This window comes from Rissa tridactyla, chromosome 1, assembly GCF_028500815.1.
Source record: "Rissa tridactyla isolate bRisTri1 chromosome 1, bRisTri1.patW.cur.20221130, whole genome shotgun sequence".
In the NCBI taxonomy this organism is placed as follows: Eukaryota; Metazoa; Chordata; class Aves; order Charadriiformes; family Laridae; genus Rissa; species Rissa tridactyla.
In genome coordinates this window covers 21,421,891-21,477,710 of record NC_071466.1, presented here as the reverse complement: position 1 = coordinate 21,477,710, position 55,820 = coordinate 21,421,891, and the positions used below count along the sequence as shown (strand labels likewise).

Below are 55,820 nucleotides of genomic sequence, written 5' to 3'. Positions count from 1 at the left end.
GTTGCATTAAGTTAAATATTTCAGAATTTAGCCATTCAGTGACCCGACATCGGAGAGGTTTTTTCAATACAGAAATTATTTCTCTGCACTTGATTCTCTTGTCACAAACTATTTCTATCAACCCACTACAAAACTGCTCTCAGATGCAGCCGTAATTCTGATGTGACCATTTAAGGCAAGACTGTCCTCCTTCTCCTCCTCCTCTTCCACCTCCTCCTGCTTCTCCTGGGTAGGGGGAGTTTCTGCAGGGTTTCCTGCTGCCCCAGGGGCCAGGACGGGCAGGGGGTGGGGGTGGTCTGACAGCCGGGGCGGGAAGGAAGGGGCAGGACCACGCTGATGACACACACAGCTGGGGCTACGGCATCCCTGCTGAGGGTCTAGACAATGAGCCCCCCCAGTAAGAGCTGGTGAAGGGAAAGCGACCTGTGGAGGGCACCTGCTGGTGGCTAAAGCCTGGCGGTGGGAGCATGAGGACCCCCCAGGGGTCAGAGGGCAATGGCCGGTGCAGGATCCGAGGCACCCACCTGCGCCAAGGGAGCCCCAACCTGCTCCCTGGGACCGTCGGAGGAGAGCGGTCAGATCATGGCTCCGGAGTGAAACCCAACAAGGAGCCAGTGGGGCCACCCCTTCCCCAGGCTGACCAGGGTGAGCCCCTGCCAAGGAGAGGGACTCACGGGGCGCTGCAGGGGACAAGCATTTGGGGACGTTGTACAATTTCTTATGAGGTCTTTTAAGAGGGTTGTGGGACTGTGCAAGATTTGTCGTGGGACGTTTAGGGGAAGGATCAAAGGCAAGGAAAGGGGGGGGATCAAGATGGGCTGGGGAGGAACCAGCATGAGAAAACAGAGGGAAAAGGGGATAAAAGGGGCTGGTCCTGGGTAACAGCTGGCTGGTCAGTACGCTCATCTGACCGAGCCCTGCACCCCATCACTGGTCCATCCTGCAGTCTTACTAAGTATTCTTACATCATATCAAGGATAATTATTTATTACTACTACTACTAACAATAATAATTACTCTTACTGTCTTTCCATACACCTTGTGTGTATGCACTCCCTCTATTCTGAGCCCGCGTGAGAGACCACCAACGACGGAGGAGTGGGCAGCAGCACGAGAGCCGTCACCCGCAGCGGGACCACGAGCCTCAGGGGCTGGAGGTCCCGGCACTGGGGAAATTGGGGCCTGAGGCCGCTCTGGGGCAGAGAGAGTGGCTAAACCCAGCTACCGGAGAGACCCATTTTCCATCTGTGAGTATTTCACTAGCAGACGTTAATTACGACCATCCGGAGAGGAAGAGGACCTGCCGCCTGCGCTGTTCACGTCTGTGTGTGTAGCTACCTTACAACACAGTCAGCAAACAGTTCTGAACAAGTAGCATTTTCTTAAATGTCAAGTGTCGCATGGACAGCTCGCACAAAATATGTGGTGTAAAACGTATTGCAAGGACTTAGGGCGGGAGAGATATGATTCCCCACCCCCGATTCAGCTGGAGCCACCAAGGGGTCAGCTGCCTTTTGCTACAGGGACCAGCTAGTGTGGACCCCCGACCTCACAGCAGGCAAGAGCAGCTTTGTTAATGCAAGTAGCCTACTTAAAATGCTTTACCTGAACACACCAGTTTTGCCTGAAACACCATTGAAAGCACCAAGAAGACCTGATCCCCTAGCAGAACTTGGGGGCTGGCTTGGTGTTGATGGTAGGAAGGAGACAGGCCTGCGCTCAGGTGCTGTATTGGCCCATCTGCTTGGGAAAAGGGACGTTTGACACCATCAACCCATGTCCACAAGCGTCTTTGACTCGAGGAACATGAGGTGACCAGGAAGCCAAGGAAGACCTTGCCCCAACGTCACCTTTTTGAGCAGGACTTGGTCTCCAGGGATGGTTGGCATTGAAAGATGCCCTTCATTGCTCAGGCCCATCTGAATACTTCCATGGCAATGCTACTCCTCTACCAAATATCCAAATACTTGCAGAAATGTGCAGCATCTGAATGACGTCGTATTTTCCATGGAGAGATAGCATGAGGAGTCCGGAAGGTCAACTTCAGGAGAGCACCCGGGCTTGGGCTTACCTTAAATGTGCAAATAGAACCAGAGAAGTCCAATTAGATTGTTTATGTGCTTAAATTCCTTACTGGGCTGGAGCCCATGTGCCTATTTTCTAAATAAATTAGAATATTTAGATACCATATATAACCATACCAGATGTTCCTGCATTGCCTGAACAAATGCTCCCTATCAAGTTTTCATTTCCAATTTTAATTTCTATTACAGAGATCTATCTATTATTTTATAAAGTAGAGACTTTGAAAATATTTTTTCATTGTGTAAGAACTAAGAAAAAATATTCGGTACTTATGCGTCCTGTCTAGATTTTATAAAAAGAAATGAAGAATTTGCCCAATAAAATGTTTGGCAAAGCCAAAGTCTGAATTTTTTGCATTTTTTACCTTGGGATATGAATTTACAATATACTTGTCTGAGGTGTGCAAATTCAACAGTATAGTAATTGGTTTATTACACGGAAACTGAAGGCTCCAACTTTGCCAAGAATTTTTACTGTGTAAATTCTTCACTTTTCTCACCTCCAAGAAGGCCATAAAAGCCACAGCTCTGCAAACGGATCTTGGTGAACAAAATCCCGGCCCTGCCTCATGGTCAGGAGACCCACAGGGTGCGGGTGCAGAGCAGATCCCATTGTAAAATGGGTTGTTAGTCCAGGCCCATCACTTCAAGGTATTTATAACCTTATTATAGGCCCCATATGAATTTACTTAGCTTTCTGCAAGGAATGCATAGGCTCTCATCTCGTAAAGGGAAGGCTGCCCTCAAATCTGACTTTCTTCTGTCAGAATCAGGCCCTGAAACCTATTTATTTTAAAATAATTTTATTTTATTGAGGTTTATTGCAATGGATCTCCCAAACGCCGTGGATGGCACCTCTTTGCTCTTCAGGTCTGGGTCCCCAGCTGGACTGTGAAATACCTCCCCAGGAGGGACAAGGGAAGGACAGCCCTCCAGAGCACGACAGGGACAACCCAAAGCCTGGATCCACATCATGAACAAACACTGATCTGCTTCTCCACCCTTGAAGCATCCCAGAAGACCTTTCACTGATTGTTTGCAGCAGAGAAATGGTTCAAAAGCACCTTCTTCTGACTTTTTTTTCTAAAAAAAGGAAATAATCACACTGCAGGTAACAATTCCTCCAGGACAGAGCATCAGACCAGGAGCCAGCACACAGGGAGGCTGCATCCACACCTCTGTCTGACCCTGCTTCAAGATGTCAGGGGCTCAGTCCCCTTCCCTGGGGCTGTTTCATGGCTGTATTTTAGACGTATGGTCCATGTAGGATGTAAAGGAGAACTGGTCTATCCAGGATGTAAGGGGGAACTGGCCTACCCTACCCTGGTCTATCCTCTCCACCTATGTTTAGACAGCTCAATTCAGCAGACATGGGCTCTCTCCAAAGAGCTTTAAGGCCACTTTCTTCTCTTCATGGCTATAGAGGGAACGCAGGTACTATCTGTGGGAGGAATGGTTCATCAGTCTCCCAAAATCATGAATAAAGAAGAAGCCTCATCCAAGGGAGGGACTGGATCCCTTCTCCCTTGGAGGGAGAACCTGTCTCATAGCATGAGGATCATCTACCTCGTAGACAAGAGTGTCCATCACACCTGGAGCCACCAGTTAATAGTGGTGTAAACCACCAGCCCCTGGTGCTTCTTGTGACAAAATGGCTCTGATATCATGTTTGTCACCTTCACTGGAAGAGCCCACCGCTCTTTTGTTGTTGGAAGCACCCTGTTGTTTTTGTTTCTGCCAGTCTCTCGTCCTTTGACCTCCTACCCAGGTGACACCAGAATAACACATCCCCACCACGTGGCATGCGCCAGACCCAGCGAGTTGGGGTTCGGCTCCAGCAGGTGAGAACATGGGGAGAAGCGCAGCCATTTTACCGTGAATTACCACAGATCTGCAACTCAAAATAAAAATGAAAACATCTCTCATCCTACAGGGGTGTAAAGAAAAGGGACTTCAGGAATGAAGCACATTTAGGAGGCTCATTCCCAGGATGGAGAAACCTGTCTCCTGCCATCTCCTGAGCATCGCCTCCCTGCTGGACCCCAGCCGAGGTGTCTGAGTGCTTTCCTCATGCGGCTCTTGGAGGGCGTTTGGGCGAACACCCAACAAACCCAAGGGAACACATCGGGTTTGAGGCAGAGGCTGGATTACTTTGATTTATTTTCCTCTCAGAAAATGTGATTACAAAACAGGTCAGCCCAAATGTTATGGATTCAGCCTGCTCCCTTGATGATGTTTGATTTCAGCTTTTTTTACGTGGGTGTTACTGATTACGAGGAACTGACAAAAACATGCACTTAAGATTTCTTTTTCTGTCAGCTTAGCTGCTTCCAAAGAAAAAATAATTGCGTAGAATGATCTTTTTAAACAGAAAAACAAGCCCTTCTTACAAAAGTGACCTTGTTCTTTGAAAGAAACAAACAGACAAAACAACACTGAAAAACAGCAAGCAAAAGTTTTCCCTTAAAAGCTTGGAAATTCATGATTTTCAGTAATGCATTTATTTACCATCAAACTTAAACTAGAGATTTAGAGACATATTGCCATGCACCCAGTGTTTCAGCTGTTGGCTGGGGAATTTCCATGTTCAGCCCAGGTCTAACATCCCCTATGGGCAGTCGTCCTTGAGAGACTCCCTGGTGGCCACCAGACCTGGGTGGTTCTTTGCTCATGAACACACAGAAATACACCAAATACTGACAAAATTCAAGCTTTTGACAAAATTCCCCATAACAGCAACTCTTTCCAGAGGTGGGAAGGTAAAGACAGGGCTGTCCTGCACCCACTCGGTGATGGGACTTCCCATGGAGGAAGCCTTGGGGATAGAGCTGATGCCAGCTCTGCCTCCCTTCTTCCTCTTCAGGGGCAGCCAGTGGAGACCAGGGGAGGGGGGGACCAGCTTTGGAGGTCTTTGCCTTCTTACATACACATGACACCTACGCATTTCTGTGTAGGTGAATTAGGCAAAAAGCTTTTTGAGTCCACATCAGCTTTTGACATCTCGAACCTGCTGGTGGCAGTGAGTTCACTGGGGCATCGTTTCAAACCTGCCACCCATCCCATGCCAAAGTCCTGATGAAGGGCCGGCTGACACCACAACCAAAGTGTCCCCAGGACCAGGGCATCCAAAAAGCCCTGGGATCCAGATGTGGACAGGTCTGAACCTACGTACTGTAGGACCTGGTCCTCCTCAAGAGGCCAGGTCATGTACAGCCTGCTGCTTTTCCTGAAACAATGGGGCTCATGCTCGCTTTGAGTAATTAAATCTCTCTGCTTTTCAATACAGAGTTCTTGTAAAATACTCGTACTGGTTGAGGGTGTAGGGGAGAGGTTTTTATTTGCCTGAATACCAGGAACTGGAGGTGTTTTGTAGGCTACATTGAGCCTTATAACAAAATCAGTCCAAAAGGCTGTTATTTGCATCCCTTATTTGCAGACTTACCATGTGCAGTTGGTCTCAACTGGAGTCTGGGCTCTCTGTGAACACTGGTGTGCGTATAAAAAGCTGCATATGCATATGCATATGTGTGTGTTCAGCTGTGCGCCCAGATGAGGAACATGCTCAGCATCGCTTATTGCTTTGTCTCCCATTCGGAGGTTCGCTCAGACCGTCAGCGAGACCCGGAGGCTGCTGCCCCCCTCCCGCCGCCCCTGACGCGTGCACGCACGCTCTCGCAATTAGCAAAGAGCACAACGAGCTGCGCGCTGCGAGTCGGTTGCCCAAATTGTTGCAGAGACACTGCTGGCTGTGGAAAAGGGCATCAAAGAAAGCAGGTTGGGCTCCCAGACAGCACACACACACACACACGCCCCCCAAAAAAGGGACTGTATTCTTCAGATAATTTATTTGCAATGAATAATTCAGCTAGCTTTTGCTGTGAAGCTGAATTAAATACAGAGCATTAAGCATGCTGAGATCTCCAAATAAAGAGCACTATTCACTCCTAGCACAAAGGAATATTATTTACGATCGTTAATTAACTTCCGCACAAAGCCACGGCCATTTCTTTAGGTTCTGAGACCGAGGAAGAGGAGGACGTGAGCGCAGAGCTGCTGTAATCCCCCTCCGCTGCCCTGTCCCCGCAGGCTCTGGCTGGCTGCGGGCTGAGCTTGGTTGGCTGCGGCATTTTTGGCAGCCCCGTCCCTGTGCGGGAGCTGGAGCGGGTCGATGGCTCTCTCGGAGCTGGGGGGGTGCTCCAGGGGACCCACCGCCCCCTCATCCCCCACGGCCGGGCTGTGCCAGGGGTCCTGCCCCGCTCCCACGGCAACGGCCACGGGGCAGCACCCGGGGCTCCCAGTGCCCATGCCGAAACCGGTAGATGGTGTAAACTGGCGTTCCCAGAGCGCACGACGCTGAAAGGATTCAGATCGCTCTGACTAAAGGCTTCGGAGGAGGCAGAGATGCCTTTGGGAAATGGGTTAACGGCCCCGATGCTCCATCTACCTCGGCAGCGAGAGCATTTTTTAGCATTTAATGAGCCTGTGTGCTAATTAGTTCTCTGAAGGCTCTCATTTGAAATACCACGCTTTAGGATAACCAGAAATGCAAATTCTTGGTAATGTTGGCAATTATGATTAGTGCGGCAGTAGTGACAGAGCAGCTCTTCGCAAGCCAAAAGGGAGATTCGAGGCTGGTGTCGGGTGGTTACAGAGGTTTTCTTCACCGGTTAAGGCGTGCTCGGTGCAGGTGGTGTCGATCACAAACAAAAACGGGTGCAGATTTTTGGCCAAATTATTTTTCTGTTGGAAGAGAAGGGTTTACGTTATATTGAAACATTTCATAAATACACGTCAATTTTGCTTAATTGTTTCAATTTAAAAAGTGCTGAAGCCCTGTTCCCTTTATCCATGAAAGTCCACATTTTCTTCCGACATTTTCGATGAAAAATACAAAATGAAACTTGTACATCAGATCTTGCTTCAATTTATGACACAGTTTTAGAAAAGTCAAGAAAAAAGTCAGAAATTAGATATCTCAGAAAAGCCAGACAAGAAGCATTTTTTACAATAGATTTTTCTGAATGAAATAATATTGTTTTTCAGATTTCTGTCTGTGTTTGAATTGGGCAAAGTTTGGGCAGGAGAGGGAAAGGCTCAGAGCCAGCACGTGCGGGGTCAGACCCGCTCTGCTCCCAAAACCCGTCCTTACTCTCCCTCTCACGGAGGTTACGGAGAACTTTTCACCACAAGTGAAAAACTCGGGCTTTATTACTTAATTCTGTCTAATCAAACAAACTCTTCCTCCTTAATTAAGCCATTGAGGAAATGCTTCAACAGTGACCATTAGTCTGCGCCCTCAGCAGCCAGCGACGCACCGAACAGCATCTAACGGTGCAAGAAGAGCGAGCATCTCTCTGCACCAGAGAAATCAGCTCAAACAGGAGAGCGAAGCAAGCTGATCGCACAATGCTCTGAAACACGGAGGTCAGAGCTCTCCATCCAGCAGCTTCCTTTAGGAGTAATTATTGGAGGAGTCGTTCTCATTAAGCATGAGGCACAGACAAACACAGCCCAGCTCAGGGTGGGGGCTTAGCTCTTCTCACACCGAGCACGTGCATATGCTGCACTCATGGTTATCTCCTGAGGGGTCTTCAAGACCCTCCATGGTGACCGCACGGGCTCCCAGCAGGTTCCTGCTCCAGATCAAGCGATGTGCCAAGCACCGGGTCCCACCTCGACCCCACGTGCTGGCCTGGGGGCACAGGGCACCCGTCCCAGCCACCCCACACATCCCACAGCGCTGTAGGACATCTTGGGAATGGTGCCCACGGCCCCAGTTCATGAGCCAGCTCCAGGCAAAGCTGCCTTGCAGCTGAAGGAGCTGAACAACTGGCTCCATGTCACATTTTTCTCTAAAGCTGGGTTTCCTTTAAAGCAGTTTGTTACACAGCTTTGGACTCCAGCATGGCAGGACAAAGGAGAACACTTCACCATGCTGCGAGGCCTGTGCTCAGACATCGCTGAGGGGGAACTGATGCTAATGTGCGGCAGAAATAGGGACGTTGCCTGGTAATACTCCTTCTCGAGGTGATGCACTATTCTTCGTTTCTGTTTCAGAGCTCCTTGGTTTAGACGTACTCAAAGGGCGTCAGGAAAGACATTTCCATTGCGAGCTGTAGTCAACAGCTCCCCACGCAGGACTGTGCGCTGTTTGGGAAGAGAGAGGGAAAGGGGAAGGGGAAGGGGAAGGGGAAGGGGAAGGGAGAGGTGAGGAAGAGCTGGTGTGGTACGACTGTGCCAGAGGAAACCACCGGGAGTGAAGGTGCAGCCGCTTACTCCTCTGCCTCCCAGTCCTTGTAACTTCTGAAAGCCTCGTTATCTAAAAGAAGATAATTCTAGGGCAAGTGTCAAATGCTCCTATAACACACCCTTAACTAACCATATTGATCTAATTTATTTATATTTCTCAAATCCTTTCCTCCAGAAAAAAATGTGCTGGCTTCTGGCTGGAGAGCTAGCCGAGCGAATCTCTGGCTCTGTCTCTCTCAGCCGTAGGCTAACGAAAAATGGAGCTGCCATTCTCTCAGCCCGCCCCCTCATTAGGCCGAGAGCACGTTTCACCCTCTCGCGGTGGCCGTGGGACTCTGTAGCCCAAATGGTTTCTGTGCTCATTAACACTCGGGAAGATCTCAGGGGCAGGGAGCGGGGAGCATGGGTGCCCGGTCCTGGCTCCGCTGGTTTTATGGGTGCCAGACTTTCTTAACCCCTTTCAATTTAAACCTGGGCTGATGCCGGTCAGCTGTCGTGTGCAGGACAGAGGCGATGTTCACCCACCTAGAGGAGAGGTCTTTCCCAACATGACTCAGTATCTGTGGGGACTAAACATTTACAAAAGAGAAAAGATGTCCTTGAGGATGCTCAAGTGCAGGACAAGGGAATCAACCGGGGAGCAGCAGCAGGAGAATCCATGGCCCAGTACAAGACGGGTGCAGTAACTGAGGGGATACAAACTGCAACACAAATAATCCAAAGCCGCTGAAGGTACCACATGTTGGTGACCTAATGAAGACTGTGGGATAACGTCTGAATCTGTAATTTCCACATTTTTCAGACCATACGGTCATGGACGTGTCAGATTTTCTTCTAAGCCACCCTGCACTCTTTTTATTGAAAATCCTGCCTAAGGATGTGCTGCGAAGCAGGGACCTGCCATCCACCACAGCCTCAGGGGCCATGGTGGAGAGATTGGACTTCCCAGGAACTGGCCTTAATGACACAAGAGACTCCCAGTCCTCAGTGATTACTCACAATTCCATAACGATTACTCGTTTTGCTGGGGACAATCACACAGGCAGTTCCAAAGAAGAGCTAGTTATGGCCTTAATGTTTAACGAGTAAACATGCAAAAATGCATCCATCAGAGAAAAAGAAACAGGCTCATTGGAGGGAGTTTCCAAACACAGCTGTTGCTTTCTTCTCGCTGTAGAACCAAGTCATTTACATGCAGATTGGGCATGTACCTTATGCCTATTCCTGCCTGAATTCTAGGCTACTAACTGAAGAAGGGGATGACCTACTGTCCTAAAGACCAGGTGAGATTTTAGCAATCCGAGAATTACTGTGAGATTGTACTGGGTTCTTCTACAGCTGAAGCATCCTTCAGAGGTGTCTCCTCGCACCTTGAGCCGTTCTTCATGGTGAAATGAGTGCCACCTTCTTCACTCCCTAAAAAAGGAGCCTTGGCCACTGATTTAGTCCCACCACCTGATGGCCAGGCAGATGGAGGTACATCAGAAGGTACCTCCAAGTACAATCAGCTGGTACCATGACACCAAATCTCCCACGCAGTCAGGGACGATGTTCACAGGGTCTAATCCAGGCCAAGTGAAGTTAAGCCTTTGCTGCTCTCTGTTCACCATACACTGAGCTCAGGTGCCTTCAGAGAGCAATTTAAACCAGCCATGTTAGGTGCTACCCCTTCTTGTTCACTGTGCAGGCAACGAATAGCAAAACACCTTCTTGGGATTCACTCCTCCTACCCCTTAAGGAAAATAGCTGACTTCTGTTAAAAATGTGAGAGGCTTTTTCAGAGTTAGAGGCAACACCCTGGACTAGAGCGAACGTAGGTGAGAGAGGACCACCCCGTTCCCCAGAGCAGGGCATCCCAGCATTCATCCATTACCAAGTTTAGGCACAAGGAAACTGAAGTTCAAGGAGGGAGATGTCTCCTGAAGTAGGTGTCATGTCACTGAGGACTAAACAGGAGACTAAGTGGTTCTCTAGGATATAGGGGGAATTTAGGTGCCTTTAGGTGGAATTTAGGTGGGATTTAGATCCCATTTTAGGTGGGATTTAGAAGGACCAGCTCTAGCCATAGTTACCTCTGAAGGTCTGAAGAGTACTGAAGGGTAGTCACAAACCTCTAGACATGACCTAGGTGTAGTGGGGTGAAGTAGGAGGGGTTTTGTGCATTGCACATTCCAGAGGCTGCCTAAAGCCAAAGCCCCTTTGGCAGGAGCACAGCAGCCCACCCCTTGGCAGCGGCAGCCACCACCGACCATGTCAACCCTGCTTTGCACTACCAAGATGGCTACTGCGTGTGTAGGTGTCCTTTGAACCCCTCAAGCTGCCTAGGGGTGATCCTCTCCCAGTTCTGTAGAGGTGTGAGTGCGTGGGGGGAATTTCTCAGGGAGAAACCTGGCATGGAGCAAGCGCCAGGGTCATGTTTTCCCATGTTTGTCCTTTCTGGCCCCATACAGGAGCTCCATCATCCCTCTGAGCTTCTGAGACAGGGAACAAGCAGTGATTTTTAAAAGTAATTGCCTGCAGGAGCTATTAATTCTATTTTTATCCTTGCCTGTAACAAAAGCTTTCTAATAATGTCCTCACTACTCATCAGCATTACCCACTAAATAAATTTAAATAACACAATTATTGTATTGCTCTTTTTACTCCCTACTTGCTGCTTGATGTTTGGCCCAACAAATAAATGTTGCATTTCTATTTCACATTTATATGCTCTCAGGACACCTTCTAAAGGTCATTTCCCAAGACAGAAAGAGTCTCTGTTGTGAAGGTGACTGTCCTAACCTGGAAAACAAGAAATCAGTGCACACACACTCACCTCACAAATAAATTGAAAATGCACACTGTACAAACCAAGGGATTATGGGTCATTTTGGGTGGATCTTCAAATTCCATTTGAATGACAAAGATTAAGCAAACAGAATGTATTAAGGCACCTGTTTGCATAGTCCCTGATAACGCTGGGATTAGTAAACATTTTGTGCATAGAGACCCACCAAATATAAGACATAAAAATACCCTAAACCACATCCAGGCACAGCAAACCCCCAGGGAGCAGAGAAATCTGTTGTGAAGTGCTGGGCTGGACCTAAATTGACTGTCACCCTTCATTAATGCCCCCCCAAAAAATAAAGAAAAAAGAAAAAGAAGAAGAAGAAGAAGAAGAAGAAAAGGGAAAGAAAGAAGGAAAAGAAAAAGGAAAAGAGAAAAAGAGAAAGAGAAAGAAAAAGAAAAAGAGAAAGAAAAAGAAAAAGAAAAAGAAAAAGAAAAAGAAAAAGAAAAAGAAAAAGAAAAAGAAAAAGAAAAAGAAAAAGAAAAAAAGAAAAAGAAAAAGAAAAAGAGAAAGACAAAGAAAAAGAGAAAGAAAAAGAGAAAGAAAAAGAGAAAGAAAAAGAAAAAAGAAAAAGAAAAAGAGAAAGAAAAAGAGAAAGAGAAAGAGAAAGAGAAAGAGAAAGAGAAAGAGAAAGAAAAAGGCTGCTACCAGAGATTACAGGGAAATGAACCATAAAGGCTCCTCAGATCACCCCTGCATCACCCTTATGGACTTTGCCGGGCGGAGGGTGTTGGAGGGACACACGTACTGTACTGTACGTAGGTGTCTTAGTGGTCAGAAGGCTGGCAGCGAGCCCTGGCACCATCCCTGGGCTGCAGCCCCCCAGCCGGGCAGGGCAAGGCCGGGCAGTGCAGGTGGGGAGGGGTTTCACAGCCTCGGGGGCAGAGGTGCACGATGGCAAACCCTCTACGTGCAGACGAGTAAACCAGCCCGAGATCCACAAGTGGAGAGATCAAGAGTCAGCCCTTCAGTGGCGGCAAACACAGAGTTGCAGCGATGCAGCCACAGCTGTGGGGTTTGCACCCTCTGAGGTCCAGCAGAGAAGTTCCTTGCCCATGATAAGGATGAATCATGGAAAAAAATCCTTGGATGCAGAGCCAGGGGTGATTAAAAATGTCTCTAATCCTCCCACTCTAATTTCCTTAATTTCCCAAGACAAATGATAGCATCTGAGTATTTACATACTTCATGCAGACTGACAGGAAAACAAAAAGACCCATCTTCCCACCCAAGATCATAAGTTTTCTCCTCCTTCTGGGTATATCTTGAAAAATGTTGGATAATTACCACCTGGCTGAAAGATCATACCTTGAAATAACTTTTCTTAGAACTACCTTTTTACCCACAACCTCTCTGGCCCTCCAGGCGCCTCCCACCCATCCCAATCTCATCACCAGAAGCAAGATGCCTCTCGTCCAACAAACACCAAATGGAAGCTGATCTCGCCAAAGCATGTACGAAACCAGCCGATACAGCTCCGCTGTGTGTCCTCATAATAGAAACACCAAAAGCCACGGGTGGTACCGTGCTCAACCAAAATGCTTTCGTGGAAATTATTTGGGTGAAAACTGAACGACCATTAGTCACCAGAACTGACTAACTGGGAGAGCCGATAAAGACCCAGAAGTATCCAGCTACCCACGAGAGACGTGCTTTCACAGCATTCCATTCCTGCCTCTCGGCTTCTGACACCACGGACTCCATGAACACGGCTATTTTTTCACCTGGGTGGTCTGCTAATGGGTATTATTTCTACTTCTCAGCCTTGATCTCTGAAGAAGTTTTTCAGATTTTTTTCTTTTGCTCAGACACAAGTTTTGCCTCTTAAAGCAACATGTCCCATGGTGACCACTCAGGGTCAGGACACAGGCCATGGTCAGGACACTCAGGACACATTGGGCTCACACACATCACACCGGAAGGTCTATGAAGGTCTATTAAGAATAACCCTTGAACCAACTCTTCAACTGAATCCTTGCTCCTGGGCACTATATTTAAAAATAAGAGCATCAAACCCACTTTCATAGCCCCAAATACTTCAAGTTTACCAACCAGACAGCGACAAAATTACTGACTATGGTTAAGGTAAATTTTGGCTTTCTTGGCATGCTTGGCACATTCTCTTATGCAAAAATGACTTGGAGAAGCCCCTTCCAGTCCATGGGTACCAAGAAGTCCCCATGGAGGCTCATGCCCTCAAGGGTGCTGGAGGCACCATCCAAAGCGCTGTTAAATCTCTCTGTTACCCTACAGACAAGCCAAGGGTTGTCTAGTGGCCACTGTGGCCACCTGCCATGGACTCACAACCACTCTGCCCTGGCTCTGATGAACCCTTGGCCAGGAAGACTGGATCCACACCTCTACTTCTTTTTTTATTTACTTGTTTAAATTGTTGTTTTTTAATGGAAAAAAGTGTATTTTTTTTTCCTACAGATCAAAATGATAAAATGTCACATGCAGGCAATACCCCTGGTGTCGTACTCGAGTAAAAAAAAACATTAATGACAACTGTTTTATAATGTACCAGTAATTATTTAACGGATTGAAACAAAACACCCTCTGAGTGTTTCTTAGCTCACTTGGAGATTTCTTTTGAAAAATTCCAAATACATGTAAATACATGTAAATACATGTGGCATCTGCGAAAACACATCAAATTTCATCACAATTAACTTCCTCAAAAAATCTGGACAAGTTCTGCAATAAACTCATCAGATCCACTAGAAATTGTACACAATAAGCTGATCAGATCCACAAAGTTTATGCAGATACCTAATCAAGTACGCGGGATGCCGGGGGGCTGGGGTAGGCGATCTCTGAAGGTCCCTTCCAACCCAAACCTCTCCAACCAAATATCCTGGGTTTATAGCCCGGTGTCCGTCATTTTGGAAAACAATGTAATGTCAGAAAAGATCTTTCAGAGCCCGTGATACAGAGAGGCTTAAAGACAATTTTGGTAATTATCAGATTTGGAAAACGATATGAATGAGCTTACCAGAATTAAATGGTAACCAAAACGCGAACCAACATAATTGATTTTCTGCACATGACAATTAAACGAACAGCTTGCACTGTATGAAGCTTACAAAAACACTCGTATTTCACACTTTTTTCAAGAAAAAAAAAATTTTTTTATACAGCAGTTTATTTCATGTTTCCCATGAGAAAATAAAAGTGTTAATTGTGAAAATACTGCAGCCTGAAATTCAGTTTGGGAGACAAAAAGGTCCCAGCCAGGACCCTGAGAAGTTATCAGAAACGGAGATTTTTTTCAGAAGTACTAATATGAAGGCTATGAAATTAGAAGAAGAGCACATTGACATTACAGGTGACGTCAGAGCCACGGATAACCTGGGAGAAAACGGAGAAAGCACGCTCCGGATTTCTGCTGCTTCAGAAGTAATGAGGATAATTTTTTCTTCAGGAGGCTGTCAAAGTTAATAGCAATAGAAGAGGGAGCCGTGCCTGGCAGAGACAGCATGAAGGACGCAGCGCCGGGTGAAGCTGTTCAGATGTGAGGTTTCTTGGCAGTCACTAATTAAGTTGCCTCTTGTTGCACATCCAGCCGTCCGGCGGATCTTCAGCACTTTGCAGGAGGAGTTTTGGCAAAAGCCGGGCACCAGAAACGTGCGGTTTGCTGGTGTTGGGTGGCTCTGAGAACACGCGTGCGCTCCACAAATCCACTTCAAATGCTCCTCTGCCTCCCCCTGCACCGACCCCGTACCTCAGCGTAATGCCGGGGGCAGGCTCTGCGCTCCCCCTGCAGCTCCGGGGGGTTGAAGAGGGGCCAGAGCCCGCACCCAAACACAAGGATGTGGCTCTGGAGCCCAGAGCTGCTCCTGCGCCCTTTCCCTCTTTCCTCTGCCGGCTCCTGGAGGGGCTTTTATTTCTACCAGCACCTTACCCCGTTGGGATCACAGAATCACAGAATGGTCGGGGTTGGAAGGGACCTCTGGAGATCATCTAGTCCAACCCCCTGCCAGAGCAGGGTCACCCAGAGCAGGTTGCACAGGAACGCGTCCAGGTGGGTTTTGAATGTCTCCAGAGACGGAGACTCCACCACCTCTCTGGGCAGCCTGTGCCAGTGCTCTGCCACCCTCAGGGTAAAGAAGTTCCTCCTCATGTTTAGGTGGAAGTTCCTATGCTCAAGTTTGTGCCCGTTACCACTTGTCCTGTCACGGATGCCACAGTTACTCAGAAAGTGAGAGAAAGCTGAAGAATTTAGTGATTATTGAAACAAGCAGAGTTTGCTTTTAATGCAACTATTGACTTGTGCGGTAAAAAGGAAATTTTTGCAGGATGCCCGATGTCTCTCTCTGTTGTGTGAAACACAACAAAAAGGACATAAACTGAGCAGAAAAAAAAAATCCAAACCCAAAAAGCAGATGTACCCACTGGGCGAGTGGGAGTCATGGGCTCTGAGTGAGGAGCTGCAGGCGACGGAGCAGGGGGCAAACAGCCGATAAATCCGGGGTTCTCCAGCGGGAGCAGCGGAGGAAGTAAAAGAGGAGAGAACTGGGAGGTCAGTGCTCAGCGAGGCCTGGATAGGTGGTTTATTTTTACATCTAAAAATTCAGCGTGCTCTGGAAGGAATATTGCTGTTTTCGCTTCTGAAACAGTACCGTGAACTTGTACCACACGTAATTTGTTTCAGCATTTTTGCTAAACCGAAACATACCGGCCTGTTTGTTTTGGAGAGTCGGGGAGCAAGTGGCAAGGATGGGATAAAGGCTCTTTTTTCTTCCCTCGCTGGATGTGGGTCAAGTGTTTACGGGTTCAGACCCGCCGTCAGAGCAGCATCCACCCGAGTTTGACACCAGGAACGAACTCCTTAAATAAATCTCCTTCCAGGCTTAAGGGTGACCACGAGTTTGCAGCCAGGGGACCTTCCTGTGTGTTTTCAAACGCCCTCCAGATCTGAAGGAGCGTAGAAAGCCCTGTCGTCCTGATAAATAATATCTCATTGCAGAGCCCGCGAGCTGGGGGCTGCGCTTGTGCTTGCACTGAGCGTAGGCAGCTCGAGCTCACCGCGGGCTCGGGGCCGGGATTCGCTTTTCCCTCGCTGGCAAAAAAAAAAAAAAAAAAAAAAATTCAAATCTGGGGAAATGATTTTGCCAGAGAGTAAGAATTTCTGGCACCGGAGCCTCGGAGGAAAGTTAATGTTACAAAATTCCTGGGATCTAGAGCCATTATAGAGGCGCTTCAGCTGGAAGGAGGCAGAAATGGATTAAGTGTGTTATTTATGGTGAAGGCAGGGCTTTATGGTAAACCAAGAGCGGCCCCAGCGCTGCTGACAGCGCTGATCATCCAGTTACACAAGCAGTGAAATACCTTCGCAAATATCCTGCGGTTACTCTGTACTTTTTATTCTAAGAATTAGCTCCTGTTGCCCAGTAACTGGTTTTCCCCCATCATTTCCGTGTGCCGTTGCAAAGGTCTCTGATGCCTTCTGCCTCCTTTAGGCATTTTTACCTCTGAAAACAAGCACCGTAACAGGCAAATCAGCAGGGAAACGTTCCCCAAACTTCTTAACCAGGGACAAACACTTAATGAAATGCAAAAGCGGTAGATGATAAAGACTGGCAATGAGGTCTTTAATTAAGGTCATTTTTAACGCGAAGCTCACGTGCAGTGCTCAAATGTGGTCTGTTTGAGTTGGAAATACAACATTTGCCGCATACATCACCCAGCAGAGGGAGATCCCCGTCTCCCGAGCTTCCCCGCCAGGACAACATCCACACTCGGGGCAGCTCCACTCTGCTTCCCCGGACATCCACCTCCGAGGCTCCGGTGCTGCCCTTCTCCCTGAAGGGCAGCCCCAAAAGGGCAGGAAACTCCAAGGCAAGGGACACTGATTGTTTTTTTCTTCTCCACGCCAGGACACAGTGTGTTTTTTCTAATTTCTGACGATAATCCGATGGCTGTGATGATCATAACAACTCAATTAGGACAGAAAAAAAAAAAAATTAAAAAAAGTGCTGAAATGTGAAGCAGAAACTCTCTTGCTTCAGCCCTCCCCTGCTGTGCTCCCTCCTGACGGCCTTCAGTCCCCTGGCACTGAACCACGGCCTGAACGGGCCTCCCCATCACCCCGGGCCACCATATGCCTCGTCTCTATGACACCATTTGTTTTCTCTTACAGCTATTTTCATCTGTTGTTAAACATTCCTCGGAGATGAGACCTTCTACCTTTATCCCCAGCCAAAACCCGCTGCTGGCTCCCTGGGTGGCACACGTCTGCCTCCCTCCCGGAACCGAGAGGCTGCAGCTGCATCACCGTGATCGGCTCCCCCTCTCCTTCCCTTTCTCCCCTCCACTCAGGGTTTTCTAGGAAGGCAATGCTCCTTCCAAACCATCACCAGTAAAGCCTGTGAGCGCTCACCAGCTCAAAAGCCGGGGCTGGCTCACCTGTGCAAAGCAGGGCTGTTACTTGAGGAAGCGTAAAATGAGAATGAGCCGCTAACCCACCTTGGAAACCTGCTCAAGATGCACTTGGATGGAGTAAGAACATCGAAGTTCTTTTGTTTGATCCAAAACTGGATTAAGGAGAGCCATTTTTGATCAAACACAGCCTGAAGGAGAAACACCATCTACAGCCTGGTATTTCCTTCAGTGAGGCAGGACAGACTTCTCCAAACCCAGAGATTTCAGCCCACCAGTTGCCACCTGGAAGAAAACTGACCCAGCCGAAGCTGCAATCCAGGCACAGCTGCCACAGGTGCCCACAGACTTCTCTGGAGTATCTGGAAGTGGTTACTTACTCAGCACCAGTGTCCCATGTCATTATCACTTCTCATGTGTAATGTGTCCTCTGTTGCCTGCTGCAGCGCTGGAGAAACCGAGACCATAAATGTCCCATCCCACCATTGAATGGCGTCAGGTTATGGGACTGACAGCTTATCCCTGTGAAGGAGCAGAAGCACCAGGACAGGCAGGGGAACCCCCACAACCTCACCAGAGCCGTCCGAGTCCCTGGCGGGGCTGCTCCCAAGGCTGTCACGGGGAGCCACCAGCCCCAGGTCAATGGCAGAGGCTGCCCATCAGCCCGCGGGGGCTCCCAGGGCAGGTGACCAGCACTGTAGTTTCTGCCTGCACTGATCAGCGCGGACGATGCATGTCTGTGCATCTGTCTGTCCATGGGACCACCCGCTCAGCCTCGCCGCCGGCTGGGCACAGGTACCTGGAGCGGCAGCAGCCTGGCGTGATCCAGCAATAGCTCTTTTCCACTATAACATTGAACCTAAGTTTTTTTCACAGCTATAGAGACCCGGGCTGGCTCCACAGCAACCAGCTCCATTCGAAGCCGCAGCCCAGCCGGGCTCTTCCCACGCCCCACATTTAACCCTTCCTAGGGATCGCTGCAAGGATTGACCATCCGGGCTCAGCACCAGCTGGGGGCACTTCAGACGGTATCCTGTTTTCTAGCACAGCTGTGCTCTAAAAGAGCCAGAAATGTGAAGGTGGAAGCTCTGCTGTACCTGAGCAGACATAAGGAGGGTTGTACCAAGTCTGTCTCAAACCCTTTTCATCCTTCCTCATCCCTAGCAGATGCACCAGATGATGCCTTCCGCATTGTGCTGTGGAAGGGGTTAGGCACAAGGGCGATCAGGCCGGCTGGACTGAGGGAACACTGCTCACATAGACGGGGACCCCAGAAATACTTCTCCATGCGCAATAGGGCCATGCCTTCAGAGGAAGAGTTTGCCTCAGCTGCAAATGTTAAATCACTGCTGGCCAGAAATTACTTTTAACAAGATCTTTTTGAATGTGCACCAGTTCACATAAAAAACCCCAAACATTTAACTTCATAACAAAGGAAGAGGTGGCCAGGAGATTAGGAAGTAAATCTCAGGACTACTTCTAATGCCTGTTGTTTTATGTACAGACTGCACTTCTTGTTGCTTTCCTGGCAGTCCAACAGGGAGGGAAAGAGCACTGAGGCAGCCCACAGACCTGCGTGGCCACCTACAAAGACAATAGCCTCCCCCCATGATGCTGGAAATCCCCGTTCCCCTTTCACGTCATTTGAAAAGTCATTGACGGCAGCTGCAGCCTCTTCCCAACGTTTTCTACTATCTGGTACCTCAGTGACTCAGCTTAAGCATTTCTTCTCCCAGATTTACTTATTTTTCCTCCCACAGAATGAGAATTTCTTGGTCGACCCAATCTTTGTATATCACATTGTCCTCTACGAGGGCAAAACGAAGTCAGGTTGTAGGGAATGTTCTCCATGCCTGGAGCAGCGAGCAGGGGAAGCACTGCCACTTTCACCACAGCTTTCTTGGACCCAGCCTTTTCACATCCCTGTTGGAGGCAAGCTGAAGTAAGTTTTGACACATCTGCCTTAAATCTTAAAGGAGCCCTGCAGCCAAAAGCTGTGAACTTCAGATTTAGGAGTTTTTCTGACAGAGAAGTAACAAACTGCCTGGAGAACATGCCTTCTCCTCTCCCCAGTGACAGCCTGCACCACAGATGATGGAAACTTCCCCCATCAGGAAAAAATGTAGTGACACTGGGAACGTGAGGCACCTCCTTCCTTCCCCTTCAGACATCCCACCAAACACTACCAAGTATGGCACTGAGAGCGCCCACTCCGATTTCCTCCTCATTTTTTGAGAGGAGAGGCGGAAGAGACCCACTCACTCCATGTTTAGACAAAGAAAGGCAATGCCTTTAGAAAGCGAGTTCCCTGTAGTCTTTCTTTGGACAAGGAAGTAAACAAATACTTGCATAACTAGTTTCAATGCTTTAATTGTGTCATTGCACAATAATTCATCCTTACACTAGGACGTGCATCATTAACTGTTAAGTTCCATTTTATACCCAGAAACACCTTTCGTGACTTGGAGAAAAGGGGACGAAAAATCAATACAAACAAGGTGTGTCAGAAAGTGGTATAAAATAAGATTTATTTGCAAATCATTTTGACAATAAGGAGACAAGTAGATCTGAGCTGTGCATTTTGGGAATTACATGTCAATTCCTTTGCCTTCTGAGATTTCCATTTGCATGCAATATGGGATACCTCTAGAATTCAAAATGAACTTTGAAGTGTCTTTTTTTTTTTTTCTGTTTGCCTTGCTGTGCTAAATAATTCCTTCCACAGGCACACTATGGGAGAGTCAAAGTCTTTGTAATGAGAAGCTGTCACAGGAAACGCATGAGGAAACAACCTTGGCTTAGAAAGAAGACTGTCACAGGAGAGCCGTTTCACATTTGTTTAACAGTGTTAAGCACTTCAAGATTCCCACAAGAAGTGCCTGGTGTTGCAAGTAAAACAAACAAACAAAAACCAACCCAAAACAAACAAAAAAACCCACACAACCAAAACCAAGAAAACCCCCAAACCCAACAAACACCAACATCTACCCCCAAGCCCCACAGCTACACTGAAACCTCAGATGTCTTTCCTACGTAAGAATGCACAGTACATCTGGTTATGACCTGAGTTCCCTCTCTTGGAAGCTAAAGAACTGTGTCTCATTTAAAAAATATAAGTTCAAGATTTAATAATAATTACTGTATATAAATGAATTCAGGACAAAGGCAATACAAAGTGAGAACTGATTTACCTTAGTGCCTGATTATGGGAGGCTAATCCCTAAATTATGGTTAGAGTCACAGCAGCTGAAGAGGAAGACAGCAGTAGCTTCAGAATACTTCTCCAATTTTTTTTCCACTCTTCTCCCTGACCTTGCTCTCTGTGTCTTTCAAAAAGCCAGGAAATGTCAACTCTGGAGTCATATTTTGAATTAGGTGAGATAGGAAGCATATTTTGAAAATGCTATATGATTAAATTATCTGAGCAGACCACATTAAGCATACCTTGTTCTAGTGGAAAGTCCAAAGGGAACACCATGAAACAGAAATAGTTACTCAGGAAATCAAGGCATCTGAACTAATCTATTTTCAATAAGAGTTCTAGTTAATATTTCTTTTTGTAACAAAAAGGGACTTTTTTCTTTTATGAAGCTCAAAATAATCCCAATATTTGACAATGGAAAAATGTTCTTCCTCTCCTATAGATATAATGCAAGATGTCTAGATGCCATTGTCACCAGTTCAAATAAGGCATTAATGAATGCATTAGATCATTCAAGTGTAAATAAACAGGTTATATACATAAAAATAAGCCCGAAAAATTAAAATAACCTTATAGCTGTAACAACTGTTGTATTAGTGACAGCCATTTCATTTAATTATTTAGGCAACAAAAATGGAGAAGATAATAGTCTTAGAGACATTATTTTATTTTGGTCTACTTTAGAAAGACTAAAACAAGATCCACCTGAAAGCTCTTCATCATCAGTCCACACCCTATCCCACCACGGGGGTCTCCCTACCCCTTCTGGGGAACCTAGTGCATCTTTATGGATTAAGTATACTTGGTCATTTCACATCAACCATTACTGAAATGATCCTGGGAGCAAGGTGAATCCAGGATTCTCTTCAAGCTGAATGCCCTAGGTAACATCAGACTGACTCCTGAACAAACTCAAAACCGAAGAAGTAAGAGATAAAGATTTCAGAACAAAGCTTGACAGAACAAACGTTGACAAACACTGCCCTCTTCAATCCCAACTAAGACATCTTCAGAGAGGAGCGAGAATTTACAGTTACCTCCAGTGCATATGCCCTCCCATTAGACAACGCCAAGGATTTACTCTTCTAAGCCATGTGTATCCCCGTATTTGTGGTGTCATCAAACATAAATACAATTAAACTGAGGTTTATTGTCTTCTATTTGGGCAACAGAGATGCACAGCAGCGATTAAGCTGCAGGTGCCAACATTCTGTATCAGCCCCTAGATTTCATGGTTTTAACAGTATTTTTGCAAGACAAAGTTTGCCACATCTCATTAAGATTCCAAAATCTGGAAAATCCCTACCCTGAAAGTCCACTATTTGCTGAGGAAGTATCAGATCTACTGAGAAAGTGAATTAGCTCTGAGCACACCATCTTTAATGACAACACTTTAAAAAGACCCCATGCGGTCTTACAAGTTTTGTTCTCTAACATATCCAGGTTTGAAACCTAGAAATGCTCAGGGGTTTTTAAGGAGAAGTCTTGTAGAAGTGATCCAGTTTTCAAATGTCATTAAAGGTTTTGGCAGAATAACGTTATATGAAATCTGTAATACACTTGCTAACATTTATAACCCAATATCTGTTATAAGAAGTATTATTGCATTTTAAGCGTAAAAATATAGGAGGTTCTATAAAGAAAATTAAAATAGCATTAATCTAATATTGATAGTCATATAAAATAACTCACAATTATGTAAGTTTCCATATTTAATTACACATTTAAAAATAAGTTATAAAAATAATTAAACTTCTTTAAAACCCCTAAGATATTTTGTTTTAGGAGTTTTTACTCATATCTACTGATTGTCTAGCATCGGCAACAGCTTCTGGTACTCGAACAGTCATATTATCCATCGATTTCTTCAAGCAGATTTGGCAGCCTAAACGTGATCTGTAGAGAAATACAACATTGTCATTAGTTCTAGCCAATCATATATGTAACAACATTTACCCCTTTATGCCTCCAACATTCAGTCATCCCAAACACACCATGATCTAGAAACAGCCACCCTTGTGCGTGGTCTTATTCAAGACCAGTAGTGAACTGCATGCATCAATGCAAAGATATAAGTGGCAATAATCATGATTCACACCAAGTAACAGAGTTCAGTACTTGGAAAGTTGTATACGGAGTACCTCCTACTTGCTGAGACAACACATAATAAGGGTGACTCTTCCAATGTCAATGGTTTGCTAATAGTTCAATTAACTGCAAGGAAGGACACTTAATCTCCGAAGGGAGACTTGGCAATTCTGAAGAGATAAAGGCAATGAATTTCAACGAAAACCTCAGAGAAAGCATAGCCAGGGTCTGAAGACACCCCAAAGTTTTGAAATTAAACAACTCAAGATTGGGTCATTAAACCAGAAAGGTAAGAGTGAAGAGACAAGAAACACAGGAAGGAGAAAATATTCATGGCAACCGAGTAGACACAATCTGTCATTTTTCTACCTATCATTCAGCATGAAAAAATCTTGTATATGAGGAATTAAAACAAAAAGATTTAGTACTACCACAAAATTCTGCAGACACCATAAGCCACTTCTGTTGCTGGGATATCTTTAATTCAGTGTCCATGCCTTGGTACTTAAGTATAGAATACTTAAATGTCAGCAAAGATGGGCAGTTCTGTGGCAGCAGTTGAATAATAATTTAATCAGTATAGGAACGTAGGCTGAGATATTATGAAAAATGGTACTACATTAGTATCTATACAGAACTCTTTCAAGCATACAGTGACCAACAGTTGTTAAAGCTCCCAATTCAGTACTACACAGGAAAATAATAGTTCTATGTAAATGACTGTATACATCAACTTCAAATTACTGGAATGGATGTATAAATACATCTATTACCAGAAGACTTAATCTCATGAATATGCATCCATAAGAATGGCTTTAGAAATGAGAACTATTAGGCAGATGTGATTTCTGATATTTATATGCAGCATTGCCTATAAGGCTTAATTTTGCTGAAGTGCCTGGTTTTCACTAAAGACCAACAGTAACTGCATACGTACTCTGCAGTGTGGCAATGGTGTCACTTCATGTGAAATAATGCCCTTTGTTTTGAGCCTGCTACACAGCAGTACAAAAAACTAAACAGCACTAAATAACACTGTGAGAAACAAACTACCATCTCCTATTCAAGTTCTTCCACAGCATTTACAATTTTATAGATATTTAACCAGACTCTGCCGCTCCTTAAAGCTGAAGAAGCTTGCCCCCCCCAGCAAAAGATGATTTATTCAACCCTGAGTGAAAGCTTTCCCCCTTTAACCGCTTCTAAAGGCCTTCCCTTCATTTCCTTTCATTCTACTAATTAAAAAAACAAAACAAAACAAACAAACACAACAGAAAAACAAACCCCAAACCAGGAAGTCAGAGTTGCCCAAGTAAAAAGATATGGTGAACCCCCATTTTTGGGATTTTCTGTTTTCTTACTTGTTCCCTGTTTCTACCTAATATTGCCAATGTTTCATTTACCTTTTAAACCACCGAACCTTAATTCCTGGAAAGACACTACCTAGCTCAAGGCCTATTTCAAGTACGCAAAGTTGCCACTGTTCTACCCACCTCTCCATGTGCATTTACCTGTACCTTTTAACACCAAATTTTGTTTCCTGTCACTCAGCGGCACAAGATTCTTGTGCATGTCTTCACTGACAGTTTTTGATTTTACCACACTAAGTAACATAAACAATTACTTATCCTTTTCAGAAAGTTTGCTCTTAACCCATTGCAATTCAAAAATTAGTAAAGAATTTCTGGACCAAAGCAAGCCACGTGAACTATAAGATCTTTCTTCATGCTCAGTGACTCATTTGTAGTTTCCATATCTGTTACTTCCTTCTACAAAAGCTCTGTTGAATTCTTTCCTTACCAGCCCATAGACATATGATTAATGTGTCCAGTATGGAATCAGACTCGCTGTTCTCCAGTTCCAATGAATTCGTTTTAAAAGTTGGGTTGCTACCTTCCATTCCTTTGATGTGGGAGCAGTTTTAAACCAACTAATTAAGCCTTACAGAAAGTAGTTCAGAAGTGTCATTTTGAATTCCTGTAGAACTCCTGGGTGAACACTACCTAGTCATTACCATTTGTTACTACTCATTTTACTTATTTGCGGTTTGAGATACTCCAGGAAGTGCTCTGCAAAAAAACCTTCTGGTGTATGGACATCCTGTAACATCTCTAGAGACAACAATGCAAGAGAAACTTTGCTTTTATGTTATCTTTTTATATTTTAAGTGCACCTTCTACATCGCCAATTGGCTCTTCATGCAGACAAGTTTCCTGCTTCTGATAAGTTAGAAACAAAAATATTTTTCTACTTTTAAGCAAGCTGTTTCTCAGCTTATTTTTTTTCCTTCAGTATTCTTTTTAAACATTTAACTTGCAAGGGTTTGCATCCCCCCTATCTTACTAATTTTAATAATCTCTACCATTCTGCAATTTCGGTTTTAGCTTTTCTAATTAGTCCCTTATTTTAAAAAACATTAGATTTCATGGTAGCTGCTGGTTGAAGCCTTCCCAGGTCCAGAGAGCCACTGACAAGAAAAAGCTTTTAACCAGTAGTGCATCTCCATTACACAAGTTTGTATCAGCACAGGAGTTCAGGTAACCTATAGCAAGTATCAGTCACTCAAAGCTCTGTCTTCCATAAAAGTCACCCTCTCACACACGAGAGATGCTTGGCCATAGGAAGAACACATGATGTTAGAAAAACCTGATAGATATAACAAGCATTGGTCTTCAGAGGGTCTAAAACTTAATTGGGTCTGAAGAACTTGGAGAGAAAATAATAAAAGTATTTAAACAGAGGTCTGGCTTCCTACTATTTTTCAGTTCTTCAGTAAAAACTCCTTGCTTTAAACCTTTAACTAAGAAGATAGACAAAGAAAAACATTTTCTATTAGATCACTGGCCTCCAGAGCTATTTAGGAATCGGTTTGGCCCAGAACATAAAAGTTACTCTTAGGAGAATTATGGCAGATGGTAAGAGTAAAGTAAATTCACACTTAATAGGCTTTACAATGATTTCAGGGAGACAAGAAAAAGAATAAACCAGAAGAAGCTGAAACAAGTTTCTCACAGCTTGACTTCTTTGCCTTCACAACCTCCCAGAAAAGTTAAGATTTGGCTGAAGTGAGAAAAAATGTACTCTCATGTAGTAACATTACTGGTGTAACGAGATAAAATGAGTTAATTCAGAGTACTTCTCTGCAGAGACATAAAAAACCCTATGTTATACAGGCCAGGTATAAAGCCCTCTGACATCACTGGAAAGATTCTCAAAAACTTCAACAAGCAGTTCTATTGAAGCATGAAGCGAAGGACTTACAAACCCCCTGTAAGGCACAGCTGCCTACTGTTCATGTGGGTATGCTCTATGATACAAGGCTATGTGTACACCAGCAACTAGTGCAGCCCACTAGGAATGGGGCTGTGATGAGGATGTGACACCCTAATTACGAGGCGTGTGATGGTGGGGAAGATGTAGAACAGAGGGTTACTGTAGACTACTGCTAGTCTAATCCTATGCGTTCAAATATCCATTAGCAATTACAGCACACTTTGGGACTAGCTTCATGCTAAAGGGAATCTGGCTTGTACATACCAAGAGCACTCTGACATGAGTCAAGGCATGACAAGTTGGGGATGCTACCATGTGGGACACTGTTTATCCTAAAGAAGGCTCAGGGAGATGATCTTATCAATGAACATAAATACCAGAGAGGTTGTGGAGTCTCCATCCTTGGAGATATTCAAAAGCCATCTGGACATGGTCCTGGGAATCAGCTCTAGGTGGCCCTGCTTGAGCAAGCGGTTGGACCAGATGACCTCAAGAGGTCCCCTGCAACCTCAACCCTTCTGTGATTCTGTGAAAAGAAGATCTGGCCAAAACTAAAATACTACTGTAAACAGAGTCACACAATACATTAACTAGCTACAGACTAATAGAGACAGAAAACAGAAGGGAAGGGAAACAAAAACAAGAAAATTCACACACAAGAGCAGCAACAAAGTTTTTGTTGAAAGAACTGGGTTTTTGTCAGTATCTGACACTTCTGCATCAGATACCCCTGAAGAGCAAGTACTGGCAACTGCCACTCTCCAGTTACAAAAAACAGTACTGACATCTTTTTAATATGAATTCAGATAAACAATATTTAAACTCGGCAGCCTCATTTGCATAACAGAATCCAGCTATTCATTAAAAGCTGATTTAGGCATTCTAAGAATACTGGACTGCCCCAACTGCAAATCCTTCTTTCCATTCTTTGACATAGTGAAGTGTTATGTTGCCTTACGTTTCTGTGAGGCCATATGCCAGGTCCAGCATGTCCATCTCTTCATCAGTAATTGCATCTAGTTTCTCAAATATGTGGTCTTCAAAGATTAAGTGACAAGTCGAACAGGCTAGTGTTCCTTCACATGCACCTAAAGAAAAATAAAAATCAAGGTGAACAGAAAATCCAAGTTTCAAATTACATCAGAACTTCAGAAGAAATCCTTCATAAACAAGTGTTTGTCTCGTACAAGAAGTATCTCTGTTGATTAGTAAAATTAATGTTTCATATATTCCCACATTCACATATCTACTCTGCATACAACTGTCAATAGTGTTCCTACAACATTAAGATTTACTTGAACGCTGTAGTTAGTGAAAATACTCAACTAATTCCCTTTCTACCATTTAAAGAGAGAAACGCTTTCTACTATAAGAATGCAAAAGCAGACAGTGCTGTCAATCAACACTACTTAATTTATTTCCAAGGTTGATCCTTCTATCCCTCTCTTTCCCATGGCTTTGAAAAGGTTTCCTCAAGCAGTTCAACGGAAGACACCTGCTATGCAAAAAAATTCCTCAGAAGTACAGGAAGGTGGGATTTTATACTTGATATTTCTTCTGACTCAATAAAACTTTAATTCACAGCAAAGGTCAGGCTAGAGTTCTCTGTTGAAGAGGCCTACGCATATTACTAGGCAATCCAGACCGAGCCAAGGATTTAATAATTTGCTAGGGTTGAACAGAACAAGCATCAACTACACCTACCTGCTGGAGCAACTAGGTCACAGCACAGTAAAAGTTTTAATACTACCAAATTTGTCTGTCACTGTATAGGGCTGACACAGAGTTCTCCACTCTGTTGAAAGCGAAGCATGCAACTTCAAGAGGAGGAGAAAGCGGAACTCTTCATACTTGTGTGGAGATTGGGGTTGGGGCACACAAACCCCTACCTCTGATTTAAATTGGTAAGAGAGAAGAAGGTAAGACAGTAGCTGAGTTCCATTTGTTTACTTATTTCCAGGGAAAGCAAAACCAAGAGTATTGTGACCACATCACCTTTGTACTCGTATGGAAACAAAAGGAAGCAAGGCTGCCCCTATAACCACTACTATGAAAACGGTGTGATTCATCATGAGACCACAAGACCCATACAGAAAACACCGTGCTGCTACATTCAGTAACAGTATCAAAAGCACATACTCAAGGTGAGCATGGCACGCCTTCAAGTACGTACAAATGCACGTGAAAAAGTAGAGTTTAAATAAAGTGCCAAATAATGTAAAACTGTCGTACCAGTAGCTTAAGTGTTTTAACGTTGGGGGAGAAGCAGAAAGAAACCCCCACAAGCAAATAACACAAAACCCACTGACCAGTCTATTTGAAGAGTGGAAGGTCTCTCTGCAACCGTAAAGCTGGCAGTAGCAAACAAATTGAGTGCAGCGGAATCATTCAACAGTTTTGTAAATCTTTGCACAAAGGTATTTCTATTACTGCACATGGGACGCCCTCTAGCGACAGATGTAGGCAAGATCTAGATATTCCATTTTTCCCCCTCATTACGTTTTTCTAAACGGAGAACATAACGTTTTTACATTATTTACACTACATTATTTCTCTGACCTAGTATGATGTTTCATTAGAAAATTATTATTGAAATAGGCCAGCATATGTTATAATTGAAGATCATTACAGCATCTCCAATTTTTAGTTTGGCTTCAATTTGAGAGCATTTTTTCCCCCCACTTTAACACAATGCTTTAACATAGCTGATATTTACACAAGCTGAGTAATATTTACTGTAGAATACAAGCAGACTAGCCATAAGCCTATATATCACATTAATATGTGATACAAAGCTAGTTATCCCAATGCATCACAGATTTTTAAGAGAATATTCTACTTCCCCAAATGTATGCAACTCTAGACATAAGAGATGCCTCAGACATAAGCCTGAGATTTAAAAATCTTACCAAAGATTTTATTACCATCAGTGAAATTTATTTGCATTTAAATAAAATACGCCTCAGATTTCAAACTGTGCTACACTAGCGTACTTTTCTTTTTTCTCCCATTGCTCTATGTTATGCGTTCATCCATACAAACTGTACTTCTGCTTCCTGCTTCAGTTTGTACTATTAATTCTTAGGCTCATGTTAATGTAAATATCTGTCCTGAGGTATTTAACCGCCATTACAAAATACTACTGCTTTGCATGGGCAGAATCCTACAACTTCAATGGAACCTACTATGGAAAGTTCAAAAGTTTGAAGGAATAGGAAGGTGTCATAACTTCGACCAAGTTAGAATTTCACTAGGGCATTGGCCTCCTTTGCCCCAACCCTTTAATAAGAATTAAACATTTTCCTCCTCCCTGCTAACTGACATGGATTTGTTTATTTCTTTCACTTAGCACTCAAATGTTACAGCAATTTGTGCTACAAAAAGTGATAATAAATTGAGACCGTATGGCAAAAGAGAATTAACCAGACACTGTTACAAGTACACCAGTTTTGTGTTGTCTCCAGAACCTTTTGGCTCAGAAGAGTCTGGAGGTGGCATCTTTCAGATTCCACCTTGACAGCACTCTGTCCACATTCCCCTCCTCCTTTAACAGTCAAATCAAATATTTTTCTGGAACCTCACCCAAATTATTCTATGCACCTGCAGGAAAAAATGGGGAGAAAATTCAAATAAAGTACAGCTAGGTTTTATAAATAAATTATAAATCAATACTTATTTATGATTAGACTCAATGATATTAAGGGTCTTTTCCAACATAAATGATTCTATGATTCTATAAATATTTACGAATAAAGTGTCAATAGAATATAATTTCTAGACATTGAATACAGAACTCGGTGAATCTACTTACCAAAACCATCTATGTCTAGATTATTATCAACAACAACATCCAGCAGTGAATCCCCAGGTTTTCCTTTGGCTGTTAGTTTGTCACCATCACGATTTATGAAATGAACAGTTATTTTATCTTCTGAGCTGAAAAAGAAAAGTATATAATGGAATCAAAGAAAAAATTCTAGAATTTTTTACATCTTTAAAACTGATTGAATACTACTAAACCAGTAACCACTATCAACTCTAAGAATACAGAAACCTAATTTACTGGCTTTTAGAAACTGTAACAGGTACAGGCATTTACTGCTGTACACTGAACAGAGAGACATGAAAAAATAAGAAGACTTGGGTTTGCATTTTAACCCTAGACAAAAGATACAGGATCCTGATGTTTTGCCTTTCACTGAAGAGAGTTAGACCTATTTTAATTTTAGGCGTAATATTTGTATTTTTATCAAATAAAAGAGCTTATTTTAAATACTTCTCTTCGCACCTTTCTGCGGACTCTTGCTTTGGATTTATGAAATTTTAATTGTTCTTGTCATTATCATTTAAGACAAATTTTAAATTTCCCCATTTCTGCTTAGCATTCAAGGCATTTCATTTTATTAGTTCCAAAATTTAGTTCTCCTCTCCTCCCAAAAATAGAAATTCTCCAAAAGCATTCTGCTTTTTTCAAGCACAGATTCTGTTAGGATTTCACCTTGTAAATAATAATTCCAGTGAAGTTCAAAGTTTTGACATTGGTTTCAAAGAAAGAAGGCTTTGTATTTTCCCACTTTGCTTTTCAGACAATTATATTTAAGAAAAAATTCTCTTGCAGTCTGCATAACAATGTCTTGAGACTAAAGCTTTTAATATGGAAAATAATAGAGGGTTTTTGTGTTCCGTATTATGTCATTTCACATGCAAATTAAAGGAAAGCTTTTAAAATACTAACAAATAAAGCAGTTTGTTTGTTTGTTTTTAAACAAACTATTTTCTTTCCTATGGTAAGTGATCAAAACAAGAAAAACTCGTTGGATGGACAGTGAAGAAACCTGCCAAGAGATGAGAGATACAAATAGAACAACTGAAATCCAATGCAAAAATTCTATGTTTCAACATGAAATCCACATTTAACAACAGCATTTTTAATATTACCTTTAATCTTTTTAGTAACTGTGGGCCTTGAGTGATCTATCATATGGAAAACATACAAGCTAGAAAAATCAAGTCACCCCCTGTAAAACTCTAATCTGTAGAGATGAATATTGAAGCAAAAATTTGGAAGTGGCTATACTGAAAGATCAGTAAACAGGTTATTTTTGGAACTGGCTGTAAAAGAAAATGTGTTTTTAGCAATCTGAGTCCTAGCTTGTTTTGAAAAACAACAAATGTTTGTTGTTCTAGACTTAATATACTTGCCACAACTGTAAGCTCAGTCAGCTGCAGTACACACTGTGATTCATTATGATGTCATGTTCAATTCTTGTCATACCATCCCTCAGTCCATTCTCCAGAAGGCAGCCACAAGCTGTTATTAACTATAAATTGATTCCAAAATTATAATCGATAATGAAGGGCTGACCTTGCTGACCTGCAGAATGCAACTGAAGCATGCACGATAATAAGATCCAACAATCTTAAAGATATATCTTTACAAAATGTAATTAATGCTGCAGTCACCTGTGATATCAAAGGACCACCTCCAGCAAACCATTCTGTGGGGGTTTAATTTAGCGCTCCACTCTCCTTTTTGCTCCTCTGCTGTGCTAACACCTCCCACAGCACAACCAAGGAAACAAGAACCCACTTCTTAGATATAATAGTACAAAATTCACCACCTTCACTAGTATTTTAAGACTGATGGGTTTAGGTTGTGTCTGGAAAGGTATAGGTTCATATTCTGACAGCCAAAGTAAACCACTGACACTGTAATTTCAAACTGCTTCAAAAAGCCCTTCTGGAGCTCAGCTAAATGCACTCTCATTTACTGAAATATTTCTGTCAACATGACAGATGCAACCCTGACAGAAGACACAATGCAAGATGTACTTGCATTTACGGGCATACTCTGCCCAAGGTACAGACATGGCAAGTACTAAATATTGTTCCATATCCAAAACATACCCTTCACTCTATTATAGGATGAGGTGATCAAAAGTTATGTGGACCAAACAGCAAGCTGTTTGGCCATCCATTGGATCACTGAAACCCTTGTGAAAGACAAGTCAACTCCCTCCCAGTTTTCAAAACACACCTGCAACTGTCTGCACCTGTGATTATACTTTAATCTGTCATGAGAAGAACGGTCCTGCCCTCCCTTCTTTGTTCCTTCTATCTCCAGCACTCACACATGCAGTAAACTAGGTCTGGAAACAAAACCAGCTGGAACTCAATCTTCACAGGTCAATGGCCATGTGAATGTCAGAACCGGTACACAGTCAGATTGGCCCATTACACAATTGTTTTAAACTGATGTAATTAACTGCAACTTTATGATGCAATAACACAATCTAAGCTTAATGATCAGCTTCAAACAATCTCTTTCTAATGTAAAAGTGTGGCTTTGGGTGATCCCCACTCCAAATTGCCCTGCCATCATCTCATCCTTACACCGGTATTACCACAAACCAACTCATTTTGCTAATCTGGATGAAAGTCAACCATAAAAACCAAAGTAGTCCCAGCTGAATTGGCAAAACTGTTGCAAGTGACACTGCCCACAACAAAAATGAGGAAACAGGAGTTGGATCCCCTTTTCAGTAATAACAACCTTACAGTAGCTTCAGCCAGTTGTGGAACTGCACTGTGGCTGTGCTGCCTAACCAGCATGGCATGCAGAAAGGGGACAAAACAAAGCACCGCCACTAGGTCACTGATTTTTGTTAAAGATTGCTACAGTGATTAATCTTTTATATGGGACCTAATCGACCCTGGTTGATAACTGAAACTAAAATTTATTTATTTGTAATAACATTAGATATAGCCTTCTTAAGTCTTCCAGTAGGATCTGTTTTTCTGCTATTGCCATCTTAACTACTCTTCACATAGCCAAAATATTTAATTAAAAAAAAAAAATCACTGAGGCTTTATTGTGCATGAGCCTGAGTGGTTAAGATACTTTCAGAAGCATGGGTACATAAGAATCATTCTAGTCACACATTCAAAACACATACTGCCCAGATCTTTTCAATGACTGGGAGATACCATTAAAAAAATAATGACAATTACACCTGCACGAAACAATGTTTAGGTTTTATAAATTTCAAGTAAGGTAGCTTTTGTCTACTCAGACATTGTTTGCATGAAGAAAAAAAAGAAATAAACACCACCATACTGTGAACTAGTCACAGGCAATTAACATGAAACGCATGCCAGGTCAATGCAAGCATAAATAGCCTCAGGATTATCAGGAAGAACAGTGCACATTTTGTGTAATCTGCATAAAGCATAAATATCGCAATTCATGCACAGATGAACCCTTTCTACCAGATGTAAAATACAATTAATTTCTTCATATGGTTGCCAGAGTACTATCAGCTTTTTTATCAAGCTTCTCTAGGATACTCTAAATTAAGCAGACTGCAAACGCACAGAAGAGCACCAGAGAAATGTAAACGCTGTTCATTGTCCCTCCTACGCAAAAAAGGGTAAGTACTGCAACAATCCTGACAGCTACCTCTTCCCCCTTAAAAGAAGCATCCTTTTGAATCTTCAGCTAATACTTTCAAGTTAAGAATCACCTCTTGCATTCCTCAAAACAAAACATAAAGATGTTTTGTAGCCTGGTGTTGCACGTGGTGAGACCAACTCTATTTCCAATTCTTTTATTAAATGGTACATCTAACAGCCCTACTTGAAAAGCTCCATGAACAAAACTACTGTACAGGCCTCAATTAAAATCCAGAAGTTATAAATCTGAACTAATCTTTAAAACATACAGTAATTATGTCGTGCACCAAAAATATTGTACAGCTACCTAAATGGCTTTAAAAGAATTCTGATATAACCACTGTTCACCACCAAATGAAAAGGGAGGATAACGGATAAAAATGGAGCAAGAGAAAGAATGAAATGGAAATGAAAACAACACCTTCATCACAACCCATGAGAACCTCTACTCACAAGAATCATGTCAGCTGGTTTAGATAGCTAGCTCTTCATCCCCTAGACACAAATACAGCTTATTTTACTATTACAAACAATGATGTATCTTTTTACTGGACTAACACTGATTATATAAAGTTTAGGAATGGTGTCTCAAATAGCACGATGTCTAGAAAACAACTTGCACATAAATGGAGAAAACACTAATATATGAAAGACACAAGGATTTTCTTTTTCTCCCAACTCACTCAGCCAGGTTATCATGTGGAGTATATAAACAATACATTTGAAGTACTTGTTTGTGAGCTTTTTTGCTGGTATGCTTGCGCAATGAATGTGAATAAATTCCAATCTGTGTTCAGTCTGTTTGTGAAATACCTGCGGGATTACAGGTCTTACATTACTATTAGGTAAGGAAGTGTTTTCCCTTTTCAGTATTCTTTTTCCTCACGTTTTTACCCTGTTCAGTAATTTTAATAACTTTTTAAAAATTGACAATACTTTACAAAGATCTTTTGACTTTTTGAATTAAAAACTGCTATTCAGGAACCTCAAAATAACCGATGGTCAGGGCACCCACTCAGTGGGTACTTATTTTTAAGACAGTCAGCAGGGTCACTCAGAGAAAAGATCTAAACTAGCAACTTACCTATTTCATATGGGAATCCTTGACTAAAAAGTTAGTTTGTCTCTCCATATTAAAAGTACCTGCTGTAAAAGAACCTCTAAAGGAAAGTTTAAAAGCAAACTATTGAAACAGGGTTGATGGCAAGGGCACTAACCCTGTGGAAACAGGCCAGGCAACACCCCTGATGTTGGGCAGATGACTGCAGGTCTTGTTCCAAGTCAAAGAAACTTCTCTGGCAACCAAGTAAATTAGGCTTTTAAAACTTCTGTATTTTAAATACTGGAAGTCAACTGTAGGCTCTGACCTATCTTCAAGCATACAAGCTGCAATCCAGAAGGCCATGCATAAACACAGTCTTTGACTACATGCGCTGTTGCAAAATCTATAGTTGTGGGCTGTGGAATATTAAACGTCTACAGACATAATGCATTTTTAAACGCCTACTCATGCACACTGGTGAGGAGAGGAGGGGTTCTGCACATTCGGATGCACAAGTGCTCTTCAGTTAGGAAAAACTATACCAAAGGCAGAAGAGACCTTCAGTATTGGGCTCTCTCTGATACGTGCTGTACTTCTACCACAAGCCTAGACAGACTTTCACCAAAAAAGTTTAAAAAAAAAAAAAGCAAGCGCTGCATTGCATGAAAATGCAACATTGATAAGGTCACAACCTTTCACAAAACTCGTCTGAACATTAGGAACCCTAGTCTAACTTTTCATAACATTATCAGCTCTCCAACGGGGCCCCAGATCACGCAGGCCCTAGGGTTTAACCAGTCCGGTGGGTCGGTGCGGTGCCTACCCTGGGCCGACCCACAGCCCCCGGCACAGGCCTGCGGGCCACCGCTCGCCCTACCAACACCACGGGGGGAGGCGGATGGACGGTCCCCCGGCCGAGCACTTCACTGCCACGGCAGCCGGAAGCAGGACGGCCAGAGCCGGGGCGCACCGCGGCCCTCAGGGGCCGAGGAGACGGCCGGGACCTGCCCCGAGCGGGACGGGGCACAGCCGGGAACCGAGCGGCAGCGGGAAGGTCACGCAGCGCCGTCCCGGCCTGGCCGTGCCACAGGCGGCCGTTGGCCCCAGGTGCCCTCAGCGCCGAGGCCCAGGCTGCGGCCCAGCTCGTCCCAGCGCTGCCGCGGCGGGAAGGCGGCCGCCGACGTGAGGAGCCCGCCCGGCGCCTCACGGCTCCAAGCTTCTTACCTGAGCGCCGCCCGGGCAGAGAGGCTGAACAGTCGGGTTGCCCTCAGGGCAGCGGCGGGGGGGCTGCCGCAGCCCGGCCTCATCCCGGCCGCCGGCGAGGCGGAGAAGAGCCAGCGGCGGGAGGAAGTGGCGGCGGCCCGGAGAAGCCGGGCCGGCGCCGGGGCAGCCATAGCGGCGGCAGGACGGGAGTGCGCGGCCTCCGCGCCGGCACAGGGGCAAAGTCCCACCGCTTACGCCTCCGGCGCGAGTCGCGGCGATTCTCGCAGCCGTCTACGCAGCGCGCTTCCCACCCCCTTTTGGCGGCGGTGAGAGGGTGACTGCGCGCGGGGTTACGCAAAGTGCGCAGCCATGCGCTGAGGGAGGGGGCAGGGCCGTACGGAAAAGGCGCAGGGCGCCGCACGGCTGGGGAGCTGCCGCCGTCTTTCCGTCAGCTTCCCTCCTGCTGCCTCAGGCCGCACCGCAGGCTGGTGAAAGCTCTCTAGTTCCTAAATCCAAGCCCTAGCCCTAGTTTTCCCGGGAAGGTGGTCCCGTGGAGCCCGACATGTCCTCCCCGGTTGGGTCTGTGAGGGAATTCTTGTCACGGCTCAGGTCAAGGTGAGGCCTCAGTGCTGCCTAGGCCCCCGTGGTGGCGGTGGCACTCAGGACCAGTCACTACATCCCAAATGTCCCTCTGGGAGGCCTGGCCTGTGAGGGACTGGGCTCCTTGGCTCCAGGCAGACCAAGAAGCACAGCACCAGGGAAGTGCAGGACCAGCGAGCAGGACCACCAAGCCAGGCAGGACCACCAAGAAATTCCCAGTTCTTCATTACTGGGACAGAATGAAGATCAGTGACAGTTAGTTAGTGACAATTAGTGACAGAAGATCAGCTGCTAAAACCCAGGTATCAACAAAGGGACAGCAATGCCATCGGAGGTTTTAACAGGAGGTGAGCATTCATGCTGAATGGCTCAAATTATCAGTATGTGCAATAGGAAATTTTGAGATTTCCTGAGCAGGTTACATTGAACATGTAGACTTAATTTGGCTCTCTGCAATGTAAACATTGCTCTACAAGTCTTGATTAGATGGTTATGTAGATCCCCTTCACCCTGCCACACCAAGACGGGAGAGTGCTGAGTGAATGAGAAAGAAATGGAGCATTTACTCTGAAATGTTTCATTCAAACAGGAGTGGAAATAAATGGGGAAAAGGAGGAAATGTTGTTTACTTCTGATGTGCTTGAGGTAGCTATTATTATGATTATTCCTGATGCCTTATGATTTTAGGAGTGTGTTTTTGTTGCACCAGAGTAAGATCAAAGAAAGAGATAACATCATACTATATAACTTAAACTGGTATATTTTCTTTAAGGAGAGGGGAAGGTTGTGGTGGGAATGTTGAGACTCTTCAGTGGTGCCCAACAACAGGACAAGGGGCAACGGGCACAAACTGGAACACAGGAAATTCCATCTCAACATGAGGAAAAACGTCTTTACTTTGAGGGTGACAGAGCACTGGAACAGGCTGCCCAGAGAGGTGGTGGAGTCTCTTTCTCTGGTGATAATCAAAACCCGCCTGGACATGTTCCTGTGCAACTTGCTCTAGGTGAACCTGCTTTGGCAGGGGGGTTGGACTAGATGATCTCCAAACACCCCTTCCAACTCCTATCATTCTGTGATTCTGTGAAGAGCCTCTAAACTGTCTGTCCGTAAGCCAAGTGACCCGAATATGCCATTTTTCTCTGTTTCAGGTATATAGATGCTACCCTCTAAGTTAGAGTCAATGTCATCAGAGGGATTCCCTTTACCCACTACAAATATGGCCAATGTAAGATTTTTCATAGTCTGAATCTTGTCTTTTAAGCTTTATTTCAATTATTGCTATGTCAAAGTAGCTTTTGTATCACCTACGCTGTATGAATCCTGTTATACCAAATTTGTTTCACGTCATTATCCTTTACAATCCAGTATTCTTTCCATAAACAAATTTACTGCTGTCCCCATCTAGATTTAGCATAGGGTTTTGAAAGCGTTACCTAGATGAACAGTATATCTCTATATTTCATCTGACGTGTGGTTGACCGTTTTTTCTTGGCAATTTCCTTAAAAATTGTACCTGTTACAGTGGCTGCAGGAACTTTACACGGGTTGCCACTGTGTCATACAGGCAGATTAGCTTTCAATTGTTCTTTGATTACTAGCAAAATAATTGTGTTTATTCAAAATACTGTTCGTAAATATTTTTTAAATATAGCTGAAATCAATGCACTCAATATGTTTATTAAATCGTATATTAATATAAATGCAGTTAACATATGTGAATATATCATAGAGCAGTCACTGAAATAAATACTCTGAGGGCCAGATCCTCGGCTAGTATACTGGTATCCCCTCACCCATGCTGAGCTTTTTTATTAGGTTTTACTCTTTTGCAACACAAGAGAATGTGGCCACAAATAATACAGTTTATTTCAATATTGTCACTACAGCATAGGGTCATATATGCATACTGGTAAGGTAATATATGTCTAAATACATACAGCTTTATGTGGACTTCTAATATTGTATAGCCAAAAGAGCACATCAGACAAACTAGTCTGACTTTAACCAGAAGTCTGCTTGTCATAAATTAATGGTTAATGCCGGAAATAAATCTGAAAGGGACCCTCTGTACCTTCTAATGTAAACCTTTGCTGTCACATGCAACTCAAGTAAATAAATACAGAAGTATTTATCCATTTCTTAAAGTTTTCATGTTGTTATTAACTGCACTGAAAAACAGTCCCAAAATTTCACTCTTTGGAAGGGCAGAAGGCATAATTATTTATTAGTTTTCAAATAATTTGTTTTATTAGTTTAATTCTTAGTATAATATTATTTATACCAATTTGTCCTTGGCCACTGCTGCCCATGAGTTTAAATACTTTTTGTTCTTTGTGATGTACACCCATTATTTGTTGTAATCCCTCCAGCCCTTTTATTTTAGCTTCTGTTGTTAGTAGTCTCCTTTCATAAGACAGGAAACTCTTACTGTTCTTCTGAGCCATTTGCACATATGTTAGTTTGAATTCACCCTTGTTAAACACGGACGACTAGTTAGTACATTCACTTCAGGTCTTGTACAGTGTCTCTAATAGAAATGTGTGGCCCTGGTACATCCTAGGATTGTATTTGGTGGTTTTTTTTCAGGTACACATCAAATTAGTAGCTTCAAATGATTTCATGATTAGTTTATCACTCAGATGTCTCTTGTTGCTTCTCATTAATGAAGCTGTTGTTAACAGCAAGAGTTCTTGGTTCCCCCAAACTGAACACTGTAAACTCTTTGAACTTTGCTTTGATCAACTTTCATATGGGATTTTCATTCACATGCCATTTTAACGCATCAGGCCATTTCCATTAACCGACTTTACCCCCCATGTTGGACGTGTTCCATAGCTCTGTTCCAGCCCTCAGGCTACTGTGACCCTCAGCACGTTACCCCCTTGCAGAATTTCAGTTGGCAGAGTCCAAGGTCAGCTCCTTCACTGATAAGGGCTGTTGTGAAAAAAGCTCGTAGCGAGGGCCTGCCTCTCCTTTCCCTTGAGAGACACCTTTAAGCTGAGGCTTTGCGCTGGCCCTTGCCTGTGCCACAGTGCAGCTGTGCTCCTTCTCACATCTCCATGAGTCTGGCCCTGACCTGGGCTCGCTGTCTTGGCATCCTGGCTTGTCTTCGGACCTGCCTCATCACTGCGGCCCTGCTGGGTGACCGCTGGACTGCGTCTGATCCTGACCACTGTCTCCCAACCCAGTCTTGACCCTGTCTTGACGTTCCGCATCCTGGCTCCTTGTTGGTGAGGCGGCCACTTTAACCTGCCTTGTAATTGTGCTTGGCTCCCGGCACACCTGCCATTGCAGAGCAGCCAGCTCTTGCTGCTCCCTGACACCCCCCACCCCCAATCACAGAACCCTCCTAATTCCCTCATAATTTCTACATAATGAATGATTTTGGGTGGGTAAATTTGAAGAAAATGGTGGCGCAAATTAGGTCAGGACATCTCGATGAAATAAGAGGAGCAGAGTGAAATAAAAGAGAGTAAAATTACACACAGTGTGCCACTAGATGGCAAACAATTTCAACAAGATAATACACAGGTATTCACACAATCTTCTGTCCTCAGCTTCATCATCGAGGCCGTGGAGTGTAGTCCCATGGTGATTTATAGAAATCTGGTGTGAAGCTGATATGGTCCTGCTCCTGCTCCTCCCTGCCTCTCCCTCCCTTTTGCTGTTCTAGTGACAGCTTCATGGGCTGTTCATGAGCCAGGTGTGGAGTGGATTCATAGAGGTGACCTATGCAAAAACTCACCTGGGGGTTTAAAAAAAAAAAAAAGAAGAAAAAAAAAAAGGAAAGGAAAAAGAAGAAACTGGTTTCCAGCCATTTCAGGTCCATCAACCAGCCTACAGGCCACCTGTGCAAAACAAGAAGATGTATTCTGTGAGAACAGCAGTCCCAGCTTTGATTGTTTTATGCTGCTGAGCAAAGGTACCACATATTCTATTTGGCATAAAATTCAGGGTTCAGGATGATAAAAACATTGCATATGTATACCAATTATCAGCAGATAATTTCTGTAAGATATTACAGATGATCTGTCTTCATTTTCTATCTACAAGAGACATGGCATGAATGCATATTTACAAAATGCAAGTCCAGCTGTTTTAAAGAGATTTTAAAAATAACAAATCCACCAAGTAATCAGACTTCTGTACGTGATTAGCTTTTCTGTCATTATCAAAGGTCTGTGTGAACATGTGTTTTAACCTGGATTTTCTTGGAAGCCAAATTGTGTCAAATTCTCCCTTTCAGTTGAAATACTCAAGGAGATCCAGAGAAAGGACAGGATCCATGGTCCATGTGGAGCTCTCCTTTTGTGATCATCTCCTTCTAACCAGCATGGGAGCAGAACCATCTCATGCAGTTTCTCCTCTAAGGTAACATGGTTTGTGGTATCCTAGGATTCCCCACTCTGGTTTTTGGCATGACTCTTCCAGTTCAGTCCTCCGTCTACAGTTTCTTTTTGATTACAAGAGTGCAACTAAGCCCCTACAAAAAAAAAAAAAAAGACAGGAGAGCAGCAGGCCACATTATTTCATCTTGGAAACCTTCATATGACTGGGGGCAGGAGTGGTCATGTGAGCTGCTGACACAGAACATTTTCTGTCTGTTTGTTCCTCCAAACTATGGCATCTCTTCAACCTGATTTTTCTAATTCTGAGACCCTGTAAATGACCAAGGTCTTTCTGTCCACCTGCCCCTGACAGTTCTGTAACACAGACCTTGATATAATTTTAAGCAACCAAACTTAAATAAAATGTAATAATTGATCATAGGAAGCTCCAACCAGTCAGAAACCATCCAAGATTCAGTCTGTAGCTGAGTGAGTGGGACACGCAGGCTAGGCACTTTGTTCTTACCTTCATCCGAGGAGCATAGGACTTGAGAGCGGTGAGGTCTGAGGTAACGGATGCTTGATAGAAGGCAGGAATGTGAAGGAAAGGTCATCAGCCAAGGAAGGATTAATGGATAGGTAAAATGCTCCTGGGGTGGTTGTTTGTATTTTGGGAATTAAAGTGGTTTGTCTTTCCATAAAAGGCAGGTAATCTGAGTACCATCACAGTGTGTGTGTAGCTGCCAAGCAATTCTGCCGCTAAAGAGATATTTGGGAATGTTGGCACTTTGTTGGTGAGGATCCGGTAACTGCAATGCAGCAGGGCAGGAGAGTGTTTTGTTTGCAATTGCTTTGTCTTTGCTGGTATCACTATAGCACCTGAAATACAGTGGGAAACAGATAGAAATCTTTGGATTTTTGTCACTGAAAGAGGTAAAGCTCTGGGAATAAGACAGAGCCTGGTGTTATCAACTCAGAGAGGAAAGCTGAGGAGGTCGGTCTGTCTTATAACAGAAAGGTGAATTACTGCTATGGGATTCTGATAAACTGTAAATAATTAGTTGCTTCAAAGCTGTCGTTCTGTCATATGTAAGAGACTGTGAAATTTGCATGAGAATTTACATCTCTGAGTAGGGATTTTAAAGTTAGTTTTCTCAAAGCCTTGATACTCTTTAATAGAAAGGTACGTGAGCTTTTCCACAGGAAGACTTCACTGAGTCCTCTGTATTTCTGAAATTCCTCTACTTCATGTTATGCATAACATTTCATAGCAACAGCTCCTTCCTACGACAAGTTGAAAAAGTGCATGGACAATTTAATGTGGAATTTTCAAAACAAAGCAGAATTTGTCATCACTGAATTAAGGTCAGATTTTCATTGTGAGTATTTGCTTCCATCAATAGGGGAACTTCAAGTGTGTTCAAAATACAACTGCACAAGGTCATGAAAGGGAAATCCAGTGTAGGCTATTAAATACAAAACCACCATGTCCAGGCCCTGTCTGAAGTCTTTGATCTGCAAGTTGCTGGAAGATAGGAGATACTCTTCATCTATGTGCTATACAAAGTATACTTCACGCTATACAAAGTATTCTTCATCTTTGTATAGTCCACTAGGAAGGAATGCATTTACTTTTAGTGGTAGCCTATTGAATTGTAATGAGAAGCAGCTCAATTACACATGAGAAATTATTAAGTATAAGATTCTTAGAGAAAGTGTGATGCACAAAGGTAGTGTACCAAGGCAGGAGGTTTGTGTGTCCACCAGGAGGCATAGCAAGCTAGGGCTCCATCTTGCTCTCAGCACTGAACACGCTGCACGTACCAGTAGTGAAGGGAGGCAAAAGTTTTCATCAGATTTTTACATCCGGAAGTAGGAAATTGAGAGATTTCTCGAATAAAAATGAGAATGTGGAGAACTGGCAAGAAGCTGAAGTAATAAAATGCATATATGTCAAAATGTTCTCTGGTCAAAGGCTATAATTTCAACATTTGTTGCTGTTGTTCACAGTCATTGGGAGTCATAATTGATATGACTGAAAAATAAAAATGCTAATCAGTGTATAAAGCAATACTGGGGCTCATGGGGCTCAGCTTCTTAAGGTATACATCAGCAGTTGTGTAACAGGCCAAATTAGATACCTCCATGTACATGTAGGGAAGGACGTTTTGAAGCTGCAAACATTTATGCATGTGAATGATCACATCTGTTATATTTTAAAAGTAAGAGCCAGAGGCTTACCAATAAGTACTTGCACATTTGGGACTCCATGGGAATCCAGGTTGTAATAAGCTTATCAGTTATGCTTCTCCTCCAATGGTGTAACTGGAGTTAGTTAGAAAAAATGATCCTTCTCTCTGACACCCTAGGAGCATGTATATCACATCAGGAACTTGTACAGTGGTGTTTTCAAAGATGCTGAATTTTGTATTTTTTAAAGTATTGTAATCAAAGCCTTCTTTCCTGTCATTTCAAAATCAGGTAATCGGCTAGGAATTGAAAATATAAAACCAAGCAAACAAAAAGTTCTCTTCCCAGGCTCGAAGAGAAACCTGAATATAAGAGCACAGAAGGGAAATAAAGAGAACCCCAAACTATTATTAAGGCCTCATGAGTTGTTTTTTTTAATGCCAGTCTCATGACTTTCTGGGAACTGATTTATTGAAAGCCTTGGTTTGGCAATTCTGTGCTTGGCTAGCTTGGGCTTGACCCAAGTCCCCTTTTTTCTTGGCAGCACTTAAAACAGTTGAGATGTAGCCTATGCTCCTTCGTAATCCAAGATTGCTGTGTGCAGTCAAGAACCCTTAAGCACAGAAAATGAACAAAGTGACCCAAAGCCGTGGGGCCTGGCTGGCAGCGGGGGCTGTGGGGCTGGAGTGAGGACCCAAAGGCCCACTTTGCTTCCCTGGGACCAGCTTCTATGTGGGTTTAGTGCAGCTGACACTCCAACCAGGGTAGAAATTCTGTTTTACTTTTAAATTGTGCTAGTTTAGCTGGCGAAAATCCAACTGCTGGAAACTCAGTTGTGCAGAGAGGACTCGTCTGATATTTCCAGTTCTTCAGCCTTTATGCGAGCTGCTGCTGCAGACCAAACCAGACACAGCGTGCGGCCATCTCCTGCAGCAGGTCACGTCCTGCTGGAACAGGGCAGCAGCAGCACCAGACATTTTCATGACCGTTCAGCAATCTCAGCAGTAAGGCAGCAATAAAACAATGCTTCCAATGTATTGCACTGGCTTTGCCTGTCGGCTCTCATTTCAAGGCAGAGCACTTGCTTGCATATATATATCATATAGTGGGTTTCTCCTGCACCGCGCCTGGGGCTCTTAGCCAAACTGCTGGCACAAGGTTGGAGTTAGTAACCCATAGCAGTACCACTGTCGTTGCAAACTGCTGAGGTAGCACTCTTCCCTATTACTTTTTTATATGCTTCTGTTTTCTATATAGAAACAAGGGTAACAGAATCATGCAGCTCTCCAGCCTTAAAACAGGCCAAATTCTTTGTTTTAAAGTGGCACAGCTGTGAAGTTAGCAGAGTCCTGCTGTGTTACACCAGCACAGAGCTGGGCTAACTGTCACCATGCAGAGGTCTGTGCAAAGACAAGTAAATGAATATCTACCTCCAGTGTTTATGCCCTATGTGATTAAGTGTGATACTTCTTTTAGTAACCTCCTTAAGAGCAAAGGTCTTTTAGAGTTTCGTTGTCACATCCTGGTCTCACTGACTTGCCTGCAGATTTCAGGACTGGTGTTTGTTGCACTTGACAGCTTTTATCTGTGAGACCGGTGTCTTACTAAGGTGAAAGAAACTTGAACTATTCAGTTATATAATGGAGAAGCAAATGCTTTTCCAGAAATTATTGAGTGGGGGCAGGGGAGGGTGCGGGCTGTTTCCTGAGCCAGTATTGCTGCAGCCATTGCAGACCTGCTTGTGTTTTTGCCACTTGCTAGCTGGGACATCCAACTAATTAGATTGAACTTGTTTCCTTTTGTATCTACCCATCCTGGGTTAGTAGTTCAGAGGGTGTGTATGAAGGACTGAAGTCCCTGTCAGTGCAAACATATGAATAGTTTTATTCAAAAGACTAGTCTTACTGCATGAAAGACCAAGATGTCATCACACAACAGCTAAAGCAAAAATACGTGGATTTTTACATCTGTATTATTACAAAATGCTCAAATTTTACTGAAGCAAAAATAATTAAAGACAAGGTCAGAGAGTTCCATGCTTTTATTTGAATGTATTATATTTCAACAGAAGTACAACAGAAGTTAGCAGTTTTAACAGCACCCCCCTATACACTTGAGCACAACCTGTGTCAAGGTGTGCCTGTCCCTCATGCAGTGTCAGCCTCTCAAGCAGCTCATGTGACACCTGCAGAAATGCCCACGGGCAGCCTGCCTCTATACCCTTGCAGCGTGGTGCCCAAAACTGGGCACCACAGTGAACCACTCACTGAGATTTGGTTGCTCACTCTCAGATCCCCATGCTCTAGCAGGTGGCTTGACGTTGCACAGCTGGGTCTACGCCTGACAGTGCATCTATTCTACAGGAAGAGTAGAACATCCCTCAAAGGGTGGCTGAGATACACCCACTCAGACCAAACATGAAACCAGAATTACCCACATCCTTCTCTGCAGTATCAATGTCTCAAGTGCATCCTCCTCTGCTTTGCAAGAAAAAAGATCTGGGGGAATTCCTGTGTTCTCTCCCCATTTTTTTGCTACAGCTCTGACACCTTGTGTAAAGAATTATAATGGACCCAGCTTAATTTACAGCAAACAGTATCATGTAATCCATCTTTCCTTGATTTGCTGAATTATCTTTCTTGTCCCACAGATTTGTTAGTGGCTTTGCCTACTGTATAGGAAAAAGTGGTTTAGATTTCACTGAATCTGGAAAAATTTAGACTGCCAGTTCTGCAAACCAAAATGCATTGTGAGCAGTTCTTCAACTGAAATCATCAGGACTACTAATGAGACTCATAGGTCTTGAGAGACTAACTTTACTCTATATTTTAACTTACTGCAATAGAATGGAGTGAGCCTTTGAGTAACAAATTACATTAGGTACTACACAAATATTTTTGTAACTGATTTCTGAATATAATAAGATACAGATTAGCAGGTTGAGTATCTTAAACTGATGAAGAAAAATCGAAGCAATTAAAAACCTCTCCCAGGGATTTTGAAAATGTGATGAGAAGCAAATGGCATCTGGTTATATTAACACCTTGAAGAAGGCATGAACCTTCTATATAGCGTTGCTCTGAATGGTCTAGTCTTGATGAAGAAATTTCAGGAGCAGTTCTCATGTGGCCAGGTGAGGAAGTGAACACAGAACGCACCTACATCTCAGTGCAGGTGACAATGCAGCTGCTGGTTTTACCCACAATATCTGTATTAAAAACCCCTATGCAGGCTTTGTGCCTATCTTCATTTTGCTTGTAAAACCACCTTAACAATACAGCCTCCCTTGCTTTGTTTTCCAGGATGTGGTGTTTCAGTGTTATCATAAAACTACTAATGAAAAAGACATGTAAGCAAAAATATTGTATTCTGCACTGTTCCCATTAGCAGTAAACTATGCTACTATTGAAAAATAAGCAGGTTACAGTAGGAGCTGGATTCTGTTCTTCCATACCAAGTTGGATAGTGGGACTACTGCTATCAGATTTTGTATTTGTGGGAGAATGAATATCAAAATGAGCCTTTCCAAATACGGTGAACTTTAAAGACTCTTGGGTGGAACTGTGACAGACCCTTCCACAGGAATGGTAGCGCTTTCGAGGATCTCAACAGTTGGCAATTGCATTTTAAGTTAGAAATTTTAATTGCTAAGCAGAGCTATAAATCTAATGAGGAATCTAACTCCCCGTTTTCATGGTCTGTTGCATTGGCAAACCAGGTTTTCCAAGCCCCAATAGTTGTACACTAACACCTGAAACGTGTCTCTGCATAAATGAATTTCCCAAAAGCCTAAGTTGCCTAGAAGAACTGACTTCCTACAAAAACGAGGGATTTTCTGAACAGTTGTGTAACATGTATTTTTCCCATTCTCCTAAAGGAAACTAAAAATTGACCTTTCAGAAAGAGGGAGTTTGGAGCAATTACTTGCTCTTCAGTAGCCTCTTTGAAACTTTGCTTTACAGAATTAAACCTTAGAGATTCTTTCCACTGTTTTTCCTCAAGGCACATATAGTTTGATCACTGACATGCTCTCTCTGTGGGCTAAACCTAGTTTTATTTCTGAGAAAACGTTGAGCTCACTGGAGCGTATAACTTGCCATACTGTATTATGGTCATTTAGCCCAATTGTGTATCTCTAACTGTTGTCAATTCCCAATGCTTCTGAGAACACACAAAACCAAAACAAACCCAAACATATTCTTGACAGAATTGGGGTGATGGAGGCTTCATCCTAATTACTAACTTGCTTAAACATCGTGTTTCAAGCTGTTTTTTTCTTTTAACACCTCTTATATAAATAACAAGAATATCCAGAAATACAGTAATTCAGGACAAGAGAATACTTCCCTCCCTTTTAGACTTTTGCTGTGTGTTTTGACTTCAATAACATGCTGGAGCAGTGAGTTTCACAGTCTTTTTTGTTCTTTGATGAAAAGACAACACTCAGTTTCAAATATATGAGTTGTCAGCTTCACAGTCTGCCTCCTCTTGTACTACAAGACTAAGAAAATGAAATCTTATGAACCACATTCTCTATTCTATTTTTATCTTCGCAAGCCTTTTGCTAGATCTTGACCCAGAATTTCTAGGGAATATTTACTAAAAAGTGACCTGAAAAACACTCTACTTCCCATTTACAAAAGACAAATCAAATGGCTTAACAAAACAGAACTTAGAAAGGAGGAAAGTAAAGGAAGGGAAATGGGACCGCAACTACACTTTCCCTAAAGGACAGTAGTTATAGAGTTATCCTTTGATTTCTTAGGGCAAGTGACAGCTACTTACCTCCTTAGGTAGTGCTTTATTCACTGGTTCTTAGTGTCAAGCCCAGTAGATTGACCACCTGCCTCGGTTTAGGCTGCTGCGTGCCCAAGTGTCACCATGTAATTTAGATTAGTTGCTCCCAGTCACCTGCTGACCTTTCCTACTGTCCATCCTGCTGGCTGTTCCTTTTCGTTAGTCACTCCTTAGTGATTTTGTGCTTTTTCATAGGAGATCACATATAAAGACACAAATAATCCTCGTTGCCCCAGGAAGATTGTTTTTTACGGAGTTTTCCATTCCCCTTCTAGGAGCCGCTGCATCCCCAGGCTGAAAAGGAGGTTTTAGATTAGGATGACTGCTGGCCCCGAGCACATTAATGCCAAGTTAGTTTGCCCAGGCTTTTCACACGTTACTGTAATTACATCACTGTTTCAAATTTATACCATGCTTTTTCTCAGTGGCTGACTTGTTAACAGAAATGCAACAAAGCATAAACTTCCAACAGCAGGTTTCAAGCCTGCCCATTTCTGTTCAGCTCCTTTTCTATCCACAAGATGCCAATGGAGCACTCCCCCCTTCCCCCTCGGTTTTCCATTCCTTCACAGTGCTCAGGAAAGGGCTGCTGTGTTTTGTTTTTTTTTTTTTCTCCTAAGCCTCAGGCTTGCATATTTGAATCTTTTCTTATTTATTTCATTTCTTAGGCAAAAAATTCTAATTCAATTAGATGCCTTTTTTCATGCCCCTTCAGCGTCTCCTAATTCTGTAGTCTTTCAGGCTGGACACAGATTTCAGCTGACGTTGCAGGATCTGTACATGTATAATTCTTAAAACATTTTGTTGATCATAGCCACATACTGCACTGTCTACACTGGTAGCTCTGTCTTTTTCTGGAAACAATATTGTTAACATATGATGTGCAAGATTAATTTTTTACCTTCTCTACTTTGTGCAAACTTCATTTGCCATTGTGCTCCCTGTACAGCAACACTGATGAAATTCACCCAGTCTTTTGTAGATTGACAACAGAAATGAAGTTAAGTTTGCAGGGCTCAGCTGAAGCAATGAGGAAAAAAATTCTCAACTGCAGTTATATGATGAGAAACGATGAAAAGAAGCAAGAAAGGGCACATCTTCAAGCTACCAAACCTCCATTTTCATGCAAAGCCTCAGTGGTTTTGACTGACCCCATGTAGAAGATGACAAGCAATCATCAGGGCAATCAGAGTACCTCTCCTCTTGATCTGTTAAGTGGCAGCAAGGAACGTATTTTGTTTAAAAGAAGCAAAAAATGACCAAGCCAGAGGTCTCAGCAGGAGGAATGCTTCATCTCATCTAAGTAAACTCCAAAGATGAACATCTCAGTTATAGAGATGCGCGCAGCAGAAAAATGTTCAAACTCTCCCAGAATTCATCAACTCCAGGACGTAACAAAATTTTGAACTTTCAGATGGAAAAAGTAGTAACCAAACCTGCTGGTTTCAATGTAGGGTGCAAGTAGCTTTTTTGAACTTTGTTGAATAGTAGCCAAATGTTGAACTTAAAAATGCATTATCTATAGTCTAGTCTGAACAGTAGTTGAGGATATAGGAAAAAATAGTTCATTGCTTAACAAGATACGTGACTTGGACTTCTTCTGCATTCAGAGTGGATCTGTTTTAAAACTATTTTCAGCCCAACTTTTTTCATCAAAATAGGTCCCTCTGCAAGTTTACTTGATAACTTTAAAACCTATAAGCTGACTCCAACCAAAGGCAACAAAGATAGGGACCTTGGAAGAAATTAATATCCAACAGATGTCATGTAAATAGTCATCAGGAAAGAAGAGACCACCGAGGTGTCCCCAGCTGGGGAGGATTGACTGAACGATCTCATCACTTCAGGTCAGCAGGGAATCCGCACCAGGCAGAGCTCTCCAGTTTGCCTCAGCCACGGGAAAGAATTACAGCTTCACCAAGTCGGTCAGGTAGAGGGCTGTTTCCAGCCACATACAGCCTCAGTCATTCCAGCTGCACGGAGAAACTTACCTATTTTGTAATTTCAACTTCAGTTGAAACTTCAGCACTGAAGTATCAAATCTGCCCTTACATGCCATCTTTTCAATCTCTATTCACCGCTGAATTTCATGAATGACATGTAATAGAAAATCATTAGCGGAATTCAGACCCTTAAGGGGATTAAGTCAAACTAATTTCCCATTTCAATTTAATCGTATTTCATTGCTTTGGTATTTTTGTAATATTCTAGCCCACCTGGTCCTTCACCTGCCTTTGAGGTATCCTTAAGGATAGCCAAAGACTGTGTCTTTTAATGTCTTCTCTAAAGTCAAATAAGATCTCTTAAATCTTTCAGACCTTCTTCATGTACAGTGAAATGAAAAAGGAGTGACCTTTAAAAACATACTTGGAGAAGTAACACACTGAAATTTTTAGCATCATAGAATTCTCTTGCCTTTTCCCCTTTCCTGCTTTATGTTTCTCTGCTGAACTTCAAGGAGGGTGATTTCTCCTGATAAGGTTCGATTGCAACATAATAACTGCTGCAAGAGCAGGTGCCTTCTTAAGGCTAAATTACGTTCCAGGCTCAAAATTGCATCTTTGGAGGTGTGCTGATGATAAAGCCTTGTGTTTAATCTAGTTCTGCAAATGAAGTGCCTCAATACATTCTTCACTTGTGATGCTTGTGAGGTGAAAAAAACCCTTGGATCTATGGGGGTGCCCACTTCAGCAGTAGAGCTGTCGCTGGTTTTAATGGAACATGTTTTTCCTAATATCGCCTCAGCCTTTTTGTTCCTAAATTCCTTCAGAAGCCCAGAACGTCTGCGGACTTACAACCTTGTACTCGGTACTAGCAGGTGAACTCTGAAACCAGACAGTGATTTCAGTGGAGGCATAACATTTAAAATAAAGAGAGGAACTATATTCAGTCTCTACTTTTGTAAAATATGTACTTGATGTAAATAATGTTCATGCTGGGAGGGTTTTTTTTTTGTTATTGTTTTTTTTCAGCAGTTCCATGATTAAGGGCTACACAGTGTTTAGCTGAAAACAACTGGAAAACACAAAACTGAAGAGTCTACTTCATTTTCACTCTTTTTTTTCTAAATATATATAAATATTCCAGGAAACTCCCCTATTAAAAAAGGAGTCTTAGCCACTGTGTTTGGAAAGAGTTGAGGGTTAAGGTGGACTTCTGTTTTGAGGTTTTGACATTTTGGTAGAACAAGGCAGATGACACAAAGTCTTGAGAACATATTTTGGCTGAAAGGTTGTAACTCTCCTTCCACAGTCTTACTTATTTATGCTTGTTAATAAGGAAGCAAGTAAACACAGTAGAATTAGAAGGGGTCAGGACCTAAAAATACTTCAGTCACTGATTCCTAGTAAAAAGCTCTACTTTTTAATGTGGTTTTGTTTACTTATAAAGCTATAAGGCTGTATCTCAGTAGAGTGTACATGTGCCTTAGGAAAAAAAAAAAAACCCAAGCCAAACGCATTTGCTTTGGCTTTAACAGTTGTATATATTTTTCTGGCTTTCAAACACTTGCATCCAATTCCTTGGTAACCATATTCCTTTTTTTTTTCACCAACAGAAATAGTTTCATCAAAAAAGTTGTGTGGATTGGTGCCTTTAGGTCTGCTTAGTACCTTGCCTCCTATTTTATTTCATTATAAATACTCAACATTATTTTGCTGAAGTGAATACCTCCATGATTACCAATGGCTTTGATTTCAATGCTATGACCCAGCTACAGCCACGTTATAACTAAAATAAACACTGTCACTAAAAAAACAATGCTGTCACTGTGGAACAAATTGCACTTGTCATAATAATTATAACTATGAATGAGATAAAAACATTAAGTGGCCAGAAGCAGGAACTGCAGCGAAGTGTCAGCTGTTAGATGACAACCTTATGTATCAGTGAAGGCACGTTTGGGTGACATGACACAGGAGCAGTGACACGAGCAGATATGTCCCATCTGGGAGACAGGAGGTCAGACAGCTTGCCCCAACCTTCATTGCAAAGCAGCTTAATTTGTTAACTTGTCTCTTGTGCAATTACCATCAGTTAAAAAAACAAATCATAAAATGATAATGGCAGTTGAAATAATAGATGGAACATAAGGACTGTGTAATAGATATTTTGTGTGCAAAAATTAAATTAGAAAATTATCACCACAGAGATACAAACACCGATTCACTTAGAATGAATTGTTAAGATCCATATTTGACATCGTTAAATAAACACACTCCTCTAGAAGGATTTTACTACTCCCAGTCTTGAGCAGAAAAGGAATTACAATTTGACCCTGAGATAGGCTGAAACCACTGTGGTGTCTTTGCTGCTGTACCAGAGACTGAATACCTAAGAGAAAAACAAAACCATGTCATTGGGAGAGGTCATCACGTGTGAGAGACGGTCAAAACGTTTGCAAAACAACCTTACAGATTTTCAACAGCAAAGGTGACTGATGCCCAGCCAGTTTCAACCTCAACGTTAGAGGCTTTGCCTCTTCAGCTGGGTCATTAAAACAAAAGGTAGAACAGCCTGACACCAAGCCAGCTGCCAACACAGCACTTCATTAGCAGATTATCCTGACTGCTGTTTTTCAGATGTTTTGATGAGGCTTTGGGGTCCTGGTTTATCCTGTTTCCTGCATGTCCCTGAAGAGGAGGGAGAATTCCCCCTTCCATGGCGCCTTTTGCAGGCTGGGGCTGTCCTCCCTCATCACAACACTCCTGCAGGGAAACATCCAGATGAAAAGTCCTGGACTCCCTGACATCTTCCCTGGAGCTGAGGCTTGTGGAGGTGCTGCCAATTGCAGGATGATGGCACTGAAGGACACCTAAGTGAGCTGTGGTATTTCAGAAAGGAAAAGGACAAATCCCTCCAGAGTCATACCATATTTCACCTTTCAAACTTGATCAAAGCCGAGACTATATATATATATATATATATGCACGCAATAAAGGCAACTTGGAATGCTCAGTGTTGCTACTGGAACCCTTATATTTTTATTGAAATCTAATATTTTAATAATGCAGGAATAATACTTTTTGGAATTAGATGCATTTAATTTTAAATGACAAATTTAACAACACATAAAAATTATTACTTCAGACATTTATTGTAATTTCACCAAATATTTAAAATATCTGTGAATTGGATTCATCTAATGACCACAAAATTCTTTCAATTCCATTTGTTTCTAGCAAAGACTTTAAAAGGCAATCTAGCATACTTGTTGGAAAAAGAAATACGATTAATGTCCATTAAGGTAACATATCCTATTATTGTTATTCGAATACTAACAAAAGAATAAACAATTTGGTTTTAGACCATCCAATTAGTAATAGTAAAATTACCCTGCAACAATTTTAGACTAAGGTCTGCTTCTGTAAACATACTAATAGATGCGTATGTGTGTGTTGAGTCATAGGCATAAATATTCCCAGACAGAGTGGCTAGCTTCCAGGCTTGTAGGCTAAGTCCACGTATACATTTTCATGTTAGGGGCATAGCATGGGCAAAACTACATGTCTGTCCCAGCTGATGGCATAAATCTTAGTGGAACTAGAGGATAAAGTAAAGGTGTGTTGCATACCATTTAACATGCAAAAAAATTCAGAAATTCTTCAATTTTTTTTTCTTAGGTCTCCTTTCCAAAATGCCTTGTCCAGTAAATGCCCCTTGGATTGTATGTTTAGCTTTAACACAAGCATATTCTGCTGCGAGAACACAACTGAGTTCTCTCTGACTAACGCTTTATGCCTTTGCAGGTGCACTGAAGCAAAGCATCGGCCCAGAAGTCTTTACTTCCAAAAGCGATTCTAGGATTGATTCCTCAGATAGGGCAATGAAAGTTTAAAATCTGCTTTTTTTTAAACGAAGAGCTGTATTTTAGCATTACTGCTGGAATACAAACTTTTATATCTTGCAGTTACAGCATTCTTATCATTAACTCTTTATCTTTATAACCCACCTCTTAAAGAACTGCGTAATTTAAGCTGATACGGGTATCTGAAAACTCTCTTTATTGCCTGTAGTTCTTTCTGTAGTTTCCGTTTCATGGCTCAAAAGAATACGATCTCTAACTACACTTTTGTTTTTACTGCCCTGTTTTATCAGGCAAACTGCAATTTTACACCTTGTTAAGGAAGCAAGGTGAGAAGAAAACCACGTTATACTGTTGACAAGGAAGATAAGACTATTATTTACCTTGACATTTTCAAGCAATAATATTCTTCATGTAACAGGATAAGAGATAAAGCATATCCTACAGTGATAATGCACAAATTGAAAGGAACTTTCTTCCACATGCTATCAATGCTAGTAAAGAAACTATGCCCTAGTGCAATAATCCTATATTTGAGCCAGTTCACAACGGACTGTTTTGGAAGAAAAGCAAGCCTCTAATTCAGTCACCTAAAGTAAACACATTTTATTGGTGCACTGCACTGGATCATAGACCATTTATTTAGGTGACTGAATGAAACAGGGTTTCATTTTCCTCATTTTTGATTTTTTTTTCTCCATTTCCCTTGGACCTTATTCTGACCTGCAGGAAAAGGCCATCTGAACAGGGAAGAGTACGTTGCATGCTAATGGTGGCTGGCCAGTGGAACTGCGAATCTGCAGAGGCTGCAAGATACTTCAGGAGTTTAATGTACTGCAAAATACTCTGTTTCAAGCCAGGATGTTCTTCGTCATGAAGAACACCAGACAGAAGGAGGAATTAGCCACAGCCATTTCTTCCTCGGAGCAAAATGGCATAAACAAAGCTGGAATTGAAATTTTAGCCCATGGGAAGAAATTAAACATACCTTTAATAGACTGAGATGTTCAGGTTCTGTGGTGATGACTGCAAGAGAATTGGCTGTTTGAAATATACAATAAAATGCATAAAATCATCACAGATTAAACTCATAAAATGCCTCTAGAAGAAGGAATTAAACTCAAGCTTATATAATTCAATTTAATTTCATCATAGTTTGTGTTATGTAGTCATCTAGTTTACTGGAATGTTCTTTAAATTTTGTCCAAACAAATTAAAAAAAAATAATTTAGTCAGTGAGGCTCCCACATATTCTTTGGGAGATTATTCCTCGTTGTTTGCCAGGCTGCTCTCCTCTCCTTCTCCCCACCTCCAATTCATCCTAAAATGTTCTTATTATTCTTTTTGAAGCAGCTTTAATTGAAAATTCCTCTTAGTTCTTCCCCCAACCTTTCTTTCTTTATCAGACAGCCAGAGGGCGAGGTGTATTAATAGCAGCTGCATGACTCAGAGTTGGTAGCTCAAGTGGATCCCTTTGCACTGAGCTTTGCTGTTTGGCCTCCCTGGCTACGTCGCCACCACGCTCAGGGAGCACCTTCACTTTCTTGCAAAAAAAAAAATAAATAAACTGCAAAAGCACAGAGGGGGCTGGGACTGCCTCAACCCCTCTGTCCTTCGGAAGAATTCTCCTTACTGCCGTTTTCTTCTCCATCCCCACTGGGATTGTGTAGGAAAAAATGAAAATATGTGTATAAAAAAAAAAAAGAAAAAAAAAAAGAGTGTGATTCCACACTTAGCGGTGGCTAAAGCAACCCTCTTTACCAGGAACTGCCTTCCAATATCACAACCTCAAAACTTCTTACCCCTCTAATTTTGCATCTTGTAGATGGATACATACTCTCACTCTCTTTATGGCTTCACCTAATTTTCTGAGAACCAACTTTTTTTTTTTTTTTCTGGCAGCTCTCTTATCATCAAGCCCTGCAATGCTCTCTATTGCAATGGCAGAAATAGCCAGACCAGAACTTTTTCTTGTTGTCTCTACAAACACTTTTACACCGTGAGTCTTTCCCCCGACCCGAGTGATGAAAAGGGAGCGCGGGTGCCACCACCGAGAAGGAAGAGGGGAGCAAGGGCCAGCGCTCTCCGCTCAAGAGCCATCACGCCTTCAGCCTTCCCTCCCCCAGACCGCCACCCCCGCAGCGCCGCTCCGTCCCCCCGCCCGGTGCCACGGCCGGCCCAGTGCCACCCTATCTGCCCCAACACCCGCACCGCCGCCGCGCCCACCGGGCCCCGACACCCCCCCCCGCCGCCTTCCCCACAGCCAGGCGGGCGGGCACGGCACCTCCTCCCGGG

At 43.0% G+C, this 55,820-nt stretch overlaps 1 protein-coding gene and 2 long non-coding RNA genes across 4 annotated transcripts; 2 read left to right on the top strand and 1 right to left on the bottom strand.

The window, feature by feature from the left end:
* Positions 1 to 20,055: 20,055 nt before the first annotated feature.
* On the bottom strand, positions 20,056 to 36,137 carry FDX1 (ferredoxin 1). The gene is made up of 4 exons (XM_054216990.1): positions 35,826 to 36,137; positions 29,919 to 30,043; positions 27,066 to 27,195; positions 20,056 to 22,642 (listed from the first exon to the last, which is right to left on the bottom strand). Exons 1-4 carry the CDS (start codon positions 35,993 to 35,995, stop codon positions 22,528 to 22,530), a joined length of 540 nt encoding a protein of 179 aa, XP_054072965.1. The 5' UTR covers positions 35,996 to 36,137; the 3' UTR covers positions 20,056 to 22,527.
* A 545-nt stretch (positions 36,138 to 36,682) lies between these two features.
* Positions 36,683 to 38,538, top strand: LOC128904168 (uncharacterized). The gene is made up of 2 exons (XR_008464421.1): positions 36,683 to 36,751; positions 37,177 to 38,538. It is a non-coding gene; the product is annotated as an uncharacterized LOC128904168 (long non-coding RNA).
* Positions 38,539 to 39,399: 861 nt separating this feature from the next.
* Positions 39,400 to 54,928, top strand: LOC128904167 (uncharacterized). Of its 2 annotated transcripts, XR_008464420.1 has the most exons (4): positions 39,400 to 39,637; positions 40,231 to 40,329; positions 40,654 to 40,778; positions 54,255 to 54,928. It is a non-coding gene; the product is annotated as an uncharacterized LOC128904167 (long non-coding RNA). The 2 variants fall into 2 exon arrangements; XR_008464419.1 differs by lacking the exon at positions 39,400 to 39,637 and having other exon boundaries at positions 39,969 to 40,329.
* The last annotated feature ends 892 nt before the right edge of the window (positions 54,929 to 55,820 follow it).

Coding starts and splice junctions, on each gene's coding strand:
- FDX1 (XM_054216990.1), bottom strand. CDS start 35,995: ATGGCTGCCCCGGCGCCGGCCCGGCTTCTCCGGGCCGCCGCCACTTCC. Junction 30,044..35,825: donor TCTGCCCGGGCGGCGCTCAG/GTAAGAAGCTTG, acceptor TTTCTTTTTCAG/CTCAGAAGATAAAATAACTG. Junction 22,643..27,065: donor GCATATGGCCTCACAGAAAC/GTAAGGCAACAT, acceptor ATTTCTCTACAG/ATCACGTTTAGGCTGCCAAA.